Raw genomic sequence first — 65,002 nt, 5'->3', positions numbered from 1 at the left:
AGCTGTGGTGGCATCTCTGTAGCAAAAGGTGCGGATAAAATAGGCATTGGAGAGACAAGCGGCACATCCTGAGACGGAGGCATGGTAATTGGTTCACTAAACTTTGGTGGCATAGAAGACACATTTCCCTGCTCAATTCCATGTTGACGTATACGTTCACTCAACTCATCCACCATAGGATTTCCGAGGTTTACCTCATGTTGTTGGTTCAGTTGGGTTGGAACTTTCGACTCTTCATTCGAACTGCATTCAGAGCTAGTAGAAGATGAAGATCTTTTCCTTTGCATATCCTTCATCATTTGTCCCATATCCAACAACATTCCCTTCATCTGCTTAATCTCCTCAGATAAAGACTTCACCTCATTTTGAGTTGCAGTAATGGAAACTCCTTGAGATGTAACCTGCTGACTCAAATCCTCTGGCTCTTGTGCCAGTTGCCCTCTTGAAAGATTTGACTGAGCCATCACATAATCTTGCTGCCATCTTGGAGGCTTTACAATCCTTGACGAACGTTTAGGTCTTACACAGTCATCCTCAGTATCCATTCTAGCAGCCTATTCCGGCTCGAAGGACCATGTACAAAATTGAAAGGATTTTTAGGCTGGTTTGGCTATTGCTACCGGAATGGTGAATCCATTAAAACTCATTCAGTCATCAATCTCATGTTTCCAGTTTATTTCTCAACATGTAGGAGTAGACATTTCTCTGATACCAAGTGCTGGTAATTGTTGGTTTCTGATAACCCATAAACAAATAGAAACAATATAACATTAACACAAATCATACATAAATCAGTTTGAACAAATCAAGTAAATCAAAAGAAACTTACATTGTCATCAACACAACAATTCCACACAGGCCATGTGAGTAGAGAGACAGCTTCTCACACAAACAGAGGCTTGATTAGTAAAAGACCACAGGTGATCTTATCAGGACTCAGTCAACCAATCAGATCACAGTATAATTTTCTACAATGGTTTTGCACAGACTCATTGGCTCATTTTGAACCCATGCATTTTGAATTTTGATATTTAAATGACACTTGGGCTGATTTTTGACAGTACACATTTTAAAACTGTTCTAGATTTTTTTTTAGCAAAAATGTGGCAAATTTTGCCTGAATTAACCTTAGACTATCAAGATATTCATCAGCCGACCCTGAGAAAAGGCATGGTGACAAGAAAATGTTCCGATACCCTTGGAAGTGTATTTCAGAGAGCAGTTTGTAAGGGTGTAATTTCTCTTGACAAATTACAATGAGAAGGAATTTTACTCAGGTAAAGTACAGTCATATGTACATTTTGTTTTGTTATGTCAAATATCAACAATCACAAAAGCCTCAGTCCAGCTATGATAGTATTTACAACAATGAAATAAAGTTGAAAATAGGTTGAGTGTCCTATGATCTTATGATATGTTCTGACCCAATTAATATGAAAAATCAGTACTTCCTAAAGTATCGTTTGTCCCAAAGGACACTCGCCGTGAGGTCAATATGCAAGATATTTTAAAAGAAAACAGACTTTTCAAACTTATAGGGAGGGTAAGCTTTTGATGAAATGTAAGAATGTCTTGTGGTTGGTTTGTCCTCTTTTTGCAACAGTTTCGCAATATTGTTGGCTCCCCCACGCCTGCGTCTTAACACAAAAATCACATGAATCACTTGTTTTGTCTTTTTGTTCTGGTCTAAAACATGATCATAATAAGCAGTAACAATGAAATAATATTCAATTTTTCATTTACCAGAGTCATTTGCACATATTGATTTATACCGTCCATATTGATAGTTTTTCCTGTGTCAGCAGCAGTTTAGGAGCACAACCCAGAGCAGGAATGTTCTCATGTTGGAGAACAGCCAGAGCAAGAAGCTGCTCCATGACTGAATGAATACCACATCCTCACAGTCAACCAACAAGAGCTGTCTCCTTCCTGGATCATTTACAAATCATGATAAATACTCGTGAAATGCTTTTAGGAATACTGATCACATATGGAAACACTTGATGATTATTTTTCCACTTCAACTTGTGATTTTACTAACCTTCCGACCGAATACTTAAAGATGTATAATTTTTTTGTCTTCAGAGCAAACTGTTATTGGCACGATACTTGTTTTTATTTGATTAAATACAGCTCTGATCATTGTATATTGTAACAGAACTGCTAGCACGTTCCATGTGATGAAGAGCATCTGTATTCATGTCTGTGAGCATCACTGTCTGCATGTTTGTGTCATTTCCTTTTCTGTCCCTAGAAACCCTATTGGCCCCAGCTGGTGTAGATTTGTGCTGACTGAGCAGAAATACCACATGTGCTTTACACAGAACTGAAAAATCTGAGAGGTAGCGGTCACTCACTGTGTGTGGAAACATATGGATCTGATAACATTTTTCGAAGAAGTTATTGGCAACCCCCGCTGGACCACCGGAATATAGAATAACAAACTGTGTGAGTCTGAGGAATGTGAAAGTTAAACATCAGGCATGGGCCTCTTCTGTTACAAGGCAGCTCCTCACCTGATAAAAGAGCTCTTTAGATTGAGCCAGTGAGGAGGGAAAGTCTCTGAGATGGAGGCAATTTGCCAGAAATCTCTTGTTCCCACCATAGAGACATGAAACAAACTAAAATAACTACAGTATAGTGCAAGGATAGTCTAGAAGAAGGGGGTATATATTTAGATTGTGACCATTTGTGATAGAATATGAGTGATTGAAAGTTTGTGGCAAAGCCCAGGGTCATCATGTATGTTTTTCTTTCTTTTTTTTTTTTTAGGGTGCACCAGTCGCTGTCCCAGATTTGTGCTCCAGGCAAGATTAAACATAGCCAAAGAAAAAATAAAAACACTTGCAGTACAAAACAATAGCAGTTAAGTGTGGTACATATGTTTTTATTTAGTGTGCAACAGGACCCGGGTTTAAAATATATGTTGCATATTATATCAATGTAATACAATTTTGTAACATGTTATATTGCAATATATTAGTACATACTGTATATATATATATATTGCAGTAGTTGTGCAATCTAGGATGTTATATTATGTGACAACCTTTTGTTTTTCTTAAAAATGAAGCCAAAACACTTTTAACTTTAGCATTCAATGTACTGTATGTGAAAGAAGCATTAAAATACAAATAGAGAACAATCAGCCCTGTTTTCATCTCAGTATCTTCTCCATCATGTAACAGAATCAATGTAACATTGATTAGAAAATGATTTACTCATATTAAAATATGGGTGACTCCTAAACCTTGCAAAATACATTTCAAAGCAGCATGTCAAGCACCAAATATTTCATTTAATACATGTATAATGCATTTCTAAAATAAATAAAGTTGTTCTCATATGGCATTGGCACCATTAGTTACTATTAGCTGCAGGACCAGCATGGCTCTCACAATGTGAGCCAGTGCCAGGGGGTTTAAGGAAGCAGTGAAAAGATGAAAGCTTTCATTTTGAAAGATAGCACACCTATCACACAGCAGAAAACAAGTCTTATCAACTAAAATCACACCATCACTGGTACCTTTTTCATGCTATGTATAATCATTTTCTATTATTAACTGTTTTAAATCCATTTGAAATCAATTTCTATATAATTTTAAAATTCCAATTTCTATATCATTTTAAAATTTATATAATTGTTTTTAGTATTATTTTTAATTCCCTGTATTTATTGCTGTGATTATTATTTTTAATGACTATTTCTTTTATGCAAAGCACTTTGAATTACCACTGTGTATGAAATGTGCTATATAAATAAACTTGCCTTGCCTCTAATAAATAGTTTTTGCCTCTGGCTAGTATGTTGCAATGCACAGAAAGCAGGTATCTCTGAGCCGACCGGTTCATCTAGTGATATGGGAAAGGACAGCATGTGGTGGCTTGTTGTAACTCAGGATGTTTTGTCTTTGAAACCCCAGAGATGAACAATTTCTCATAGTTTATGTATATAACCCATGCATGTGTCTTCTCCATTGCTTGTAACGATGGCAAATATCATCTGCTGTATGTGTTTGGTAATCCAGTTGAATCACTGTGCAATCTGTCAGCCATTCCAGTCCTTCAGTCACACATTCTTGGGGAACAACAACTCGGATCATTACTTGGTGTTCTGAAACACCACTACAGCTTCCAGTAATAAGTAAATATATTCTCCATGATTCCAAACAACAATCAACTGGAATCAAAGGATAATTATTGATTGCTAATTGCACTGAAAATAAAATTGAGGAGTAAAAAGAAAAAAAACTGACTTCGATTGTATTTTTTTACCATTTGTGTTCAACAGAAGAAAGAAAATCATACAGGTTTGGAACCACTGATGACAAAGTTTTCATTTTTTGAGTGAACTATCTCTTTAATAACAATATAATATTGTTGTAGTATAGTGTTCGTCCTGTTGACATTTGTCGCTGATTGTTTTGTACATTACTTTCTTACCAGAATGCCATAAGATAATATACAGGGTAAAATGTACAAATTCACACTGCTCATCTGGGTAACTTCCATGTCTATATCACACAGCAGACACAATCTCTCTGTACTGAGATTTCCAGCTCTATTTGCACTGTTTCACAGTTGTGTTTCAGTCATCATTTGTAGAGAAAAAGCAAAAATATTAATAAATTACTTAATGATAATAAACTCATTGTCACCTTAACTTTTATGAATGTAGTTTTTTACATATTCATTTATTTATATAATTCCCAATGATATTTCCTCCTCCAATATGAAAATGAGGAGATGGTTGGTTTACCCCTGTTGGCTGATCCATTACAAAATGTACAGTTCAGCTAAACACCATCTTATAAGACAGAAGTTTTCCTGTGCGTTTAAGTATGATTAATCCACGCAATTATCAGTGAATGAGAGCCATTGTAATGCTGGAAACGAAAAGGGCCCTCCAACTCCTCCTCAAATTGTTGAAAAACAGTCGGAAACACACAGTTCTATAGAGAGTCACTGTGGCATAGATGAAGATAAGAGTGATCTTCACTGGAATTAAGAGGCCTAGCCAAACACATTTATAAAAAAAAAAAAAAAAAAAAAAGGATGGCCGCATACAAATTTAGATTTCTGAGGAAATCCTGTAATATTGAAGAATGGCTCTGTCTTTTTCTCATTTCATATCTAACAGAAACACATTTCTCTTCAATCCAGTTTTGATGTAGCCTACCTGAAAAGCTGTCAGGTACAGAATCATATTCTGTCACATGTGGAGAATGATTCATGATTGTAGTTTTACAGAAGAGGAAATAATGTACTGTTCCCAAAGAAAAAGATCAAATCAGAGCTTGAAGATAGACATTTGAATTTTATCATGGTGGTTTACGATTTTAAGAAATAGATATACGGAGGTAGTGAACAATTTTACATATTTGAAAACTTGTTTGACTACATACATATGCTTCACAAGTTAGATTCTGTAATATTAATGCTTTTGTTATCATGAACTAACAATGAACAGCAAATTGTACAGAATGTTTAAGGTTAATGTTCATTTATAACAGTTTCCTCAGCACATGCATTTGGCACTGAAAGAACAAGACATCTTAGGACATATTTTGTGCTTTTATCATGAGAAATAAGGCAGCCAAGTGGCCAAGTGCCACTAAAAGACCATTGGGGGAAAATCTGAAGCTACTCTAATTCCATTACACATCATTGGAGTAAGTGCAGTGCTGCAGTTTTTAACTGTGCCTTTGTTGAGGTGAAACCCTTTAGCTTTAGTACAGCTTTTAGATGTTCAGTTACCACATGCTCAATGATAGGACTGACAAACGGTGCCTGGTAATGCAATTCAGTGCTTCAGGGTGACCTGAAATGTCCTCAGAGTTTCAGAAGAGCATGCAAGGCAGCGAAAGCCTTAATAGGCCTCAACAAAAGCCTTCTGTCCTTTACAGAAATGGGACTGGTGCTGTTTTTAGTTTAGGTACATATCACAACTGACCCATGATGTATGAAAATGTGACAGATTTAAAAGGACCCAAAGGGAAGACCATAAAAATGTCCACACAGTGGGACACTATTATGTTTGCTTATCTTTGCCTTATAGTTGTGTAAAAGTAATCCAAAAATTATGTACAGTTGCAATGCAGCAAATGTAATGTTCTTCAGTTTATCGTGCAGCTTACATTTGCTATAACTGTGAAAGATGCAATACTAAATCACTGTTTTTTATTGTCATTGTATGTGAACTTTGAAAGCATGCTGTACTTCAGAAAAGCCATATTTTCCTTTCATATTCTCAAGCTGGCTTTAGTCGAATAAAGGAAGAAATGCTAAGACAGTTTTAATAGACTATATAAATCACATTCTCTGGCTAGTCTTACACACTTGGAAGAAATGGAAAAGTCTATATAAATTTGTTTGGTTTTCAAATGTCAAGTTTTCTTCATGTCTGAAAATAATGAGGTCTATACCCAGTATGGTGCACGGCAGAAAATAGAGTAAGATAAATTGTTTTAAACATTGATGCTTTTATATAACACTATATTCACATGGTTGTTTCTGTTACACCTCCAGTGCCCCCACTAAGAAGAAAAAAAAAAAAAACACTAATGCTTTATATAAGTTCTATAATTTGGACTGTTACACAAAGTCAAATATTTATTGTGCTGTCATTGCTTGCTTGAAAAGTATGAAAATAATTAAATTATTGTAATGTCAAAATAAATAATAAGAATAAAAATCAACCAAACAAAAAATAGTATAGGCTAACTGTCACCAGCAGATAAAAATAGTCATTTAATTTTATTAAATTATTATTATTATTATTATTTTTATGGGTAAAGAGAGTGAATAGCTGTCTGTTATGTTCTTGAACGGAACAGTCTCGAGTTCCAAGAAATGTTTTCTATGTTCTGCTGACATCTAGTGTATCTGTAAGGAATTTCATGGACGTTCTTGAGTTTGTCCTTTACACGCTGCCGTTGTTACGTAATCAAAGGTTAAACAAGACTAGCTTTTAGCAAGCTAACAGCTAACGTCAATCTCACAAAATTCAGGTAATCACAAATAAATTTGTTACATTTGAATATCGTTACTGACTATCCACAAATAGAGTACCAGAAAATGCGAAAGGCAGCATACTTTCAGCATTTCTCGACTGATTATTAAATGTAACCTCAACTTGGTTTAGCCACTGGGCTAGTGAGACATGCATAAATATTAAGAAATGTGTCGTTAACTGTTTACTTATATTAAATTTTTTTAGACGAATGGATTAGTTTTGTGTTGTAGTTATATTTATTTTTGTGTAGCTTTATTGCCCCTATCTATTTATGTTTCTTTTGGTTAAAAACACGACAGAAGCTGCTTTATTACACCTTGCATGTTTTTAACACTCATGTTGTTATTGTTTAGTCCTCAGCAATAAGAGGAAATGTTTCAACTCAGGATAATCTAACAAAACTTGCATTTTCTTTAAAGCTCCTTTAGAGGCTGTATTTTCCTAAAGAGGCTGTTTAGCTCTTCCGTTAACAAAGTTTTGGACATATGCTATCATCCATGTTTTCTTGTGAGGTCCCTAATTAATCTCTGCATTTGTTGTGTGTAAATATCAGTTTGTTTTTCTTTATTTGAATAAGCAAAGCCGTGTGTCTGTATTAATGCTTTTTTTCTACCCACAGGTGAACTGTAAACAAGAGAAGCCCAACAGGATGACCAGTGTGAGTGTATTGTAATTGCTTTGTATTATTATGCAAGGTAGATCTATGTAAACTCAACAATCTAACATCATATATGAAAAGCTATTTTCATTTACATCTTTTTTTGTTTACATTGTTGATGTTTATTAGCTTGTATGTTTGTGCTTGCTGTGTTTTGTCAGGTGCTCTGCAACAGAGCTCGGCTGGTGACATACCTGCCAGGGCTTCACGTTCTAGTTCATCGTGTTGTTGGAGCCAGGACTTTCTCTGGGGCGTCCGGCTCAGATGAGACACACCTTCACAGCAGTACCCCTGACACTGGTAAATGAGCGTATTCCTCTGTAGAACACTAAATCAACTGTTAGCGTCCAGCATAATAGTTAATGGCAATACCTTTACAAATAAACTTGATTACAACATATTTTACATACGGGCTAATAACAAGGTGTTTTCTAATGATGTGTGTTGGATATTTCTGTGAATAGCACAAAGGACAGTGTGGCCGGATGAGACCATGGGCCCGTTCGGACCTCAGGATAAGCGTTTCCAGTTGCCGGGTAACATGGGTTTTGACTGTCAATTGGAGGGTCCAGTTGAGCAAAGGACCTCACCGATCCACAGCGTGATGCCAGACGTGCTCACTGCTCAGTCCAGCAGCGAGAGGCACAACTTCATCCTGGCCCAGTTCATCAACGAGCTTCATGTATGATGCTTTCAGCGTAATTTGAATGGACAGAATAAACAAATAAGCAGTAAAATAATAACTTTATTAATGGTTGTGAAGTCATTAATGATCATAATCACTTAATGTAAATTTGATAAACAAAAGACTGTACAATCATTAATTAATTTATTTATTTTTGCTATTGCTGGCTCATAAGTGTTATCTCATAATAAATGTAAGCTCATACTATTTGTATTAAAATGTCAAATATGTGATGCAATGGTGCTTTTGTTCCTACGCCACTGTTTAAAAGTTTGGGGTCAGTTAGTTTTTTTCTTTGTTTTTGAGAGTAGTTTCTTTTACTAACCAAGGCTGCATCAAAACTACAGGAAAACGTTAATAATGGTGAAATATTATAAAAAATTAAAATAACTTTTTTTTTGTTTACTATTTGAAAGTATTTTAAAATGTAATTTATTCCTGTGATGCAAAGCTAAATTTTAAGCAGCAATTTCTCCAGTCTTCAGTCTCACAAGATCCTTCAGAAATCATTCTAATATGCTGATTTGCGCCTCGAAACATTTCTTATTATCAATGTTAGATAATGTTGTTCTGTTTAATATACAGTATGTGACCCTGGAGCACAAAACCAGTCATAAGCAGCACAGGTATATTTGTAGCAATAGCCAAAAATACATTGTATGGATCAAAATGATCAATTTTTCTTTTATGCCCAAAATCATTATGATATTAAGTAAAGATCGTGCTCCATGAAGATATTTTGTAAAATTCCTACAGTAAATATATCAAAACTTAATTTTTGATTAGTAATATGCATTGCTAAGAACTTCTTTTGGATAGCTTTAAAGGCGATTTTCTCAATATTTAGATTTTTTTTTACACCCTCAGATTCCAGATTTTCAAATAGTTTATTTCAGCCAAATATTATCTTAACAAACCATACATCAATGGAAAGCTTGCATGTTTTTTTCCCGAAAAAATCATTCTAACCCAAACCTTTCTCTGTTTTTTTAGGAAAGTGATAAAACCTCCACAGAACAGAACGTGGATAAAGCAGAGCACTTTTTCGATCATTCCAGTGTGGAGTGTGCCATTCAGTCTTGCCCTGAATTGTTAAAGAAAGGTCTGTATGTTGTTGTTTTAGAGCATTTGAGTTGATCAGATTTAACATGGACTGCTATAAAGCACTCTGACTTTCTGCTAAGGTTTTTGGCAGTAAAGGTGAGCTCATTTGTAATGGTTCAATGTAAAATGTGACCACAAGAGGGTGGCATTTCCATCTGTATTTTAGGCACTGAATGGTGGTGGTGTTCTATATTCCAAAATGTAACAGTGTTATAGTATGTAATAATTACCGTACAGATATTTTTATTTTCGTTTTCTGTAGAGTAGCTATCATGTGGTTATTGTTCATTAATATGTGCGTTCCCTGTTGTTCATCTAATTCAGATTTTGAGTCCATGTTCCCTGAGGCCCCGTCGACCGGCATGATGGTGGTCACAGTGACTCAGAAAACACAGAACGACATGACGGCCTGGACTGAGCAAGTGGACCAGGAGAGAGAAGAGCTGCTCGCTAAAGTGAGTTGATCTAGGTATATAATAAAATGATTATAAACATCATGTATCATATAAAATATGATTTCTGTACACACCATGCCTAACTGAAGCTGCTGTCACTTAGTAACATAGCTCCTGATTAATTCATCATTTAGCCCTTCTCTATGGCTTTGTATTGTCCTTGGGCAAAGTTATGTGGCTTTAGATCAATAAAACTCCTTCAGAACGTGTGTGTACGTGAGGCAGAGCTTTGTGACTCAGCAGTTCATGCCTTCGGCTCTCTGTGTTATTTACTGTCTGTTTCACATCACAGTGGAGTTCCTGTCTAATTGGCGTGAAGCCATGCTGTAGGAATGCTGCAGGCACTGTATTATTCTCATGCTGTTGTTTGTTTGTGAGCTGCTGCATTCAAAAAGGAAAGATTTATAACTAAGCATGTGCCAAAACAGTGTAAGCAGAACTGAATGGACGCTCCATGGTTAAAGCCAGTCATTATTGTTGATAATTGTGTTGTATGCAGTTTGTTGCAGGTGCAAAGGAGATATGCCATGCTCTCCGAACAGAAGGATTCTGGGCTGATTTCATTGACCCATCGTCTGGACTCGCAGTAAATGATATAAACTTTTTCAATCTAAAAACATTTAAACATTTAATCTAATTTATTTGTTTATTTATTTGTATTGTACATTAATTTGTATTGCATTTCTCTCTCCTCAGTTCTTCGGTTCATACACAAACAACACGCTCTTTGAAACGGATGAAAGGTATCGCCATTTAGGTTTTCAAATCGAGGACCTGGGCTGTTGTAAAGTGATTCGGCACGTCATGTGGGGGACGCACATTTTTGTGGGCACACTTTTCACCACAGCGCCACCCAACAGCCAGATCATGAAGAAGCTACAAGGGAACTAAAGTTAATTAGTTACAGATGCTGAGTCGGCTTGTGAACACTATTCATATCAAAACCAAACCTCACCTTTGAGATAATTAGCACAATCAAAACACACTTATATCCCGTAATGTACTTAGTGAAGTTGCCCAATGGCTGCTGCTGGAAATGTGTATTTATTTTTATAGATCAAAAAGCACTTTTGGTGTGACTTTTATTTTGGGTGCATGTGCTACAGAGGGAAGTTCTGTGTCACATGTCCTGCATCTTTCAGTCTCTCTCTTCCTCTATGTTGCCTTTCTTCTACTACAGACCTCAAAGGAACTAAAATGTGACCATTGCTCCATTCAAACGTGTATTTAATAATTTTTTGTCCATACATTATATTTAAAAAAATTTATTAGTGATTAAAAGCTTTCAGTTTAATTCTGTATTGTCAGATTTCTTCATGATAGGCACAATAAATAATTAAGGAGTATCACTGGCTGTAATGTTGGTTTATTGTTTGTGTGAACAGTTTGGACCTGATGACCTTTACGTAAAACGATCCATCAATCTAAATGGTTGAGCTACCAAGATATAAGGCCTTCATCACTCAGTAGTGACATGCATTTCAAATGAGTAGACTTGGTAAATGTAACTAGAGTTAGACTGATAATTGTTTTGACTGAGATCTTTTATACTCTATTGAAGTAAAAAATTAATAAAAATAATACTGACCCCAAACTTTTGAACTGTATTATATAGTGCCGTGAAAGGTTTTTGCCCTCTTCCTGTTTTTTATTTTTAATTTTTTGCATATGTCACATTTAAAAGATTCAGATCATCAAACAAATTTTAATAATACACAAAGATAATGCAAGTAAATACAAAATGCAGTTTTTAAATGGTTTAATTTATTAAGGGAAAAAAGCTGTCCAAACCTGCCTGGCCCTACGTGAAAAATGAATTGCCCCCTCCTGTTAAATCATGAAAGAACTGTGATTTATCACATTGTTTTAGAAGGCTGAGTTAAATTTCATTAGCCAAAGCCAAGCCTGATTACTGCCAGACCTGTTGAAAATCACTTAAATAGAACCTGTCTGACGAAGCATGCTTAAAGAGCAATGCATTGTGCTGCGATCTAAAGAAATGTAAGAAAAGATTAGAAACAAAATAGTTGACATGTATCAGTCTGGAAAGGGTTATAAAGCCATTTCTAAGGCTTTGGGACTCCACCGAACCACAGTCAGAGCCATTATCCACAAATGGAGAAAACTTGGAACAGTGGTGAACTTTCCCAGGAGTGGCCGGCCTACCAAAATTACTCCAAGAGCACAATGACGACTCATCCAGGAGGTCATAAAAGAACCCAGAACAACATCTAAAGAACTGCAGGCCTCACTTGCCTCAATTAAGGTCAGTGTTCATGATTCAACAATAAGAAAGAGACTGGGCAAAAACAGCATCCATGGGAGAGTTCCAAGGCAAAAGCCACTACTGACCAAAAAGAACACAAAGGCTCGTCTCACATTTGCCAAAAAATATCTTGATTATCCCCAAGACTTTTGGGCAAATATTGTGTGTACTGATGAGACAAAAGTTGAACTTTTTGGAAGGTGTGTGTCCCGTTACAGATCTGGTGTAAAACCAACACAGCATTTCATAAAAAAGAACATCATACCATCAGTTAAACATGGTGGTGGTAGTGTGATGGTCTGGGGCTGCTTTGCAGCTTCAGGACCTGGATGACATGCCATAATTGATGGAACCAGGAATCCGATTGAGATGCTGTGGTATGACGTTAAACAGTCCATTCATGCTCGAAAACCCTCCAATGTGGCTGAATTAAAACAATTCTGCAAAGAAGACTGGGCCAAAATTCCTCCACAGCGATGTGAAAGACTCATTGCCAGTTATCGCAAATGCTTGATTGCAGTTGTTGCTGCCAAGGGTGGCACAACCAGTTATTAGATTTAGGGGGCAATTACTTTTTCACATAGAGCCAGGCAGGTTTGGACAGCTTTTATCCTTTAATAAATGAAATCATTTCAAAACTGCATTTTTTATTTACTCAGGATATATTTTCACGGCACTGCTATGTGTAAATATAAGTAGATGCATCTTATGTTTTTATAGGTGTAGGCTGCTGATAATTTGTTTGTATCACAAATTATTTCTGTGCATACTGTAACTTACTCTATACTATAAAATGTAGTAGTGTCAATCAAAAAAATCTTTCTGGGATTTAGTCTATGGTGGATGTTTTGACATTATCCTGAAGCGATCAAAGCTGGCAGCTGCTGTTGTCAGTGTCTTACGGGTGTCATTAGAATTTATTCAGACGCACAACAGATGGACTATAATCATTCTTCTTTAAATTCTGACTCTACCATTATTGTAGACAGTTCTTCACTATCCATTAGCACATTCCAGTCAGTGAATTGTGCTTTTGAATCATGCGGCCCTTACAGCTGATCTCTCCTTGACGCAAAGTCACACACAAATTCTATAAAGGCTATAAAGTGTTTATTTATTTAAATATTTTGCATTATATTAATTATGATCATTTGCTTGCATTGTTTTTCAGTCCTTCATTGAAAATCTTCTTGCAAACAAATTTTATTGTGAGTGCATTAAATCCATGTATACTGTACTATGGTTTTCTTCCTGTGGTAACTGGCATCTGATCTTGTTTAAGATATTTAACAAAATCCTGTCATCATGTGTGTGGTAATCAAAGAGTGCGGTTGATCAAAGCCGGGCTGTGTGTGGATGGTGACGCATGTTTTAGAGACAGCAGTCATCACCCCATGCCTGTCTGATTGACATGGCTATCAATTAAATGTAATTGTCCTGCTAAAACTTAGTTCCTCCTCTTTGTTCGTTGGATAAGTTCACTCTTTAACTGTTTCACTGAATTCAAACTGTCAAATTGAACAACTCATTAACAGTATGATTATAATGTCGGCTGGCCCTTTTATCACTCTAAAAGAACATAGTGTTTAAATCTATAAATGACCTTTGTGTTGTGAGGAGGTGTCTGTTTCCATGTCTCAACTTCACACATTGTGAAATTGCAGTGCATTGTGTTTCATGTATATAATGCAAAACAAACAAAGCTTTATTTTTTTTGTTTGACGTGTGTCAGGGTATGAGTGATAGAGGACTCAGATGCAGAGTAGAGAACGGAGAAACTTTATTTCTTGCCACAAAACACAAAATAACATAAACAATATTTAACAGCTGCTTAGGGAAGTGGAGATTCCAGAGCTGGCCAGCAGCGCCTGCAGACCATACAAGCTGCTGGATCTCCGTGCTACGAGTCCTGCAGCACAAGGGAACAGAGGGTCAGATAAAGAAGTGTGAATCTTACGCAGAACACTAGCAAGGACAAAACAATCTACTCACAACGAGGAACAGGAAAGTAGGGATATATAAGGGAGTGGGGGAATGAGCGACAGGTGGGGGAGAGTCAGCTCGTGATCCGTGCACTCCCGCTGCACCATCAGCACTGATTGCCCAGACCACGAGCTGCCGAACCTGACAGGACAACACAGACAGCAAGAGGAGCTGGGAAGGCACCCTGAACCATGACAGTACCCCCCACCTGGCGTCCCCGGAGGACTCCCCATGACGCTGATGAAACTGATCAATGAGAGCGCGGTCCAGAATGTCGTGAACCGGAATCCAGCATCTCTCCTCCGGACCATAACCCTCCCATTCTACCAGGTATTGGTGACCTCTACCCCTACGCCTCACATCAATGAGCCGCCACACCGTATAGGCTGGTGACCCCTCAATGAGTCTAGGAGGCGGAGGTCAGGGGTTGGAGGGGGGAGCGAAAGACGAGTTTGATCTTAGAAACATGGAAAACCGGGTGGATCTTCTTAAATTGTGGGGTTAATTTGAGCCGCACCGTCACCGGACTGAGCACCTTGGCAATAATAAACGGTCCAACAAATTTGGGTCCCAGTTTACATGAGGGAAGTATGAAGTTGATGTCCTTAGAAGACAACCAGACCTTCTGACCACACACGTAAAGTGGGGGCTTGGTACGGTGACGGTCCACCGACACCTTGTTCCTCTCACCAGTCCGAGTGAGGGCTTCTCTGGCAATCCTCCAAGTACAGAGGCATCTCTGAATAAACGCATGCGTGGAAGGAACAACGCATTGGATTCTTGAGTGGGGAATAATGGTGGCTGGTATCCTAAACAGCACTGGAAGGGAGATAAACCGGTAGACGAGACAGGGAGAGAGTTATGCGCATACTCGACCATGGTTAACCTGCAACTCCAAGATGACGGTTCGGCAGACGCCACACAGCGCAGAACATTCTCCAAATACTGGTTGGCACGCTCAGCCTGACCGTTAGTCTTTTAGACCGTTAGACCGGATTTCTCAAGGTGGGAGGAAGGCTTTGTGATGCTTCCGCCCCTAACTCTGTTAAACATCCAGTGATAATTCCAAAGGAACACCATCTTACAAAACTTCTGATCGCTGATTGTCATGAGAAAACAGCACATCAAGGAAAAGGCTTGACTGTAAATGAGATCAGATCAAGAGGATTTTGGATAACAGGATTAAACAGGACTGTAGTATCCTTTGTACGACAGTGTGTGAAATGTCGCAAGTTTCGCAGACCCACAGAAGTGCAAAAAATGGCTAACCTGCCCTCAGAGCGTATAGATCCATCCCCTCCATTCACGTACAGTGGAATGGATGTTTTTGGTCCATTCATCACCAGACAAGGTCGTAAATCCTACAAGAGGTATGGACTTCTCTTTACTTGTTTCTGTTGCAGAGCCATCCATATTGAGATGCTGGATGACATGTCCACGGACGCCTTTATCAATGGCTTGTGTTGTTTCATCGCTATTAGAGGAGCAGTTCATCAAATAAGGTGTGACCAAGGCAGTAATTTCATTGGAGCCAAGAACGAGCTCGCCAAGGCCATGAAAGAGATTGACATCAACCGTCTGGTAACATTCCTAGCAGAAAAACAATGTGTCTTTGTCTTCAACACACCCCATGCAAGTCACACCGGTGGAGTTTGGGAGAGACAGATTAGAACTGTGAGAAGTGTTCCTCGTTACACTCTGTCCCAGTCATCCGGAAGACTCGATGATTCTTCTCTGTGAACCTTCTTCTATGAGGCCATGGCCATCGTAAATAGCCGTCCACTCACTGTAGATAATTTAAGTGATCCCTGCAGTCCTGAGCCTCTAACCCCTAATCACCTCCTCACCCTGAAAACTACCCAAGCCCTACCACCCCCTGGCAAGTTTGTCAGAGAAAACATATATGCTCGTAAGAGATGACGTCATGTCCAATACTTAGCGGAACAGTTTTGGGGACGTTGGCGCAAGGAGTATGTGTCTAACATTGCAACAAGGCAATGCTGGCTTACACCAAGAAGGAACATGCAAGCTGGGGATACAGTCTTGGAGAAGGCAGACGATCTGCCCAGGAATGAGTGGCGCTTGGCAGAAGTTATCGAGGCTGTCGTTAAGAAAGATGGTTTGGTGAGAAGAGTGAAGATACGTTTTGGAGACAGAAATCTGGGGAAGGATGGTAAACGTCTGAACAAACCATCAGTAGTTGAGCGTCCAGTGCAGAAGCTGGTCTTGCTGTTGAAGGCAGCCTGAACTTCATGACATATATTTTGATTTAAGCAATTCATAGTAGAATATGTTTCAGTTTTACTTTTACATCTAGCCTTAAACATTGGTGATGAATTTTAGAAATCATTCGTGACTAAAGTTTGAAATTTATAGTCAATTGTGATTGGTGGGAGTGTAAATAACCCTCAGTTATTAGAATTAGTTTCCAGGATTTATATACTATTCTTATATTATGTAGTTCTGTCCTTTCTTAACATTAGTTATGTGTTTATTATATTTTGGGATGTTACTTTGCACTCTTTAAATTATTTAACCTATAGAGACTTTTATTCTGAAAGGCGGCTTGACGGAAGTGCTCAGAGCCCGCTCACTACACGGAGAAATCGCGAATACAGAGAGAACACACAGAAGATGGAGAAGGATCACGGAGTTACATCAAGGATTAAGACACTTTCAAGTGAATTTAGTCATTTAGTCACTGTTTGTTGTTTTATTTTGCAGTATTTTGTTTTTGACTTTGTTGTTTGGCACCTGTTTGGAAAGGAGAACAAGGTAGTCAAGAACATTTACGCACTTTATATACACGTATATATATTTAGCGTATCGTGTCTCTACACCTGTTTCATGTGTTTGTTTTATTTCAAGTAATTTTATGTTGTTTAGGGTGTATGTTAGTATTAATTTCATAATTTTGATGCTATAAGGTCGATTGTTTGTTTTATTTTTATGAATGTGAATTCATTACAATTTCCAATATTGTTTATTCATCTGTCCTAGCTCTTACGGTGTTGTGAAGTCTATAAGGACAATGAACACAGTAAGGAAGACAGTACAACATCAGTGCACGAGTTAAATCCTTTATTCTTCAACTGGGCTGTTACAGTCATTCAGTAGCCTAGTTAAAAGTAATTTCTCACAATTGCATCTCTAATTGCATGTCCAGTGTGTCCTTCATTAGGTAAGAACATTGGCGGCTGTTCTGGTTCTACATCAGGCTCAGGCCCATCAAAATTGCCATCAAGAGGGACATGACACCTGGTGGTGATGTTATGCAAAACAATACAGGCAAGGGTTATGTTGCATGCCACCTTGGGTTGTTCTCGCAAGTAGTTAAGACACGCAAACTGTCTCTTCAGGACTCAGTTTAAGCGTTCAATGGCACATCTTGTTTTGCAATGTGAGGAGTTGAAGCGTGCCTGCTCAGGTGTGTTTGCAACTGGAAAAGGGGTCATTAGCCATGGTAGGAGTGGATACGCGCTGTCTCCCAATACTATACCATTTGGTCTGTGGGATTGAAGCTCTCTTTATAGTGCACTTTCTCTTAGAATACGTGCATCATGAACAGACCCTGGCCATATAACACAGTTGGTAATTATGAGGTCAGTATTGCCCACAAGTTGGATGTTGATGCTGTGCCTCCCCTTTCGATTGACATACTCCCACTCCCTTTCACAAGGTGCTTGGATATGCACATCAAGAGTTTGCGTTTCCGTTTAATGTGCGTTACTGTTGAATCCTAGTAATATGCCCTAAATATAGCTAATCTTCTGCAATTGTTGAGGGAACAAAATAATCAACATCCACACTTTTAAAAAAAAAAATTTAAAAGGTTAAATTAATAACGTTTATTAGTTAAATACAATTATCAAATCAAATAACTTTTCTTGTGACATAATTATGAATAAACTTTATGCTTGACTAAAGCATTTGCATTGGTGGAATTATTCAAATCACAGGAGAAAGTCAGGATCATACATTTTTAATTGGGGTTAGATATCTAGGTCAGACAGCCATTTTGTTACTTTTCATGAGAAATAAATTATTCAAACAAACCCCCACCCTCCCAACCACACGTCTTCTAAGAACTTTTTTTAAGAAATTATATTAGGTTTATAGATCTATATATTTGATAAAGGTCCTGTTAGATCTGGAAGATAAATCCTTGATTTTTAAGAAACGTGAACAGGAATTTTTGGTAAATTCATACATATGTGCATTAGTAATAACAACAATAACAACAATTGTCAGATGATTGATGGAATTAGGAATTCCCACCAAATAGCTTGAATGAGAAGGCATATTTTTTTGACTAATGATGAAAAATTTATTGAAGTATAAGTGACAAGGAAGGACTAAACAATTTAATTTGAGTCAAGACAAAGACGTCAGACACAAGAACTGAAAACGCAAGAAATGAAAGTATATCCGCATAAATGAAAATCAGTGTGAGTTGGGTGGGGGGTGTGGAGCAGTTCTGTCTCCTGTTAGTAAAGCGACAGCCACCGCCAGGTCTGCAAAGTAAAGGAAAACCTGGTGTCAGAGGTCTGTTCAGACAATGGAACGTTCCAACTCGTTATCTGCCAACACTTTCCTGTTTTTAGAAAGCAGCTAAGATTTACATTGGCTTGGCCATGTAGAGATCTGAACCGTCATGCACACCGTTAAAGATTTTTCTCTGCACTGGGCAAACAAAGGAAGGTATTTCAGCACCGTGTCTCTTGTGGTCATAACTTTTCAAGTTGACCTGTTAACAAAGATTTGAGTTTTTAACATGTGTCGGGGTGCCATGCTTCTTTTTGTATTGCAAAGATCAAGTTTTGTTGACTCAGAAGCTCAGAGTCTGTGTATTTGGACTCATGGCGAGCACCGAACAACAGCTGGTGTAATGCCAGACATAATGTGTGCTTGTTCATTCAGTGCTGTGTTTTCTGACTCATAATCCTTTCAGGTTTTTCTCTGCTGGAATTTCATTGAATTAGACTCAGATTAGAATTTAATGAATTAGAATACTCATAACGTGTGAGAGCTGCAGCTACACACACACAAAACAGCTGGATTGTCAGAAACAACTTTATTAGACTTTAGCAAACAGTTGATGGCGATCACTGATAATTAGGCTCAAATGCTAATACTTTTTAGAGCAAGTAATTAAATAATTATAATTTCAGTATTCTGAAGTAAAAATGCAAAAAGTAATCTGTCCTTTTGTTCTGCCTTGCTCACTCTTTTTGTCTGTGTTTCTTGCAGTGCTAGTCAAGCTCAGGTTTTTGTTGGAATTTCAGAACACCAGAAGCTAATTTTAGGATTGATCATTCATTTTTTGGTGTATCCTGAGTCCTTATTCCCCTGGATCTGTCATCTTCGTGTAATTCAGTCATCGTGAAGCTGAAACTGTGATTGTGCACTTCTCTCAGTCCAGTCCTTCCTCAAGTCTTCCCATCACACCGCATCAGATTTCCAGTCTGTCCTGTGAGATTTTCCCACTGTCTCCGTCTTCCTCTGAAGACAGTTTTCACACTTACATCATTTTCTGTTGTTGTCTCCACCCTGTCCTGGAAACTGATAGTGTATCCACACACTAAAACAGCAGATACATTTTGTCCAGAATGCATGATTTATTCAGTCACAGATTATTAAATAAATATGAATTACTTTGAATCTACATGAAAACCTGATGAGATCAAATCTTTGTGTTTTTATCCCTTACGCTCACCAAAGCTGCTTTTATTTCATCCAAAATACATAGAAGACAATAATAATGTGAAATTCTTAAAAATCTAATATTTTGTATTAGCCTATTATCAATGCTGAAAACCTGATACTGCTGAAAATTTTGGGGTATGTATAGGGATACAAATACTTTTATTCTGCAAGGATGCCTTCAATTGTTTAAAAGTGACAGTAAAGACATTTATAATGTTACAAAATATTTCTGATTCAAATAAATGCTATTCTTTGAACTTCCGAAAAAATGTATCCTATTAGAATGATTTCTGAAGGATCATGTGACACTAATGACTGCTGAAAAGGCATAATTTACTTTTAAATATATATTAAAAAAGAAAACTGATATTTTAAATCGTAATATTCCACAATATTAATGCAGCCTTGGTAAGCATGAGACAAAAATAATATACATTGAACTGTACCAGTAATCATTGTTATGAGCAGTCTATTCTAAAATCACTATAAACAACTGCCTTATTATCTTGTGCAATATTAAACATATATTTTTACGTGTGGCTCAGTCATGCTGAACGCAGACAGTTGGCATTTTCCCACAGTAAAGAAGGGCTGCGTTTGTTTCCATTGCTGCTCAATCTATCCCAAAGCTCAGCAGCAGAGTAATTAAAATCTCAGCATGGCCGTACTGAACAGGATATGCCGCCATGCCCTCCAACAATGAGGGTCATTCTTTGGACACCAGGCCAGGTACCTGAAATCTAGCCTGCAACAGCTCTTGATCATTAAAAACATGTTACTGCTCATCTGGAAAGTCAGCACTAGAGCGGAAATTTGACTTTGTATCGGCAGGGAATGAGCCGAGAAACTGGATTACTAAAGCAAGAAGATGAAGGGAGCTTTTGTGTTGACTTGGAAACTTATCTGAACATCTGTCGAAATTTCTTTTTGTTACTTTGTTTTTATTCATTTCATTTTAAATGCATTTGCAGCTATGCTGCAGCTACTCTGTTGTATTGTATTATCACTTTTCTCTGATAAAGCCAACTTTATGTTACAGAAATCTATCTTTCTGCCATCACAACAACAGATTGTTACTAAATACCTCCATAAGGTTGACTTCATTTTCAACCTGTAGTCCATTTGTGAAACAAGAAGGGACCTAAAGGTCACTGGGTGTTCACATTTGACCTCTGGCACTGGGTTTAATGAGAGCTGTGTTTCCTCTTCTCTGCTGCATTTCAAACACCCACAACTACAACGTAAATCTGAAGACTCATAAAATAAGACCTAAACCTGTCTAAATAAATTAGGGTTTCAATAGTTGAGTGACATGAACCACTGGAGCTAGATACTGGTCTAATCGAGAGGTATGTTTAGGGTATTACTTTATATTTTTAAATATAAATAAAATATTAAAAATAAATATAACAAATAAATTACATAAATAAAATGATGTTATCTAAATTTATATATATATTATAACAATTTTCAAAAATCATGTTTTTTCATTGTGCATTCCAATTAATCTCTATCAAACTGCAGTTGGGTTATTTTGATCAGGTTAAAAAATAACTAAAGAATACAGCTAACACAATAAAACACAATAAATACATGACAACATAATAACAAAAAATAAAATAAAATCAGTTTAGCTTTGCCTTTCCTTTTTGAGTAGAAAATCGACGGTAGATGAAAGGGTTGAGTGGAAAATGGAATAAAACGGAAATATCTTTTGTGTGAATAGCTAATGTCAGCATTATTTGAAGAGAACACTGACAAACTCGTTTGATTTTTCTTGTTGAATCATGACGTGTGTATTTTATCCAAAACAAACTTAATTTCTTCAGAATTTTTTATTATCAGTAAACAAAACATCAGTAAACATTTAAATTGAATACATACAACACAGGTAAGAGACCACACAAGTATTACCTATGTACTCCAAAGGTGTGATTTAAAAACATATCCAAAATTATGTACACAAGAATATACAGGGATATTACAAACAAGCGTAGAAAAAATATCTACATTTATAAGAAGCCTTGGCACATGATGGCATGCAGCATTCACAATCTTAAAGTATAAAAAGTTCATGCAACCCTATTACAAATCTGTATTATTTTTTTATATTAAAGATGAGAGTAAAAACTGATTTTAAAAACCTTTTTATGTACATGTAATGTTATAAATCTGAGCTGATGAGAGCTGATTTTACATAAGCATATGCATATGACCTCAGATTGTTCGGCCAGGTCTACTCGTGATAAATGTTTTGTGTGTTTCTAAACTGGCACTAACTGGTCCATAATTACCTGAGTAAAGGTTTTGAGCCCTTCTGTGATCACCATGCCCTTTATATTGTACTGAAGTGAACAAAATGATTTCAGTGAATGTTACAATGCTTTTCATAACTTAACAAATGACGGAGAAGAAACAGGAAATAGCTTCATTTACAGCAGGGCACATCGCCTAAACAAATCATAATAACGCCTGAAAAAAATAACACTGTCGCTGCAGACTCAACACTTTTTGCTGATTGCACAGTCAGCCAGGAATTATGATTAGGAAATATTATAGTACACAACAATGGACTGACAAATGTGTAGGAACATATGTATATATAATTATATTAAAGCCCTTCACTGTAGGCTATATGGACGTTCACTACACTTTCACATGACAATCTGTACACAAGTGCTTTAGGAATACATGTTGCATTATGACACAAATACACAGTGCAAAACTAACAGAGGATGTTCTTTTCATAGGAGTGAGGAATGCTGGTTCCTATAGGTGCCAAGCCCTTTTCCATGATGACAAAAATACTCTCACAATGAGGGGTGGGTGGAAAACTCATGTAGCTTGACCCCTAAAACTATGTTCATACCTACAGCCAACAGTTCAGCTTCCAACAAAAATGGATGATAAAAAAATAAATATCTATACAAATGTATAAAACACAACTCACATAATTTCAAAGCAAAAAATGTGCAGGTTTGTGCCAGTTTTGCCATAAATATCCCAATCCCACATCCATTACAAAAAACTGACTATTAGACAAATCCACACAGCTTGAGCGAAACCAAACATTAGTATACGATTCATAAGAATGCATTCATAGGAAACAAAAAGTCCAAGAACTAACACTTCATTTTGAGAAAGGTAAAGCCCCCAGCTGACTGGCAGGAGTCAATGGTTTCCTAAATGATTGATATTAAGGTGTATTCCACTCTGGATGATTGTCTCAGATAATACTGTGGAGCATCAGGCTGATGATACAGACAGAGAGCAGCAGCGTGGGACTCTGTGCTGGTTGAATGCTGTCGTTAATAGGAGACGTTGTGGCAAAGATGGCATCAGTCTCGTTTCGTGGGAGGGGCATGTTACAGATGTTCCCCTCACAACAGGATGTGCACACCTGCATAGAGAAAAACAAACAATAAGCAGAGATTAAGAAAGTGATCATTTGCAAAAGTGTTAAATGAAAAACAATCACTGCGGTTATAAGCTACTAAGACTTGCACATGACAAGCGCGGAAAAACAATATAATGTGGTCTCAAATTAAAAATATTTTCTGACGACTTATTAATTTGTTGCCACAATTGAACTAAATTAAAACTAGAGGATGAATTAGTACATATACTGGCCATGATTTAACTAAAAGGATGGAACAAAATAATAAAACATGGTTACAAATGAATACTTTTTATGAAAAAATTATATATTTGTGTATATATTTCTTCACTTTATTGTGGGGAAAGCATTTCCTCTGAAGTTTTGTTGACAAATGATTCACCTAATGCGTGAAGTCATGGACACACATCCCAGAGCTAATGCAAGATGAGCATTTGTGGTTTAAAAGTATATACATTATTTATTTATTTTTTTTAGAAAATGACCAATTGTTTTGCTCGATAAGACCCTTATTCCTCGGTTGGCATCACGTAGAGCCCTTTGAAGCTGCACTGAAACTGCAATTTGGACCTTCAATCAGTTGGTCCCCATTTAAGTCCACTATATTAAGAAAAATTCTTGAAATGTTTTCCTCAAAAACCTTAATTTCTCTTCGACTGAAGAAAGAAAGACATGCACATCTTGGATGGGGGTGAGTAAATCATAAGGAAATTTGAATTCTGGAGCGAACTAATCAACTCAGTTGTGCACAGAGGCCTTTGGAGATGGGACAAATTTTAATCTCAAATTTCTTACGTTTTATACAAATTTACAGCACTCCTCCGAAAAAATATTTATACAAAACAAAGTTGGTGTTAAGTGCTTTGGGCTGAATCCGTTGCTGAAGTTTAATACCATACTTCAGATTAGGCCTGAATGTCCTGCACTGTAATAAAAGGCTCAACTTCACCTGTCTGAACATAAACAGTAAACAGTCATTATTTAAAGTTTACCTACAGAGAAAAAATCACTTCAGACCAACACAAATAAATGAAACCTTTTTAACCTAAGAATGAACCTTCGGCTTCTAAATTTTCCCTTAGTGTAGCTGTGGCATCTTTACACCGCATTTATCTCTCAATCTGGCCTTCTCACATCTGCCCCCTGCCCTCTGCATAACTCCTGTCTGGTGCTAGAGGTAAAAGGTAAGACACAAAGAGTTCAGGGAGTGACCGGGCGCACCTTTCAGCAAGGATTACTCAAAGAAGGATTACTGAGAGACAGCAGCATAACTCACAACTTTATGTCATCTGCAGCGAAATCACTTGAGAGGATAAATGGATTAACTAAAGAGAGTTTAGTGTCGCTGACTGAGCCATATCCTACAGGCAGCAGAGCCGATCACAAATGTGCTTATCAACCACTTGACGTTTTTTTTAAGATCACTTCAAGTGGACTGTGTAAAGTGAGATGAGAAGATAAACGTGGATGGATTTCAGCAGGGTGAGCAAAACACAAACAAAAATTACTTGATGTGACGTGAGTTGTATCTCACCTTGTTTCCTTCATAGTCCATCTCAGAGCACCCTGTTTCAAGACAGTCTTCCAGCGCCACACAACGCTTTGTCACCGACACCGTGTTTCCATCCCAGCTCATCTTATGTTGTGTGTAGCAATATCTGCTCTCTAAAAGTTACAAAGGGGCTTTAGTTTTCTCAAAGACATACATTACAAAATACAGCTATAAATTCTGACTAATAAAGGAGCCAGATTTCAGTGAAAAAGCAATATTCCTCTAGAGATTTTTTTTGCACCGGAATATTGCAGCCCTCAGCCACTTTAAAAAGTCTTACAATAACACAATATTGCACCATATTTAAGAACTATGTGGAAACGCTGAACACAACCATATTTGAGCATTCCTGGAAATATATACATTCCCTGCAAATGTGCAGATGATCTGCAGCAGCATGCGCTTTACTGAAGGAATGAGTGTCTGTAAGGGGTTACAGCTCCTGAGTCATTAACACACTGCTGTAAATCAGACCTGACACAGCACAGGACTCCTTATATGGGAGGCTATTCATGGCAAAAACATGAACTGAATACATATATGGAGTAACTCGTGGGCAAAGCAGGACCTGAAACATACTGACCCAGCTGCACCTTATCAAAGTCCCTTTAAGGCAAGTCATGTCACTCGGCAGCCGTCTTTGAAACACCTCTCGGGCATGAATGGGGAATCATCAAATTCTCCAAAACTGTTTGCAAAGCTTACGATTACATTTCATATTTGAAATCACCAATACAATCTGACAACAACTATATCAAAAGTGTTGTTTATTTTGCTCAAATAGCATTTAAAAAAGCTTATTTTTAAGGCTAGATCAGCCAGTGCGCATGCACAGTCCTAGGTGCTTTAAATGCACCTTCACTGACTCATGATAGATTGTTCCTTGTTTTTGGTTGTTGTTTCACAGAATGACAAAAATACTGTACTTTTGTTTCAAGATACACACAGCAAGATAAAGTGAAATGATGGGTCTGTCAAAGGAATTCAGACTGCTCTGTAATAAGAGAGAGGTAATGGAGATGTTGGTACCTCGTGGACAGTAGAGATCTGGAGCCCAGCGGTTGCATTCATAGTTGTCAGGTGCATCTTCACAAGTAAAACATTTAAATCCTCCTGGATATGGAGTTGCTGGGGAAAAACGTATAATAATCAATGTTAACAGAATGGAAATTATTGGTAATGGCAAAACTCTTGGTGAAATTGATAAACTTGCATAATTATTATGTGGAACAAAATAATTTTGTTGTTTGTTTTTGAAAGTCTCTTATGCTCACCAAGGTGGCAGTTTTTTATTTTTTTTAATTGTATTAATTCATTTGAAAAATATATTTTAAATAATATATTTTATTTTAGTACATTATAAACAGTAATATAAAAAATAAATATTATTACAAATTAAAATTGAATTTATTTTTTATTATTATATTTTAAAATGTAATTTATTCCTGTGATAGCAAAGATGAATTTCAGAAGCTATTACTCTAGTCTTCAGAAATTATAATTAGGTGCGTAAAAAAAAATCCTATTATTTTCATTGTTGAAAACAGTTGTGCTGCTTTATATTTTTGTGGAAATCGTAATTTTTTTTAGATTCTTTGATGGATAGGATGTTTAAAAGAAGAGCACAGAATATTTTTTCCTTTCAATTAATTGTGCTGGCATAATGTTAGAGTACATTAAGCTTCTTTTCCCCCCAGAAAACATTCATTTGAAAAAGTCAGTAAAAAATATTGATTCTTGCAGTAGAGTGATGCAAAATATCTCAATATTTAAAAAAATTATTTACACTGTTTACAGATTAAATTAAATGAAATATATTGCATTTTTAAATAAATCACACTCAGAGAAATGTTTTATGTATCTATATCAATTTCATCATCATGAACATCTGCCATACAGACAGAGACACAATCTAATCAAGTGCTCTTCCACCAGCATTTTGCTGTTATTTCTTGGGTGAAAAAAGCTCTTGGGAATACAGTGTGCTTTTTTCTTTCTGGAGCTCCTCAATCAAATTATACAGCTCACATGAAACAGAACCATCAGTCTCTTTTTTTAAGAAGAAAAACCTGTTGTTGACCTCACCCAGCAAACATTTAGTAATCTGATAAGGTGACCATTTTAAACAGACCATTCATTCACCCAGACAGCCCTGATCTGTTATTACTTCTGAAGTCTCTAAATAGCTCTATATATGCAAACAGAGCCTACTAGTTAGTATTTTTGACCAACACTTTTACTGTTAACTCCCCCAAATTCTTGTGACTCTTATAAAAGTGGTCACTCAATAATTAATACAATGATACAACTGACTATAACCTCTCTTAGATACAGCACAGACCTAAAGAGAGAAACAATTGAAGTTAAAGGGGTCATATGATGCGATTTCAAGTTTTCCTTTCTCTTTGGAGTGTTACAAGCTGTTTGTGCATAGATAAGATCCCTGAAGTTGCAAATACTAAACGTCTCTTGACGTCAAGATGTGGAAATATTTGCATAATGCAGCCCAAATGTTCACGCAAAGAAAGAAGTTGTGGTTTCAGTAACCGCAGTAGTGTTGATGCAGCCATGACAGGGAGACGCTGTGTGTTTCTAGGTGAAAGCAAACACACTTTATTTGAATTTCTGAAAGTAGATGCATTTAGAAATCATTAAGATTCTGACTCTGTTCCCCTCTCGGGCTTTAACTGATGGTAAAACTAAGGACATGATTTACTGTCTTATAATTTTGAAAGCTGAAGCTCGTGATTATGAAAAGGGGTGTTACATTTCCGACGCGGCTTGTGGTGTTCGGCCAATCACAATGCAGCGTGGTTGTCAGCTGGCCAATCAGAGCAGACTGCACTTGTCGGAAGGAGGGGCTTTGTAGAAAACTAAGCGTTTGAGAGAGGCGGGGCATAGAGGACTTACAATAATGTACAGTATTTGAAAAATAATGTGTTTTTTGAACATTAAAACATGTCAACATATTCTGTTACACCAAATACACCAAATAATGATCTTTAAAAAAGCATCATATGAGCCTTTAAAACAACATAAAACATTAACAGCAAAACATTAACATTTACAACCATTGGGTGTCTATGTCATTATAAAATTATAAATTTTTCCTCCAGCTAATTCAATATGCATGCCTTGTGTGGGTATTTGTTTAATTTTTGATGTCAAAAAAGAAGAAAACAAAACAATTTTAACATAATCCATGCAAACATGCTTTTGAGCTTTTATAATGAGCTGATTTTTGATAGTCACCAGTGTTTTGTTGTGCATGTAAACACTCATTGTAAAGTAGTCCTAACTACGCTAAGTAGCTGGGGTGTGTTTTCTGAATGATCTCATGGGGTTGTAAATCCACACTTGCCATCTGCAGTGATGAAACAAAATAAACTCCATCAACATAATAAATCCTCTACATCAATATGCAACAGCTGGATATCAGCAGGTCACAAAATTCCTGCTGGTACACAACTATTTTGGGATCTCATAAGAACTGATTTGTTTGAACCTCTCTCTCTCTCTCGCTCTCTCTCTCACACACACACACACTCTCAATACCCGCTGGGACATTGAGCAGATACGGATATCTCCAGCTGCACACCGGAGAGCCGGCACACAGCTAAAAGGATTTTGGGAGGTCCTGCTCACTGTGATGAAAGAGTTTGGGATTTCAGAGATTAATTCTCTCAACAGAAATGAAACCAACCTCTACTCTCTTCCATTATAGCTAAATTGTACTTGAACATTACAACATGTAACCAATTGATTCTGAGATATCACATATTTAAATAGGAACTGGTAACAAATTATTGTAACTATCAATATAAATCACTTACGAACATGTAATGCATGGAACAGTGGTTCTCAAACTTTTTACACCAAGTACCACCTCAGAAAATATTTGGCTTTCCAAGTACCACCATTATGACCAACATTAAAATGCAGTACCACTATGCACAGTTAAAAACAACAACAACAAAACCAATCTGTTTTATTCCTAATAAGAATATTTATTATTGTCAGCCTCTTAAAACATTGTAAATACACAGTTTGAACATTAACACTGCACTGTGCTTACTTCCAAGTAAATAAACTTAATTAAATTAAAATATATTGTACCTAAAGTGTAATAAAAACTGTACTGTAGGGTAAACGCACCTATTAAGCTCACCGAAATCTACATTGAGACATTTTTAGTGCACAAGATCTTGGTTTCGGTACAAAAAGTTATGTTAAAATAAAATATTAAACTCTCACATAAAAATATTTAATTTTATTTTAAATGACAAAAGAATTTCAATTAAGATATACATCATTAAATGAAAAAGTCTGGCTGTGCTTAATGGGTACATTTGTGTACCCTTTAAGCACACCCCTGTTCCCATTAAGCTCACATCATGTTTTATTAAATATTCTTGTTTATTTAAAAAAAAAAACTTTTTTAAAGAATAATTGAAAAATGTTTTATTTGAAGGTACAAAGTCAATAAAAAAAACAAAAAAAAACACTAAACACTAAAATCAAGCAACAGGGCAATCAATTTGATGAGTTATATTCATAGTGAAATGTCATCTAAGCACACTGCAACATCAAGACTAGTCCACGTTCAGCTAAATAACACATATTCAAAAATGAAATAAAACACACCAATAAAACATTTCATTCATGGGGATGAACACAGAAACCATGCGCACATTTCTGTGTGAGTTTGTTGTGAATTTAAAGTCTGCTAGTGTGTGATCCTCAGTCCTTTAGTGTATGATGGCCAGTTTTCCTTTGTGACTTTACAAAGTCTTTAAGTGTATTATGCCTGGTGTTTTAAAAATGTGTTCACATTTTAAAAGTCATGTAGTGTATTCCAGCCTTTAGTTGTTTTTTTCCTGGACAGATATGACAAGTTTCTGATGGACGACATGCCTCTTTCATCTTTGGGCATAACTATAGTTATGTCTCAATTTTGTCATCTTAAAGCTGTTAAAATAAGTTATTATACATTTTATAAAGATTAAATTAAAGTGATAACCATCAGTTAATATTTAAAGTCTGTTTATGAAGTATTTACATAGATGGTTAATGTGGAAGAGCTTAAAGAGAGCACACTGAGCTTAATGGGAGCAGCAACAATTTTTAATACATTTCATGTAATATTTATTAAAATGACAAGATTTTGCTAAATAAATAATCATGTATTCATGTATTAAGTTCATGTATTAAGTTAATAAATATTTTAATATGAACAACTATTATTAACAATATCTATTAAATTATAATTTTTCTTATTGATGTCACACTGAAGCTGTGTGATTTTCATAGTAGCTCACCTTAAAATAATATGAAATCTTTAAAAATTACAGCAGTGCAAAACCACAGACCAGAAATAAACTGTCAATTTATAATATTATGGATGTAAAAGTACAAGCCAGTAATGCCTGTGAAGTAATATATTAGCGTAGCACACAATCTTATACAGCTAGTCAGCTAACTGTGTTCTGTAGCATCTGCACTATGTCCCTAAAACATCTTTTGGATCTAATGTAATTATTTCCCACATTCATGTTCCAGGTTATAATATGCAAAAGTTTGAACATTAATCTCTTATTTTTACAATAAGTAGTGAAACCTACCCAAAATAAAGGCTTAAACATCTCAAAAATGCACATTTAAAGGGCTCCTGTTTTGGTGAAAGTTTTTAGACAGCTTTCAAAATAGCCGCCAGACAGAGTGAACACATGGGGACGCATGTCTCAGCGTGCAATGATCTGATTGACTTGAAATTACAGGAGGTATGTAGTAACAAACACATCAATTGGTTAAGATATTAAGTAGGATAATAAATTATTTTTTCTTTTTATAATCTGAACTCAAAAATGAAAGTGTGCTTAATGGGTACATGAGCTTAATAGGTACGTTTACCCTACTTAAATGTTACAAAATGTACTTAAAGATTAAATGAAAATGTGCCCTACTTAACATTTAAGTACAGTAACTTACAGTTTTTATTAAAATTTTAAGTAACTATCATACATTTTCATTTAATCTTTAAGCACAGTACAGTTTTTATTTAACTTTTAAATAAAAAAGTACTTGATTAAAAATAAAAAGTTAACACAGGCTGTATGTGTAGCTACAAGTAATGACAATCAGGCCGCAAAAGCCAGCTGAAAACGGCCAGCTCTGAGCGCTTGAACGGCGAACGCGACAAGTATAAAAGCCTTGTCCGTTTGGGAAGGTGCACACGCAGTCAGCGGAGGCTCGCAAAGCGGAGCCATGCGAAAGTATAAATCCAGCTTGAGAGGGCAGCGTATTTTTTATTTATTTATTTTTTTTAATTGAGACGCTGTGCTTGCTATGATATGGACTATCCACTGAAGTAATATGGCAGACGCATCGTGAATGAAATGTTTCTCCAAGCATTATTTTTCATAACAATATTATGGTACTCTGGAGGGTGTGACCGTATTAGTCCCGCCCCTCCTCCACTGTGATTCGTTAGCTGACTAAAAAGTGACCGTGATGAGCGCTAAGTTTTTACCCAAACATTCTTCAAGTCTCGGCGCCGAGAAAAGAACGTCTGAGTGCTCAGCATGAAAAGACGCTCTAATTTAAAATTATTAAAATGGTTAGCCTCAGGCAAAAAAAAAAAAAAAAAACGCTTTGGTGGACACGCGGCCTAATTTATATTTAATTCAGAGATTCCTCTGCGTACCACTAGAGGAAGCTCACGTACCACTAGTGCTTCAACAAGGTGCTGAAAGCATTCTTTAGAAATGTTGGCCCATATTGATAGGATAGCATCTTGCAGTTGATGGAGATTTGTGGGATGCACATCCAGGACACGAAGCTCCCGTTCCACCACATCCCAAAGATGCTCTATTGGGTTGAGATCTGGTGACTGTGGGGGCCATTTTAGTACAGTGAACTCATTGTCATGTTCAAGAAACCAATTTGAAATGATTCGAGGTTTGTGACATGGTGCATTATCCTGCTGGAAGTAGCCATCAGAGGATGGGTACATGGTGGTCATAAATGTTCTCATTCTGTTTACGCCAAATTCTGACTGTACCCAGGGGCGTAGATTACGCGGGGGACGCGGGGGACGTCCCCCCCCCACTTTTTATAAAAAGTAAATTCGTCCCCCGCAATTTTTCATTGGACAGTTGTGTTCTCGATATGTTGAGGTTTTAATGGAGCAATGTATATAAATGCAGAATGATTTAAAATTCAAAGAGACAAGATATACATGACGTTTACGTTTCCATGGCAATCAGTCACTCAGTTTGTGACGTCACGACATGCCCAGGCTCGCGCTGTATGCATCATTCATTAGAGGTCGCGATGAGTTCAAAGCGGCAAGAAACTCTTCACTCCTTTTTTACGAAAAAGTCAAGCAGCGTAAGTTGTCATGTGGTATCCGAATAGTGTTGCACAATGTTGAGTGACTCTGCCTATTGATCTTGTTAAATAATTAGCAAGTTTTGATGTTCATTATATGAAAAAAAAGCTGCCTGGACAAACATGCACTTATTTATTTTCAGTGTATTTTTCCGTAACTCTTTTGTAACGTCTTTTATTTTAACACGTATGTATATTATTAGAACCCTTCAAATAAGAATAAAGATAATGTTGAACTGAGATTTTACAGCGTTTGCAGCATTGTGACACTCTGCCAAATCTACATGATGTATTTCAATCAAGTATGCAAGCACTGATCTGATACAGGACCGATTTTAATTTAGGGGTGCTCTGTCATTATTGCACTAATTTTACTTTTTTATGTGTTGTCAAGAATGAACAAGAAACAGTCAGCCTAGGTTTGTTAGGGCAGAATCAGGACGACACGCAAGAAAAACACACTTCACAGGTGAGAAGAACTGATAGAGTGGCTTTTAACACCTGGCTGGTTTTACATGGTATAAAATATATTAATACGCAAGCGTTTGTAGGATTATATATGGACCAATCATAGAAAACACATAATTAGTCAAATATAGAAAAATAAAAAATAACATTAGTATGATGAACAACTTCTCAGCTATAATTTTTAACTACAGTAGGTAATTATTAGCTTGCATATTGGTTGTTTATTAGCACTTAAGAACATATTAATTCTGTATTCTTCATGACCATATTCTGCATCCCATAATCCTAAACTTAACTACAACAACTACCTTACAAGCTATTAATAAGCAGTAAATGAAGAGTTTATTGAGGCAAAAGTCATAGTTAATAGTGAATATGTGTTTATCATTCTAAAGTGTTAAAATAATTTAGGATACAAATTATTGGTTATTGTCCAGCAGTGTACTTAATGTGTTATTTTCTTCTGTGTGTCACTATTCCCTGTATGTAGATGTTTCAAACACTACTTTATTTGCTATAGACAGAGGCAGAAGTGAATTCAGAGTTGAGAGGGAATGAGGCAGAAAGTTTCAGTGACGCTTCAGAGGTAAAGATTATTTACAGCATTGTCTATGATAAGATATTTCTTTTAACATTGGTGGTGATGGCGCAGTGGATAAGACACATGCCTTTGGTGTGAGAGATCTGTGAGACACCAATGTGTCCCTGAGCAAGACACTTAACCCCTAGTTGCTCCAGAGGCGTGCGACCTCTGACATATATAGCAATTGTAAGTCGCTTTGGATAAAAGCGTCAGAGAAAGAAAAAAAAAAAAAAAAACATAGACTAATCAGACTAATGTATAATAGAACAGAACAGAATAAAGAAGAATGTGAATGTGCAAGTATCCATTACTGTGTGCCATGTACTCTACATACAACACACATAAAATACAATCTGAAATATGTAAACAATAGTACCCTTATAAGGACATCTTTGTAACTTATACTCAAAAAGGTACCAATATGTACCGTAATGTACAACTATGAAAATTTTTGGGGTAAATAAGGTACAAAGATGTGCTTTTAAGCGTACTGTCCCAGTGACAAGCTGTTGTATTTCTTTCTTTCTTTCTTTCTTTCTTTTTTCTCTCTTTCTTTCCTTCTGTTTTATAATCATATATAATAATATAATCATAAAGCATATTAAGCAAAAAGGTATGATTAAAAATAAAACCTGTCAATTAGACAAGGGTTAATAAAAAAAACAAAAAAACAACAACAACAAAAAAAACAGGTATAACACTAGACATTCCGCCCCCCCCACTTTTGAAATGATGGCTACGCCCCTGACTGTACCATCTGAATGTCTCAACAGAAATCGAGACTCATCAGACCAGGCAACATTTTTCCGGTCTTCAACCGTCCAATTTTGGTGAGCTCGTGCAAATTGTAGCCTCTTTTTCCTATTTGTAGTGGAGATGAGTGGTACCCGGTGGGGTCTTCTGCTGTTGTAGCCCATCCGCCTCAAGGTTGTGCGTGTTGTGGCTTCACAAATGCTTTGCTGCATACCTCGGTTGTAACGAGTGGTTATTTCAGTCAAAGTTGCTCTTCTATCAGCTTGAATCAGTCAGCCCATTCTCCTCTGACCTCTAGCATCAACAAGGCATTTTCGCCCCCACAGGACTGCCGCATACTGGATGTTTTTCCCTTTTCACACCATTCTTTGTAAACCCTAGAAATGGTTGTGCGTGAAAATCCCAGTAACTGAGCAGATTGTGAAATACTCAGACCGGCCCGTCTGGCACCAACAACCATGCCACGCTCAAAATTGCTTAAATCACCTTTCTTTCCCATTCTGACATTCAGTTTGGAGTTCAGGAGATTGTCTTGAGGACCACACCCCTAAATGCATTGAAGCAACTGCCATGTGATTGGTTGATTAGATAATTGCATTAATGAGAAATTGAACAGGTGTTCCTAATAATCCTTTAGGTGAGTGTATATATATATATATATATATATATATATATATATATATATATATATATTAGTGCTGTCAAATGATTAATCGCGATTAATCGCATCCAAAAAAAATATATTTGCATGTATTTATTTCAGAAAAATATTTTGTTTATATATTAAATATATTTATTTATAATATAAATGATAAGAATATAAATATAGACATGTAAATACATGTAAATATTTTCAAAATATATACTGTATGTGTGTATTTATATATACATAATAAAGATACACAGAACACACACATATTATACAACTTAAACTTGTATATATCCAAATGTATCTATATATGTTTCAAGTCAAAGACTTGATCAATTGAGCAAAAGTGACAGTAAATGCGTTAATTATATTCTATTCATCAAAGAATCATGAAAACATTTTGGTCTTGGTTTCCACAAAAACATAACAGCCCAACTATTTTCAACACTAATATATTCAAAAAGAAACCAATTATTTTAAATTGTAATAATATTTACTGTTTTTATTGTATTTTACCCTCGGTGAGAATAAGAGACTTTTTTCAAAAAACATTACAATATATTTACCAACACCAAACTTTTGAACAATAGTTTAAGTATTTGTTTGGATACTGTTAAAATGACATGATCCATTCATGTTTGTTAATTACTTGATGAATGTTATTAGAAAAATTTACCCATATATTTGATGAGCATAACAACCATTTTAAGCATTTCAAGACACAAATCAATTGGGGCCAAAAGAAACAAAAAATCTCGGGCAGAAGAGCTACACTGACCCATGGCGCCATGGCCAATGCCACATGCTCTGAACAATTGATTTAGCATCAGCAGGGATGGTGGGGCAATCCATGAGTTTCAGGGTGGGGGATCTTAACACAGCTGGTATGACAGCTGAGACACTGAGTTTAGCTACGGATCACTGGCTTGATGCTCAACCACTGATGCATCCTGGAAAGCCAATTATTAGGACACAATATAAAATCTAGAACACCATATTTGGAATAAATCTGCATTCAGAGCCTGAAGGTCTAGCAGCTCCACACCATGACTGACAAATGAAGTCTGAATCCTTTTGATCTTCCAGATGACCCAGGAAAAACATGGATTATATCCATTTCATTTTCAAGGCTTTGGCGGAATCTAAGAAGAAATACTTACTTGAGGGATGGAGAAAAATAATATCTTTTTCTGTGAAGTCCCTAGACTGAACCGCTTTGATGATGGCGGTCAGCATTAGGCCCCAGGCCATGAGAGGCCAGGGTTCCATAGCTGGAGGAAAACTCACATGAGCAGGTACCCAGATCCAACACGGCACCTGATGAACAAAACAACCATTTATTAAAAAACAAACAACCAGGGTCATACGAAACAACTTAAATATAGGCGCCAAATAAATAAAGTTTAACAAGGGAAAGACATCTGCTGAAGATAGAAAGGAAACTCTATAGGATTAAAGCAGTTCAAAAGCGGTGTTATCCCTCTCCAGAACACCGGACACAAAGAGGCATGCTTGTTATTTCAGCAAGTGCTTCATTATATCATGACAATGTCAGCAGTCTGCCAATGTCCTGACCCTCGGCAACAGTGACCCTCTTAGCCGTTTGCTTTGGTTGTTGGCAGCAGAACAAACACTCGTCTATTGTTTTCAATTACTGAATGCCATGCTCACAATGACATCTTTGACGAACACCACAAAATAGAGAGTTATATATTTATAGTCTATTAAATGTGATCAAATTTAATGGAACAGAACATTCATGTGCTTCATGTGGCATATTTGTGATAGATTCTATTAACATTTGCCTAAAAAAATTATGTTTAACATTTTTACTTAAAAGTAAAAATAATCAAATTTCATTTTGACTATGCACATTTATTTAGCCTAAAATAAAATAGAATTAAATTAACAAAGGTTGAAAAAATAGGAGGATCTATGCTGTTTTTTGGTGCGTTACTTCAACAAAAATGTAATCAAAAATCCATCTGATAGACTAAAATAAGCCTGGAGAAAAGCACATGGCTTAGAGCTCTGTGGTATACATTACTGAAACGAAAGCTAGGGCAGATTACACATTTTTCAGAAGTACTTGACTAAACGGCTTTGTGTGTTTTCTTCAGCGAGTCAGATGGCGAGCCAGCCAGTAATCAATCCATTCATTTTGGTGAATCAGTTTCTCTAACTTTGTTTACAACTCACAAATTTAATTCCCTATGGAAAAAAGCTGACTCATAAATCCTAGCATGAGAAAGCTATTCAATTTACTCTCAACAAAAACGGTTTGAAATGGATCCCACTCTTGTTGTAGGTCCCCTGTAAAGTTTATGAGTTTATATTTTAGTCATCAGGCATATCAGTGAATCAGAGCACCCTTTTCATGAGATATTTGCTTAATTTACAGCATACCAGACCAAACAGCTCCTTGACTTGTAATATTAAATGAAGACAAACAGCAGCAAAGTTTAAAAGTTGACATTGCAAGTATTGTTGTTACTAAGATTTGATATTTAAGCCTGAAATTGCCTTTTTTTTTTCATCTCCATCAGTTTATTCACTTACAAATCTGAACATGGAAGGCAAGAAAGCACATCTTCAAAGCATAGCCAATTTTTGGTACTTTCTGTGGTTCATTAATAAGGATTAGACCCTTCGTTTGATTTGGAAAGTAATTCCCATTTAATCAAGAGCAACAATAACAGCATATCTCTGTGAACACAGATGTGTAAAAACCAAAACCCTTAGGACTGTTTATTATATAAAAACTAAAACAATAATAGTGATCAATTTTCTTTTTTTTCTTACTCTGCATCCAGTCAACGTCAATACAAATCAGTGCAATCAATGTATTAGTAGGCTACCACTAAAGACAGTCACTGATAAGAGTCCCTAAAGTAGTTGTCCAGTTGGATTATAATGGCTTTCCTGTCTAAAGCGGGAAAAACAGATTTCCTCATGTTTATTGTGTTTGCCATGCCGGTTTCAGAAAAATGATTAAACATACCGACACCGGGCAGCCTTGAGCTCCTGTTGCTGTGTAGCTCCTGACCTCTCAGACAATGTAGAGTGGCACAGCACAACCATGTTAGAGAGCATCAGGTTTCCTCAAAGTGATCCTTTTCACCGCTGAAGGTCTAAGGCGGTATTGAAAAGGAGCACAGAAGTACATATCGGTTTTCTTTTTTAGCTGCAGATTGGGCCCACAAGCTGTTCGTCGACTGGGAATGTCAACAAACAATTTAAGTATGTTTTGACACACCTTTGATAAATGTGGTGACCTCTATAATAAGTTAAGTCTGAAGATAATGAATTATATTTTCCCCTGGGCTTTCAGTATTATGTAAGTAAGAACTTAACACATGGAAATGTGATTCATGTGGATGCTGACCAGAGACATCAGATGCAGATGTATGGTGATAAATCTTCGAATGAAACAGCCAGGTGTTATGATGAATTAAATGTAATTAACTTAATGACACATTTGTGCAATTGTAGTTTTAATTACAGGGATAGTCCATGCAAAAAATGGAAGTTCTGTCATCATTTATTCACCCTCATGTTGTTCCAAACATGTAAAACTCATTTTCTTCAGGAGAACACAAAAGGAGATAAGTGTTCATGCTGCTCTTTTCCAAACATTGAAAGCAAATGTAAAATCAGGGTCAGTCAAGCTCCAAAAAAAAAAAAAAAGGCATCATAAATCTAGTCCACAGAAGACTTGGAAAATCGCACACATGTCATATGGACCACATAATGATCATTTTATTGTGATATTTTGTCATTTTGGGAATTTGACAGCCTTTGCTTTTCTATTCACATTAATTTTATGGAACAGAGCAGCACCAAAAAATAAAAAAATTAATAAAAATCTCTCTGTTCCACAGAAGAATAAGGCTTGAAGTAAATGACAACCATTTTTTTAACTATATGTAATGCATCTAACTATATGTAACTATAAAGATATATATATACGTTAAATATATTATCTGGCCAACTAAAAAATCTCACACTTAAATAGCCAATACAAGAATGTTTATTGCATGAAAAACTTGCTTAACCTCATTTTTAGCCTAGACAGAGAATGCCTGCAGGTGAAATAATCTGAAGCTCTGACAAAATCACCCTAGATGAGACTGTGACATGAAGAGGGAACGAGTTAAGTAAGGAAGCCCAGGGTAACAAAAAGGCATCCTACTGATAAGAAAACAGATTTAGTTTCAACACACAGGTGTCCTCAGACCAGTCATCTTATTCAGCTTTATCTGTTATTGGGGAGTCTAATGTCCAAGACTATCAAGCAACAGCTGTGCAAGCCACAATTCTGAGAACACGGGTGATAAGAGATAATTGTTAATAATAATAATGATAAATGTTTTTGAGTACCAAATCAGCATATTAGAATGATTTCTGAAGGATCATGTGGCACTAAAGACTGGAGTAATGGCTGCTAAAAAAAAAATTCAGATTCGCCTTCACAGGAATAAATTACATTTGAAAATATATTAACATACATTTGTGTGGCACTTGCTGTTTCTTCATAATTATTTTAATAATTTCATTTCAAGCGTTGACATTCTAATCACATTAATTACAACTGCAACTCAAGCCAGTCAAACAAGTGAAATATTTCATTTAATTACTTCAGTTTACAAACAAGGCACATAATAATCACTCTGACATTCAAAGGCAACCTTCCAGACCAATCAGGAAGTACCTGAGGTTGAACTTCAGTGCCCCAGCTCCTCTAAAGCTTTGCCAGGTGCCTGCCATGAGCAGTACCTGTCATCAAAGCCTACACGCCTGCGAGTCGCTCTGGAAAATGGAAACTGCGGTTGTCGGTTTATTTAAGCAGACTATTCTGTTGTTTGGAGAGTGTTGAAGAGGATCACGCTGCATTAAATCTTAACTGAAGAGCAAACACTTTAGCACAACATGAACATTGTTCAGAAGCAAAATGGCCTTTTGCACTTGCTTGATTTTGTCTGTACTGCTTCCAAGGTATTTCTGACCCTCTTAAAGGGGTCATCGGATGCCCATTTTCCACAAGTTGATATGATTCTTTAGGGTCTTAATGAAAAGTCTATGACATACTTTGGTTAAAAATTCTCAATGGTAGTGTAAAAACACCTTTTTTACCCTGTCAAAATCAGCTCTGTTTTCAGCAAGCAGTTTTTAGTCTATGTCGCGCTCTGCTGACCCCGCCCCTCTCTTCTGTGGAGTGACGAGCAGACTGTAAACTTCAGCCATGAAACTGGCTAACTAGCACATTATTAGGAAAGGCGATTTGCAAAGATTCATAAAAAACCCTTATACTCACTTCTTCTGTAGATGAAGCTGGATCACGAATGATTTGAGTGAACATAGACACATTTAAGCAGATCGGGGATCGGCGCATTCACTTAAAAAAAGTCGTGACGTATTGTCAAGTATGGTGACCCATACTCGAAATTGGTGCTCTGCGTTTAACCCATCCAAGTGCACACACACAGCAGTGAGTAGTGAACAAATGCACACACACACACACACACACACACACACCGTGAACACACACCCGGAGCAGTGGGCAGCCATGCTGCGGCGCCCGGGGAGCAGTTGGGGGTTCGGTGCCTTGCTCAAGGGCACCTCAGTCGTGGTATTGAGGGTGGAGAGAGCGCTGTACATTCCCTCCCCCCACCTACAATCCCTGCCGGCCGAGGACTCGAACCCGCAACCTTTCGATTACAAGTCCGACTCTCTAACCATTAGGCCATTCACTTCAAAGCGAAAGTAGCGTTAATCCTCTGTGTCTTCAGCGGCTCGGTAGTAATTGACGACTGCTATATTCATTATTACATCCAACAACAAAACACCTCAATCGCTTACTCCGAGACATTCTTGTCTTCCCTGCACCGGAGTCCATACAATGGTGGATCCTTCAGAAATCATACTAATGTGCAGATTTGCTGCTCAATTAATATTTCTAATTATTATCAATGTTGAAAACAGTTGTGCTGCTTAATATTTACAGAACAGTATTTATTTAAAATAGAAAGCTTCTGTAACATACATGTATTTACTATCATTTTAATTACTATATTGAATAGAGCTGTAGGCTACAAATAATGTGGATAGTAAAATTTAAATTATTTGGTCTATTTTGTAAGAAATGTCTAAATCTATATTGCAATTTCTGAAGTTTTGGCTGAGCTGAGTCATTGTTGAAAAAAAAGAACAATCCACTCCAAAACATGCAACATTAATCATTTGACTGCAATGTATTATGCTACTTTTAAAGCAAAAGTGCTAATTTTAGTGTTTAGCACCTGTGATACACCATGCAAGAATGACTCTCTGAAAGCCTGATTTCCTCTCTGTACAGCATGACATCCAGTCACATTCATGTCATCTCATTACTGCAGGTCACTGGCTGACTCAGACCCAGCAGGGTGGAGGAAAGAGGCTCCCAGCAGTTCAAGGGCCCTGGAGTTCCTGCCTGAGCCACTGCCAGGTGAGTAAGACTAACTCAGGTCAGAAACACGATACTCTGGGTTGTGAATCGGCCTGTGAATGGCAGTCGCTCCCATTAATAGAGGGAAAGAAATGCAAATCCTCTCTTGTGACTTCCAAAACTTGTTGGACCAGATTTCGCACAGGTTTGAGAAGTGAAAGGAGAAGAGCGGCAAAGAAGCCACAAGTTGCAAGTTTTCACTTTTTTCCAGTCTGCCACAAACACCTGAATCTCAGTATTTCATCTAGAAGGAAAACATTATACTAAAAACTGCATTATACAAGAAGCTGATATTACTCAGGACAATAGCACAATCCTTATCTATGCCATGAATAGAAAATAAGCAAAAAATATTGCATAACATATTCAAATCAGTTTATTGTAAAGCTAAATTCCTTGGAAAGCCACAATATAAGAAGAATGGACAATAACACAGATGAAGCTGCACCTCTCCATTCATCCATTCATTTGAGAGAGCACAATGCAATCTCAACAGAACCAAATGGTATCGAGCAATGTCTCTACCCTATAGTGCACCCGGCCAAAACCAAAGGAGTCACGTTGGATCAGAATCACACACCAGCTAATTTAAATCCTACAAGCACACACACACTTATCCGGCACTATTCGTTTGAAGTGGTCCAGTTCAGCTATATAATTGTTAATCCCCTCTTCAGTCTCTTGACACATTCAAAGATCCAAGGAATCGGTCATATAGTGCAGAATAACACAATGGAAAATCAGCTTCACAATGCTTAGTCTCTGTTTAAAATGATCACTGTTGGAACAATGTTAATGTGACACAATGTGCCATATGCTGCATGCATAAATTTAGGGGAATAAATTTTCACTCATACAACATTTTAATATTTTTGGGTGGACATGAAGTCAAAATGTCAGTCATACAGCATTCCTAATGTAATAATCCAGAAGAAAGCACTAATAAAGAATAAAAAAATTAAAAAAATGTTTTTAACAAAAAAACATATTTAACAAAGGGTCTCACTGCATGCTTATATATAATGTCTATATATATATATATATAAATATATAATATCTATATATACGTTTGTGCTAATTTTATTTCTATTTTAGTTTTAGTTATTTGAATATATCTAGTTAAACTAAATTAAAATACGAAATGCTGCTTTTTATATTTTACTGTACTTCAGTTAATGTTTATTTTATTTAAAGTAATGGTTTTAATTTGAGTTTTAGTCTTAGATTTAGGTTAACTATGATAACCCTGGTGAGTAAATAATTAATTTTTGTTTTTGGGTGAACTAGCCCTTTAAAAACCTTTTTCTATTATAATATGTTTTCTCAACAAGTTATTGATTTATCTGTTTTGCTCCTGTAGATTTGGGTTTAACTGATTCAGCTAGATCTGACTTCTGCAACAGCATCTCTTCTCTTCCCTTCATCTTTGGGTTCGGTGACTCCGCTTCTTAAAACTAGGAATAAGACTTGAGCTCTTTAGGGTAGGGCAGATACAATAATGTCTTGGCGTGTGGAGGGGTCAGACTGAAGAAGGGATAAAATATCCTTGTGGCAGCTGTAGAAAACCAAGTGGGTAGGGTAAGTTTGATTCCCTTGAACTTTGGGCCAGCAAAAATCATAACAGGATAAGAGGGCAAACGGGGGCTAATTAGGAATGTTCATGAAAGGATTTGCTCCCTCTTTTGTCTTTAGGGCTCAGATGGCAAAACCTCACATTCTCCCAACAAGACATTTACACTCCGTGATCACGGACAGAGTGTGACTGAGTTTAATCAGATGGGGGGAAAACACTCTATGCTCTCAACTATGAAGCTTTTGTGCATGTTTACATGTAAACATCTACGGTTCAGACATCATTGAAATATTTCAGATCACCTAGCACTGGAGGAGCTTGTGATTCAGTCAACATACCATGTCAAAGAACATATTTAGTAACATAAATTGCCCAAACATAACACCGCTATGTCTGTTCAAGGTCTTAAATGACAGGAATAAGGGCGTGCTCACACTTGGTGTCTTTTTTGACTAGAAAAAGTTGACAAGAGCGCTTTTTTAGTGTGCTGTGTGCTGCAGAAATGTCATCTTTTGAAGTTAACGGGGAGGTTAACGTCGGTTCACAACGACGTTTGTGGGAGACAATATACAGGGAAGGAAACTGTATGGTGCTTCCAACAATTTAGTCCAGGAGCTCCGGTTGGATGATGCACCTTGTGCTCCGAAACTAGTACGATCTGTCTACCGGCTATCTTCTCCTTTTTTCTTGTTGTTTTTGTTGTTGTTAAGGAAACGATTCGCCACTCGCTTGTCATTGGTCAGCTGTCAAAAAGGCGCTTGACGTAGGGTGTTTTTTTCAGAAAAGTTGAACTTTTTTCAACTTGAAAAGACGCTCTGAGCTGCAGAAGAAGACGCCGGCGGTGGCGTTTTAAAAAGCACTCAGGACTTTTTTGAAAACACGGTTTACTCCATAGGATTATAATGTAAATAGACACTGGCAGTTTCAAAAAAGATGCCAAGTGTGAACATAGCCTAACTCGTGAAGTCCGAACTACCGGGGATGCAAGCCCGAAATTTGCGTACTTGGTATTGAGAAACGCGTGCAGACCTAACGTTACGTAACAAGACTATTTGCCTAATCTACCACGATGGAAACGCAGACAGCTACAGGTCTGGGTGAAAAATGTCCACATATTGTTCCAGGTAATTTCGGTGGAAAAGCGCCTTATGTTTCACAGAACTAATCGTTGCCTGGGTTGCGTAGGCTACGTATATGTGGGGCGGATGTATCAAAATAGGGGCGAGACCCTTTTGGGGTAGGGGCGTGTTTGTTTTGGTGATTTCAAATATCAACATTGGCTTCCAGAAATCGCTTACCCTGCCTTTAATTCTTTTGTATGTAAACCTAAATTTATTTTATTTCTAGGTTGATGTTTAAAAGTTACCATTTACAGCAGTTGTATTAAATGCAATATCATGATCAAGCCGAACAGAAAATCCTACAAAACCTGAAAATGAATATTAAAAATGTTATAATAATAATACAGTTTTACAGATTCTTTTAAATGTTTTATGGTATTGAAATATATATCTGTATTACTATATATTATTACTGGTCAATGGTTTGGGGTTATTCAGACTTTTTTTTTTTTTAAACTAACAAGCCTCATCATAGGCTGCAATTATTTGATAAAAAATACAGTAAAACCAGTAATATTGTGAAATATTACAATGCCATTTTTCTATTTGAATATATTAAATTGTAATTTATTCCTGTGATGACAAAGCTGAATTTTATTACTCCAGTCTCCAGTGTCACATGATCCTTCAGAAATCATTCTAAGCTGATTTGCTGCTTAAGAAAATAATAATGTATTATTTTTTCAGGAGCCTTCGATGAACAGAAAGTTCAAAAGCACAGCATTTATTTAAAACAAAACTTTTTTGTAATAATTTAAAAGTCTGTACTGTCACTTTTGTTCAAGTTAATCGGTCTCTGTTGAATAATAAATGAATGAATGAAGTGCTGAAAGAAATTCTTGATTTCATAAATACATTTCAAAATATATCTCATTACACTGATATTGGACTACACACTAACTGAGGTGAATGAGCCTTGTTGTTCAAATCCTGGTACAAGTGTATTAACAGACTACATATAAATCTTCATACACAGACAAAAGATGGCAGCAGCTTCACTACAGGGTGCAAAAAGGCCTCCGTAAGACAAATCGGATACATCTGTTCAGTAAAGCATTCAAATGGGGTTCAAGAGCAGCTAATTAGCATCAAAATCTGCCAAAAGCTCTTTAACACCACACAGTTTTACATAATCCTCTCTGACCAAATTATTCTCCATAGTGACTTACCTTAAAAAATACATATATCATGCCGTAAAGGTAAAAAGAGTTGAAAATGAAATTAATGGAATAATGGGGCGTAACATGCAAAAATAACAGATGCATTAAGAGCGCCGGGCGCCTCAGGCAGACTAGCACAGGCTCAGTGATAGCGATCTTTGCCTGGTCACTCATGCAGTTAACGCTAAACAAACTTTGCTAAATAATTCAAAAAGAGCATAAGTAATGCACAGCGTTGAGGGATTCTCCCTTACGCCCCGATGAACAGCGTTTGTTACATACTCAGCCCAAAGAGAAGTGTCATTATCCAAAGACCATCACCCTTTGTCAAGTTGCTCGACATGGTGAGGGGAAACAAAGGGGTCAGATGAAGCCATCGCTCTGTCTTCTGCCTCACCGTCCCCATTGAGATGGCACTCTGGGTAATGGAGAGTCCGATCAGCACATGGAGCACTGAACCCCCTCCCCCACTTCAACACGGGACGCTTTATCAGACCTCTGATGGTCATGCAATGGTAAAAAGGTCATATATTGTGGGTATTACAAGATTATTAAAAAAAAGAGATGCTCCTGACATCCAGAGTGACTGCAAGCAATAATACTAGCATGTGTTTAACTATTCAAAAAGAGTAAATGAAAAGATAAATCCAGACACAGCACAAAGTAACATCATTACATGTAGTGCAAACCATTAACATGATCCAAGAGATTCAAAACACACTACAACGACCAGATCGAACATTCCCGTGACATTCCTCCAGCCTGCATCATGCCGTCAGAAAACCACCCTCATACATCAGTAATAAAGACCCATATAACTCTAAATGCTTCCATACTCTTGTCATTAGAAGGTCTCAAATAACACCTTTCAGTTTCTTGGCTGGCCATCTGGAGAAACACCTGCCCCGGCTCTAACATGTTATCAGGTGTTCAACTGTTTCTTGGGGTCAGAGGACATGCAAATATGTGGGCCTTCCTGTCACAAGCGTCTATAAGGGAAAGTATCCACTCAAACAGAGTGAAATACACAAACAGGTTGAAAGGTAAAGCTAATCCATCAAACCCTAACTAACAGGATGTCAAATTTCTCCATCACTCTTCAAAGCAGAGTTATTAACAGGGCTCAATAATACGGATGGTCTGATTACACAGAGCCAGTGTGAGAGTTTCAGGCCAGTTGCGGATATGTAATAATGTGACCCTGTTTGTGAAAACCCAGATAAAAATTTTTTTTGTGTGATTTACTGTTTTATAAAATCATCCTTCATAAGGTAAAGAAAATTCTGTGAAAATGTAACCTTAATATGTTTAATACTGACTAAGACCATGTCAAAGATTGAAATCATAGTGGAATAAATGGTTGAATCCAAACTTTGATATATATATATATATATATATATAAAGCATTTTAATATGACTACAAATTATATACGTATATATATATATATATATATATATATATTACTTTTGTTGTGAGGTTACAGTGGACATATAGTCAGGGCAAGTAAAATACTACTACTACTATTACTATTAATAATGATAATAATAATGTACATTGCAAAACAGCTCTGCACTTTTGTGTCTCTTTCTGTCACTCTTTCAGTCACTATAGTGCTGTAAATGTTTCAGTAATGTCTTGCACTTAGAGCTTGCTAATTAGCTGCACATTTAATTAATCATAAAAGAAGTCTGACCCTTTTCTGAAAATTAAAACATGTCTGAGCATCTATTTTATAACACAAAAAATTATGCTCTGTCTCTCATATTTCCTATGCTTTAATGCTTTGTATTATGCAAACAGCTCATGAAGCAAATCTCTTCAGTTTATATTTACAGAAAATAGCATATAATATGTAGCATATGTGCGTGAGATGGTCTTGAGTTACACCACCCCCACCAAGATAAAGTGAACCCAGGAGAACTAATGGACGATAAATCTTATGCGTGGGCACTGGGATTTTAAAAACGAAGACAAATGCATTTTTCACGCTGGTGAGGACCCTTTCATTTCTTAAACATTTTCGTCTTGAATTCATTGTTCTGACCGTGTCCCTTCAACCAAGACTGCAGCCCCACCAGAAAATCAGAGCATCTACAGATGGGCTTTAGACACACATCACTCTATAATTCCATTCTTCCTATGCATGTTTGCAGGAGACAATGCATTTCCTTTGCCCCTGACTGGAAGAGACTGTAGGCTTTGGTGTATTCAACACTGAATATTGCTTTACAGATGTACTGTATGATTTTAAACCAGTACTGGTAACACTTGTATAGATCAACATTATGCAATAGTTAACACAAACTAATACATTCACATCATATATTAATCTCAGTTATGGTTATTATCGACATACAGTATACACTATACATATTTAACATTTAAATGATAAATTCTAACATTATAATCTAATACTAAGTATAAATTATCAAAAATACGCAATACAATTAATTAAACATAACATATGTATGAGTAGTAGTGGTAGTGTGAACAACAAAAATAATAATATGATTAACATTTACACCTATATTAATGCTACAAAAAATGATTGTTCATTTTTAGTTCATGTTACCTAAAGCATCAACTAATGTTAATGCATATAATACTGCAAAACATTCCCATGATATTCTTGAATTCAAAGGTAAAGAGAATGACAGTATGCTTTACTACAGTACATTCACTTTGCATTGATTGAAATGGTCTTGTTCGCTGTGATTTCATCAGGGCTTTACCAGTAAGAAACGGGCTTTCCACCTCAGTTGAAATGTTTTCTCCTGTCTCATATCAAAGGAAGCTTGGCTCATAAGGAACTCAGTGGATTTCCTCTCGCTGCCTGCTAAGTGAGAATATTTCGCAGTGTTCCTTCCCGTTGAGTCCTTGGCTGTCTGTGTTGAGTCTGTACTCACACAACCCCTGCACAGACTACAGATAAAAAGCGCTTCAGACTATTTTCTGCACTGAAAAATCTCACTGTGGAAATGAGCACGGAGTTGTTTATCTTCTCCAGCTCCACGCAGGTGCATTACAACTAAATGAGATTAAGCATCGGCTCTAGAAAGAGAAAAACAACAGTCCGGGCACGTTCATCAAAAGGTCATTGAAATGAGAAGATGAGATTTTCATGGTCGGTCAACATTGGGCAATGACTGTGAGCCAAAAAACATTGATCAAAATATTTTTGTATTACTGCATAATAAGCAGCCTATGTATTTGTGTTTGGATGTGCAGATAACAAATGGAAAGAAGCAATGTATATGTACACACTGAATTAACCACTCCAGCATGGCAAACACAAAGCTGCACACAACGCTCCATCAAGCCAAGGGATCGACCCATATCAAATAAAATCTGCCTCGTTCCTAAAAAAAACATGCACTGCTGCATCCATGCACCTGCTGCATATTTTAATATGAAATATTATAGATCCATTGTTGTGCATGTATTCACACTTTTAGATGTAAGAGCGCTTCATTGCTGATTAGTTCCATATAGTACAAATGCATGACACTGAACATTCCTGGCATAAAATCAGGGTGGGAGGGTCATTCCTGACCTTTTATAAATGCAGTGAATGGCAGGTCACCACTTGCTTTTGACAGAACGTCAAATTACACACATTTAATGAGAATGGAATATAACTTGCTTTTTTTGACCAGCACTGTGTTAAAGACATGAACAGATTTAAGAGTGCAATTTACAGTGAGCTGAATTTCAACCCCTTTGTATTGAATTTATATAATGTAAAATATCAATGATGACTTTTGACAGGATGACCATTGTGTTTGACCTTTGAAAATGGCATTGTGTCTTACTTTTGCACTATATATATACTTATATATATATAAAACTTTTTTCTTTTCTTTTTTTGTGACAGGATTTTTTACAGTTGTATTATATCTTTATGTCACTAAACTATATAATGGCGATATTTAAACCTATTAAAGCAATTTTAATCTGTTTGTCCCTGTAAAATTTACTGGAATGAAACAGGAAGACAATAAATGGCCACATGATAAATTGTAGTTCATCAAAATGTCTCTTCAGCAACAGTAGTCAATAATAATGTAAATACAGAGCACAGTGTTACCCACACAAAGATAAAAAACATCAGGCTATCATACAACATGAACACAATGCAAGAAACATTAACTAAATAACCTATAAGGCAACACAAAACACTCACAACACTCACATATTTACATAGCAGATTACATAAATAAGAAGAAACTAAGTTAAATTATAAACAAATATGAAGGGAAATCTGGGACTGCTCCATTCCCCATAAATAAATTATTGGTCAAATATGATTTTTACCAATAAAATATACATATTGCTTTATACATTATAATCCACAACATTTTTTTAAACAATATTTAGCAGTAAATTTAAATATTACACATTTTAAAACGTAGCATATTTTGTGTAGTAGGATATCGTAAGGTAATAGCTCTGTCATCTCAATCAGTATGTTTTTTTTATCAACTTTAAAATTATTTTTCGTTAAAATCCCTAACATAGAGGACGTCATAGATTAGAACGTCAATCATCATTATAATCAGAAGCGTTTGAGTCGAATTGATTATAACGCAAGCGTTCTAGTTCTGACGCAACGCTGTCAAACAAGCTGCCGCTCTTATTTACTGTTTACTATCTTTCTGCTTTGGCTTGGATCAGGAGGTGGAGTGAATGAAATGCATTTTATTCTAGCAATCTTCTAGAAATGAAAACATGACATTTGTTCTGATTTTAAAGGGTGTGCTCTGTCATGCATTAATCCAATCGCAGCAGGTCAAATAAAAAGATTTACGGCTACTTACCGAAAATGATTCAAACGACTGTAGTCAAACTTTTAGCACGGCAGATTTATCCCTGTATGGCAAGAACCGAAGAGAGTCACGTATATCAATAGTGTCCTTTCAGTTGTCTGTACCCACGACACGTCCGAGCTGAATCCCTGTGAACTCAAAGGTTCCTAAAAGACGGATGAGACGCTCGGCTGCGCCTATCAGAGGTCGAGAGGAGGCGCGTCCCGATGGATCCACACACACACACACACACACACACACTTACTGTACTGGATTTTATTCACACTACCTGGAGCCTTGGCTAAAATATCTGGTAATGTAGATGAGTTATAAGCTTTACATTATAATAATTATATCCACTGCATCCATTTTTATCCTACTTTAAGATAAATCCACATTTCATATGTAAGGAAAACTGTTCTATTTTAAAGCCTTTTTGCGCATAATATGTGCGCGAATTGACTTCTGGAGCTGGTGCATAAAAACGCTGATAGCCAAAAATGTCTTTTCAGTTGGCCCTCTGCTGGTGATAAAACACAGTAAATGACTGTGAAATGTCAAATCAAACACTTCCTCTCAGTGAACCGAAACCAAATAGCTTAATTGTTGACAAAAAGAGACGGTTATGTAGGCCCCTCACACATAGGGCGTACCACCTTGAACAAAACAAACTTTTGTCTAAAAATATATATGTGACACTTCCAGAGATTTTCATTGGCTACATAAATCTGCAACATTTTAAAAATGATTAAATATTATATTAAATTGACCTCAGAATCAATCTTCAGTGACTGTACATGATGACCTCTGGATCAGGAAAATAGATCGTATAATGGCAAACAAGCAATCAGGAAAATGCTTTGATTTAGTTTTGGTTTGTTGTTATTTACTGTTTTGGGAGAAACACTAAATAGGCCCTGGAAGAAAGTACCCTAAATCTAGGAATGATTCTGTAAGTAAAAAGAGCAACAGATCTACCTACAGTAAGTGTATTAATATCGAGCTCAAGATATTGTCTTTGATGGCGTCCAAGTTGGTATCTCCTGGGTCACGTAAACCTGCAAGCAAACATTATTTGTGAGGACGAGTAAAAAGCTGTGTGGGGGGTGACCCGTAAAGCAGGGACAGGGAGCATCACAGACCCCCCAGTCACCGCTGTGCCTTTGAGCAAAACCCAAAACCCCAGGTAGCTTCAAGAGGACTGTCTCTGTAATTAGTGCACAGTGAATCACTTTGATTAAAAGCGTCGACCTCACACATTACTATATCATGTGTGCATGCAGTAAATATGCCTTGCTTAACTTGCTCTAAACTAATTGTGTGCTAAACCTCCAAATATTATATGCACTGATGCCATGAATAAGTTGTAAAATGCTCCATGCCTCAAAAATCCCAAATGTTTCCCCAAGGCAACAATTACCAACTTAAAGACAGAGAGCCTGATGAAATGTAACATGCGCATGAGGAATGAAGATAATGTGGCATGCAGAAATCAGTAAAACAGTAAAACAAGCTGTTTACACTTATAGGCAATTTTTTCAAAACATAATTTTGAATAATTGATAATAAATTAAAAGTTTTAAATATTTTTATTTTAAATACAAATATAATTTGAATAAACATATAAATAATACAAAATTGGCTTTTTTTCCCTGCATAGCCTGCATAATATTGAAAATTAAATGCATAATTAAATATTTGGTGTTTTGAAGACAACTGACTTCCTCTGGAAAAACTCTGGGGCCCTAAAAACATTAAGTTAAAATGTAAATAAATCCATCTTAGCTACTTAAAAGCCCGTGTCTAAAGATCAACTTCAAAGCGGAGAATCTTTGCACAGGATGAGAGTTTGATTTGTAGCGAGTGGATTTCGACAGCAGTCTGCCGTTTTAGGGAAGTGCAGAGAGATTGATGGCAGGAGTAGATCATGAGGTGAGATCAGCCATGTAAATACAATGTTTTCATGTGGGTTACTCACTGTACAACTCCTATGTATCTGAAGGACACAATACAAAAATATAGCTTGATAAACAGACCCAAATTCAAACAGATGTGAAATAGATGTTAAGAGTTTACTCTGTGATAAAAAAGGACAAATTTCTCCATCTGCACACATGAGTTTCCCATCTAACAGGTTGAAATAGTGTCCACACAGCATGTCAGATATCACTGGAAAAGCCTGACGGGATAAAGAAAAGAGCATCAGCACCAGCACCATGTACAAATTTTGTGCATGACTGGATTCTGCTTGAAGTTTAAATCTAAAATCAGCCGTTCAGCCATAATTACAACCTCCTCCTGTGGGGTCAGATTTCATGTAATGGAGGTGCACGGTCTCGCTGGTATGCAGCGCCACGAGATAAGGATAATTTTACTACAGGTTGAAATGAACAATGGATAGCAGAGCAAGAGGAGTTTACAAAGACACTGGAGAAATAGAAATAGAGGCAAATAGTTCGTCTCGATTCATGGCATGCTTTTTGCATCATAATGTATATTGACAAAAACATATAATTTGCATGCATGAGGGACATTATATCAAAGTGAATCAAATATATGCTGTTTGTGTTCTGTAATGCACATGCAAAGTCTGACCTTTCTTCAAACATATTTTACAACATGAAATAAGCAATTTTCTGTAAATAGGCAAAGTTATTTGTGCTGCAAACCAGTGTTTATGATTACAATTATAATGTCAAATACAAGTTTGCATAATCAAGCAGCATAACAGACTGTCTTTGTACAGCTAAAATAACTGAAGCGGATGACACCGGAAGCATCGCACATTAAAGTTACAAATGGCCTCATACTTTAAAAATAAGGTGGATAATCTCTTTATGGCAGCTGTGACAATTCTAAACGGTAACAGAATTAAACGAATGTGTGGTATTATATGAGGCCCTGCTCTAGGGAAAAGGCCAGAGACTGTATTATGTTAATGCTCTCTTTAGTATGACTCCATGAATAATTCTAGGATTTGCTCTGTAACTTTTACATTCCACAATCTCGTCTGAAAATAGAGCTAATAAACACAAAGGAGAAGATAAGAAACAGATTAAACTGCCATTGTCATTTCTGCCTCAGGCTGTACAGCTGCAAACCAACACCAGCAGTCATTCCAGGCCTGCATGCTCTCTGAGGAACATCTCAGTTGTAGCTGTGTTGAGAATTTTTCATACCTGAAAATCTACTTATCAAAGACAAAAAAAAAAAAACACCCATGACACGACATTTGCCCATGTGCCAAAATCAGAAATCCAATGATGAGTTGACTATTACTCATCACACTCATGGTTTATTTTGTACCTCCAGAAGGGAATAACACACCTGGTCTGTCCTCTTACCTGTCACCAGGCGTCTAGTTGATTTGGTTGGCATGCGAGAGGCACATAATCATCTCAAACTGAATGAACGGGTTGGCTTTGATGATGTGCACTACAGGGACAGTGGTGAAGGCATGACTGCCTCCGGCATACTTCCATCATCCATTCTGGTCTCTTCAAGGAGCACCGATCCGTCCTCACAACATGTCAATCATTTCTACAGAATGAGATAAATGCCCATCTGCAAAAGAGGATTTAGAGATGAAATGCTGGTAGCAATTCTGCATTCCTACTTTTAATCACTTCTTTTTATTCTGCTTTCATCTACAGTCATATCTCGAGACATTTGTTTTAGACGATTTTTGTTGTGCTCAGGTCACATACTCTTACATTACATTGTAATAATTATTTGTTTTAGGCGATTTTTGTTGTGCTCAGGTCACATACTCTTACATTACATTGTAGTAAAGCATTAGTTTATCCAGAAATTTAAATTCTGTCATCATTTAGTCATTCATGTCACTATGAAACCCATAAGCATTTCATTCATCTTTAGAACAAAAATGAAGACATTTTTAATATTCTTCTAACTTTCTGTCCATGTAATCAACAGTTTTAAGCTTCAAAAAGTATATAAAAGACAGAGTAAAAGTATCCATATTAATCAAGTTGTTAAATCTAAGTTTTCTGAAGAGACATAATTGGGCTGGTTGTATAAAGCACTTAAACTAGTCTTAAAAAGTAATTAAAAAGTAATACTGATTACCTCTTGGCTAACAATTTTATTTTTTGGCTGAACTAACCCTTTAATACCTTTTAATGTGGGAGGGATAATGAAAAGTTTAGCTTCTATTTCTGGTCCTTAACTGTTTGGCGAGAGAGGGTCAACAGGGGCCAAGCATGTACTTTCCATCAGCCCCAAGTTATTTTTTCTTCATGTTGAAATGTTTGTTGGCTACACAGGGGGTGTAAGATCTCAGTAAGTCTTCAGACTTCACAGAAACTGCTCTTCACATGTGCTTAAAGATCACAGAGTGAGATACACCTGTCCTCTCCCGTCAGCTGCACATCAACATTGTAGCAGAGTCTCTACTTTTAGACCAGGCTCTGGTTTTTGTACAAACTTTGATTTGTTCTCTGAGGTTATGTATTTATAATGTAGGTTAATCTCACGTTGTCTAAAATTTGTCAATTGTTTGTTACTTAATTTTTATTCAGACTTTTCCTTGTCTCTTGTTATACCTCTGTTTGCATGTTTAAGAATTTCACTGTATTCTGCAGTGTTCATTTAAAGGGTCACAGGCCCATAATCAATGTCTCAGACTCATAAACAATGAGGTCCACTGCTCTGCAACCCATCAGAAGAACCTCTCGCTCATTGGTATTTTTATTGTCCAATGACTAAGTGGCACTGAGGGTACAGAGCTGTCTTTGAGGTCTGGTTCGACCAGGTTTCAGAGAGGTCAGATCCTCATGGAGAACAAAATCCCTCTGGAAACACTGCCGGCTGCCAATTAGTGCGGTGATCTCTGGTCCTGCAGCGGAATGTTAAGCCCTGGCTGGCTGTCACGGAGCATATACACAATGCAGCCGGGTGACTCATTAAGATTACAGGACAGGCCCGATCCAATGATCAAATGCGGCCAGTGCTGTGTTGGGATTACCACAGAAGGCTGGTCCAAAGAGGGTATTTGTGTTCAAAGAACATTTCTTGTTTGTCAAGAGCCCTTGTAGTAGGGAAAGGCTTTTCCCATTGCATTTTCATGTGTTTTTTTCCACAATTTCATTCTAAACATCTAAAGACGTAGAGTAGCTGCCAAGCGTTATTGGCCGGATTCCTGCAGTATGAATGAATGAATGAATGCATTCATGCCAAACTGATAAAAAAAAGCCAGAACTAAAAAATCAGTACAACGATTAGAAAATCTCCATATTCTTCAGATAAGGTGCTATTGATTGCTTTTATTTCATTTGTTAAAGATGTATGTGCCCAGTGCAGCCAATCACAAGTCACTTACACAATTATTGAGGATGTCTGTGTGAGGAGACATCATCAATCATCAGACTTCAATGAAACACAAATTTACATGGCGCCACCATAAAAACAAGCGTAGGAATGAAGGTTGTTCATTGTTTGAGACTATCAAATGCCTCTCAGTAAATGAGTACTGTACTACTTTTATGACGTAAAAGTTTGCAGTCACTCTTATTACCGAATGCATCACTGGATAATCCAATAAATCATTAATTAAATCATGTAAATTTTCCTTTAAATTATTAAGAATGTATGAGGGTACTTTCCAATGAGTCCTGTATTCCTTTAAAATGTACCCTGGCATTTTATTGCAGGGAAACTGTTGAAAAAAACTATATATATTAAAGATCATTACCAAATACCAGTCCACCTTTTATCAAAATGTGTTATACAATGGTAATTTTTTTTAAATTGTATAAAATATTTCCTTAAATGTAAATGACATGATCAGAAACATATTGAGTGAACATTCATATAAATTAGAAAATGAATCTTTAAAAATAGCTTAGGAAATAGCTAATAATAATAATTAAAAACCTCAGAATAGTAGAAGAATTACATGAATTTGACAGTTTATTAGTCTTTGTAAAATCTGATGATCATGTTCTCCAGCATGAGAATTTTCAAAAATCTTGTGCTACAATGGATGCAAGAAAATCTGTACATGTGGAGTTCACATGATCAATATTACAATTTCCTTATTGGATTAATGACCTAAAAATACATTAAAAACTAAACTATTTCTTAATTATTTTAAGAATGTATTATTCTTTTTAACTATAACATTTTCTTTCATTTTTTAAAAACGTCCAATGCTAACCTTTGGACTCCACTGTACAATAAAGCATACTGTTAAAGTTTTAATTAATTACAATGTCTTTTGGTTGGCTAACATTCTCACAGTAAGGCATCTGGATGGATAAGAGCCATGAGCTTTCTGTCTCCTCATCTGAACAGACTGGGTTCTGAATACTAAAGACACAGGCGTTGCAGATGAGAGCAGCAGCACTGATACTGTTTTTCTCAATGGGAGATAAATGACTCTCCAAAGCCTGAAAGTGACAGACTCCAAATCCACGCCTAATAAAACCAGAACAAAGACAGCCAGCAGCCGGAGCAAACAGCACACACGGCGAGACAGTCAGCAGAGCTGGAACACACACACACACACACACACTTCAACTAAGTCAGTGAAGCAGCTACACAGAACCCAAATCTCATTTCCTCTGAAACAATTTTAGAGGAAGAACCATATGTCATGTTTGGTTTAGAGAGAAAAAACCCTCATTATTCCAGACAGCAATGATATTAATGGTCCACAGCTTTGTGTCCCACACTGAGATCCTCTTGGGAATGTTTTTATTGTTCTCAGAGCTCTGGGGGGGAAGTTGCTCTTTTGTGCTGTTTGAGGTTCAGCTCCCTCCTCCAAATTTAAACCTGGGCATTCTCATGTGAAAAGACAGAAACTGTTCTCAGATCAGCGTGGAAGGAATTTTAAAAACGTAGCCCTGCTGCTCATGTACAAAAAGCACAGCGGTGTGTTATAGATTAAAGAGATGAGAAACCGTTAACACACTCAATCAACCCAATGAACGTAAACAAGACTATTTATCATAACTCACTTCAACCTTCATGGGAAGGAACACAGCCGCGCTGTAAGGTTTGTACATTAACATCTATGAAATCTAGAACTAGGTTTTATTAGGTTTTTTATACATATCAAATTTCCTGTTTATTACATTTGTTTTTTTTTTACATGCAATGAGTTTTAATTACGTTTTTAAAGTTGTGATGACAAATGTAGTGATCAGTATTTTGATTTCGAGTGAAATTATCGAATAAGAAAAGAAAAATGTAGAAAAGAAAAATGACGACTCAATTCTGTCCATCAGTTCTTGATTGGATGGAGGCAAATTAGCTAAATGCAAACTTGCAGTAGGTTATAAGTCCGTGGTGTGGTTTTGATAAAAAATGATGAGGTTAAAAAAATGTAAACATGAACAGATGAATTGCTCACAATAAGATAAATAAAATATATTTAGAAAACAGAGTGAATTTTCATCTAATGCCAGCTGTAAGGGAAATATTAGTAGCATAATAACTTAACATTAATTTGTGCATGGACACCTTAAATTAAATATGGTCACATTTTTATTTCAATTGGTTTTTGGGACAGCAAAACATGACATCATTTGCAATAGTCAAGCCAGAATAGTTTGAAATATACTTAATTTTAATGAATTAATCAGTGCTTTTCCGTGATGCAGATCCATGTTCTTAAAGCACTGATATTTATGCAGCAAACCAGATCTCTTTTAGAGACATTCACACCATTTAGAAAACTAGAACAACACATCCCGCGTCCTCTCATTGCTGTGCTCGGCCTGTGTGACAGAATCTGGGACCAGAGCCACAGGACCATCCCACATAGAGACTTCTAATGCTCAGTGTGTGAGGCTCAATTTGCTCAATACAAATCCAGTGAGGCAGCATAAGTTAATTCCACTCCTTTAGTAGCTAAATGCTGTTTTGCAACCCGTCTGGTTCTCTGTCCTATTTAGCACGTCATTAGTAAGCAGTCATCACAAGCGGTACTAGTACTCCATTGACAGACCTTCCTGACACAGCAACTTCCTGTGTACACTGTTCCTCCACCACTGGCCGACTGGCCGTCTCCTCACTGAATCCACCAAAGAGCTATGGTTTGGCTGATTTGCATAGTCGTGTTGCCACTACACCATCTGGCTGCAAAATGCATCCTTCTCCACTCCAAGTCATTGTGTTTTCTAAAAGAATAAATTGCAAGTAATGTCTAAGTCACATATTTCAATATATTATTGTAGATTATTCAGTGTCCAACTGTTTCTGAAGGGAGCCTCCAAGTGTGAAATTGACTTATATTACAGCTCCAGACAGTCACTAGTGAGTGATCTTCTTCTACTTGTGGTGCATTAACCAATCAGCCAAGCCATGATGTAATTTTTCCTGCGGCTCCAGGCTGATTAGTCACTGATCAGTCATGAGAACATCTGTGAGCCCATCAGCAAAGATGGCAAATCACATTCTTCCAGAGAATCCTGCAACATCCTGCCATTGAGATGAATGGGAATGCTAGCTCCTGCATGATTTTACTGTGGACTTAATGAAAACATCCATCTGACTGTATTAATATTCCAGTGTGGATGACATCTCCTTTGTCTCAATGATTTGCAGCGCTGTTCATAACCGAACAGGTTTTTATGATTGAGGATCACAATGGTAGCAGTCCCATGAGAATTGGGACCAGCAGGAGCACAGAATCCCAGATCCTGAAAGTAGGTGCTGCTGAGCTGTGGGTTTGTCTCTGGGCAAACACTGCATTACTGTGATTGGTCGGCAGCTCTACGTTACAAACCATCCCTTCACAGCAAGATATGCACTCCTGCAAGACATAACAGATTTTGATATAAGAGATATTTTTGTATGAGTGGAATAATGTGTATGTGAATACTCACATGGTGTGTATTTTTGAGATGTCTGCAGCCAGCTAACTGGCATTCTTCACGCACAGCACATCTTTTGGTAACAAATTTTGTCTTTCCATGATGGTTGAAGTGATGTATTGTCATACAAAACTGAGTATCTATAAATGAAGAAACAGGTTGTTAGGAATTTAGAAGTATATTGCTTTACAAAGTAAATCTAGAGACAACTAGAGGAGAAGATCTGAGAATGGTGGGTTTGTGTTTAGTAAACTCACTCTGAGGACACCACACATCTTCTGCCCAGCGGTTACAGCTGTAGTTGTCTAAGGCCTGCTCACATGTGAAGCACTTGAAACTCTTAGGGTACGGGGTGGCTGCACAGACATGCACACTGTGTTATAGTATCGCTATAAAGTAACTGGAAATTAAAATGAATGAGCACAGTTTCAAAATGTTCTGGAATCAATAAACTCACCTTCTACAGCAGGCATGATATTGTAGAAGTCAATGCTGTCACTTGTCACCAAATCAACAAAAAGATGGACGAGAACAGAGACTAAGGCCAGATCTGCTGCCATCTTTAAAACACTGATAGTGACTCCTAAAATAAACAGTCGAAGATAAAGTTTTAGTCGTTGAACACCTGACTTCTTCTTGTCCTAATATATATTTTGTTATACATTTACATTTATTCATTTAGCTGACGCTTTTATCCAAAGCGACTTACAATTGCTATATATGTCAGAGGTCGCACGCCTCTGGAGCAACTAGGGGTTAAGTGTCTTGCTCAGGGACACACTGGTGTCTCACAGTGGATTCGAACCCGGGTCTCTCACACCAACGGCATGTGTCTTATCCACTGCGCCATCACCACCCAATATGTTATGCACCTCAATATTATAATTACTGGCATAGACTGGGCAAATACACACAACTTCTAATGCTTAAGTACGATGAACAGGAACCCATTTCTTAACAGCAAGAAATAGTACTTCACGTAAAAAGCAGATAAATATTTATAACTGGGATATGATGAGCTTTTAATAAGAACAATAAAACATTTTATGTAGATAATATATGAAAAATATACTTTTTTGTTACAAAAGTATTTTATATAAAAGACAATTCTACAGGTGTAAGATAACATACCTATTAATTCATATCCATCATAATTCCTTTTAAAGGGATAGTTCACCCAAAAATGAAATCTGAGAGCTTTCTGACCCTCCATAGACAGCAACACAACTACCACGTTCAAGGCCAAGAAAGGTAGTAAGAACATCATTAAAACAGTCCATGTGACATCAGTGGTTCAACCGTCTCAGGTCAGGCAGGGATCGTAGGAGTGAATAACCAACACTCTCTCCACCCTCAATACCACGACTGAGGTGAGACCCTTGAGAAAGGCACCGAACCCCAACTGCTCCCCGGGCGCAGCAGCAATGGCTGCCCACTGCTCCAGGTGTATGTTCACTACTGTATGTATACTTGGATGGGTTAAATGCAGAGCACAAATTCTGAGTATGGGTCACCATACTTGGCCACACACCACTTGCCTTTCCCTTTAATTTGGGGTCCGAAGATGAACGAAGGTCTTACGGGTTTGGAACGAAATGAGGGTGAGTAATTAATGACAGAATTTTCATTTTTAGGCGAACTATTCCTTTAACAGAATAATGACAATTCACAAATACCTAAATAACAGAAAATATTAGAGGTGATGGATGGATTCACATATTACTTCTTTTAATTACAGCAAAGGCTCATACTCTGAAGAAGTACAACCTATGAATTCTAATCATCCAAACAGCATTCATTTCATGCATTATTCAATTTACTGAATGCGCTGGATTCAGTAATATGTCCATTTGCATAAAGCCCTCTGGTACTTCAGTTGCAAGTACCTACATTTTTAAGCAAGAACCCAAAATCCAGCCTTATAACTGATGACGAGGGACTAAAGTCCCCATCCATGTCTTCCGCCCCCATATTTGAAATGTCTTGCACCTGCCCCTGCATTTTAAGAAGCAGTAAGGAACGGTGACCTCAGAGGTTAATGATTAAGGCTGAACACATTCTCTGAGGACATTAACATGCTCTAGTGCTTGTTTCCATCAGTGTTCAGTTACATAGCATTGACAATGTCACTGTGTGTGATGGACGTTAGCTTACTGCGTAACTTATTTCCTGTCTGAATAAACATGAGAGTGCATCAGCGAAACATGCTGTGAGCAAGTTCTTTAAATACATTCACAATCTGAAAAATAAAGAAGTTTAAATTTCCCTTTTCAAATGACTTAAATCAAGCACTCAGCATCAGTTTAGTACACAGAAATCCACAGGCTCTGCTTCATCTGTAGACAGCATATGGTTTAAAAGCAAACAGATGAGAGTCATTAATCTTGTGGCAGTGACAATCTACTCCAAAGGGTCTCTAGCAGAGTAAAGACAGATCACACATATATAATGACTGACAGCACAACAGCAATCAGCTCCTCTGACCCAGAGGTTAAAACTCACACAGGGGGCTGCAGTCTGAAGCCTTTCAGCTCCAAACGTAAGTGTTCTTAGGTCACAAACCAGACAGAGCACATGTAGGGACTTAAAAGCAGTTCATTAAGAGTGAAGAGCATAAAATGGCCATTTGCATGCATCTTTATTTTGGCATATTTATGCTGAATACAAAAGCACACAAACATGCGCTCATTCTTACATAAACAAATGTTGCATTCTGAAACATGGTGGGATTTTAGATCAAAACCGTAGTCTAGTTTGATATTTAAATGCATTCTTTGAAAGTAAATGTCTTTGAGTGAAATGAAATGTGATGTAAATGAGTTCTAGAGGCCAGTGCTGTCTGACTGGTTTGAGAACTTCAGAGGCCTGTTGATTGCTTCAGTGATCCGTGAAGCCACCTGAATAACCAAGACTTTTAACATAGTAACTAAACATCTGTGAGAGTCTATCTTATAATAAATATTTAGAATTTACAGAAACTGATGCCTTACTAAAAACACATACTATAAAATAGCCTACTTATCCAATACAAATGTGAAATAATATACTGCCAAACATACCTTATTCACTCAAAATAATGTTTACACAAAACATGCATAAATTTGAAAATCAAAATATACAAAAAACAAAAACAAACAAAGACTTACCTTTTGTCTCTAAGGACAGCTTATAGGTTTAACAGGCCAAGTAGACAGATTCCCTGATAACTGTCCAGAGGATCCTGTCTTCACTCAGAATTCCAAAGGATAAGGAAAAGGAAAGAGAAAGCTTAGAATAATTTTCCATTTCAGCTCTCTCTCACAACAACAGAAAACACTGACCCCAACCTCCTGACACCCCCCGCTTCTGATTGGACAGCAGGTGCACTGTGGGGGCGGAGCCTCTAACCATTGTGTGAAGTCGACAGTGTGGTGTCAAGCCAGTCTAGCCCATGTAATTAGCATTCACACAAACACACTTAGCACACACCCAATCCCCATAACCTCTGGAACACCCACAACACAACACAACACAACACACTGCTAGATTAACTGTACTTTCCTCAATACACTACATGAGTGAATCGTGTATTGATTTTTGCTAAAGCTGATCAATACTAAAACCCACTAATGATACGAGGTACTTGATGATCTTTGGGGGTTTGCGCAGTCAATTGCTTTGAAATCTCTAGCAGTGGGATTCAATTTATTCACTCTATTGTAAAAACTATTCTTGAGGATCTTACTTGGTAAGTACAGTACATACAATTTTAAAATAACTTTTTTAAATTTTATTTCATTTTCAGCAGCCATTATTTTTACTTTTCAGCAGCCATTACTGTAGTTTTCAGTGTCGCATAATGTAAAGTATTAAAAAATGAATAAGTACTAATAATAAAATAAAAAAAAACCTGACCCCAAACTTCAATGGTAGTGTATTATACACCACCTACTTATAAATAAAGCTTTTTATTTCAGAACCAAGCATCGCCATGTTTAAACCTTCTGTCATGCACTTGCATGGTGAAGAAAATAAACTGTTGAATTTTAGCCAGGACTGCTAACATGGAAATGAGCAGTGATCGCCAATTATTTCTGTCTTTTTTTCACCATTGTGGCATTATGTAGGTTATTTAGGCTTTAGTTCCTCAAGGGGAATTTACCTACTGTGATATACTTCGAACAAATTAAATTATGTCTTTGATTTAATTTAATTACATTGATTGAATTATATACAGTTTTATGTTTGCAACAAAAGTTAATCTACAGTTTGACCTACAGTATAACTTTGAGCAGCACCAATAGTTCTTTCGGATGAGATGTTAAACCGAGGTCCTGACTCTCTGTGGTCATTAAAAATCCCAGGATGTCTTTCGAAAAGAGTAGAGGTGTAACCTCGGCATCCTGGCCAAATTTCCCCATTGGTCTCTGACCATCATGGCCTCCTAATCATCCCCTTACACTGATTGGCTTCATCACTCTGTCTCCTCTCCACCAGTAAGCTGGTGTGTGGTGGGCGTTCTGGCGCACTATGGCTGCCGTCGCATCATCCAGGTGGATGCTGCACACTGGTGGTGGTGGACGAGGAGACACCACCCCTCACAATGTAGAGCGCTTTGAGTGCTTAGAAAAGCGCTATATAAATGTAATTAATTATTATTATTATTATTATATTTAGCAGTACAGTATGTGTTATTCCTCTATGGAGAGCTGCCATTGAAAGGTGAGATCAGCAGCGAGTGAAGTGAGAAAAAGACTGCTGAGTGTACAAATCACATCAACACCACAATAACAGGAAATACAGGAGGCTTCATACTGTATGTTACAACTGACTCTCTGATACAATATGATTTTCATGTACTTTGTAAAATATAATATGGCCTTCTGGCAGTCCCCATAAAAAACTGCATGTGGAATAGCTATGAAATATGATACAGCATTGCTCATATGATATCTTGAGTTCTAGCTGTCCCTCACGGCTGTCACAGTAAATATACAGCTGTGAAATCTTCAAGTCTTGTGTAAATATCACACCACAGTGAGTTTTAGTGCATCCTTTGAGCTTTATATAAGCCTGATGTGCTGACAGGGTTAGAATTACAGGAATGTTCCCAGACTAACCAGAGCTTTTAAAAATCCCTCAAATTAATGGTGGATTATCCTTTGAATATCCAAATAAAACACTGGTGATATTCTCAAATACATCCCTGAATGTTTCACGACTGCCTTTTGGCCATAGACAGTGTGGTTTTTCCCATTTATGTCTTTCAGTGAAGGTTTAACGCTTTACGCTTTATGTCATGGCGCTATTTCTATAAAAATAAGAAACGGTTCTTTAAACACATTTTAGTGGAGAATACAAACCACCCACTGTCTCGCCTCCAGGGAAACCGTCTTCCACAGTGACGATTTCAAAACAAAGAGGCTCAACAGGATGTGAAAGAAACGAATCAAGGACAAATTTTTGTGACTTTGTTCAGTTAGTCTTAGAATTAATCAATTCACTATTTTTCATGAGCCAGAAAATGAATAAAAATGTAATTAATATGACTTTAATATTAAACTGACATGGCATAAATGAAGAATAAATTATTTTCAGAGGCCTGTCAGAAATAGACTCCATAGCTATTAAGAGTCACTTACAGTCACATGATTCATTTATGTTTTATCCTGTGTTCTTTAGGTCAGGTAAAAGTCAGACTGGGTTCATATTCAAAAGGAGCTTAAATCTTTTCAAAATATAATTTGCAGTACTTGAAAACATTAATGCCAAAACAAGTTGTATAGTATATGTCCAGGAATACTATTTTGCTCTATCAGCTCTTTTACTGGAAGACATTGCTGACATATTTACTACTTTGTTTTGAAATCAGCAGATTTCTGTCTTTTGACAGAGAAAAACAGGACATGTGACATGCTTAAGGGCCGGAGGGCCTTTCTGATGGCCTGAGGGCCAGTGGATCCATTTCATTATATTATACAGTGCTCTATTTTTGCTTCTTTGAGGTTACAGTTGAAAAAAGAGGAATGTGAAGAAACTGGGGCAGAAAAAAATGAAGCCTAAAGTACACATGATGACACATGAAATCTAATCTTAAAGGCTGATCTCAAGGTGCACTGTACCAATCCAGAAATCATTTAGTAGCTTTTTGTCCTATGAATGGGATGATTTAATGCTCCTCAACAACCTTCTTGTAAATGTGATCCTAAGTCTTGCAATTTAAAAACAATTTGTCTGAACATGAAGATAAAAAGAAGAAAACATTCCCACAGTTCACTTGGAGGCACCTGCATAGCTATGACCCAGATCCTGACCATTCAAGTGAAAAACACTTAAACCCACATGTCATGTCTCTTGAAATATGTCAGAACTGAGA

General features: G+C 36.8%; 3 protein-coding genes and 1 pseudogene across 5 annotated transcripts; 1 reads left to right on the top strand and 3 right to left on the bottom strand.

The window, feature by feature from the left end:
* The first annotated feature begins 6,902 nt into the window (after positions 1 to 6,902).
* Positions 6,903 to 11,508, top strand: LOC306876220 (methylmalonic aciduria and homocystinuria type D homolog, mitochondrial-like). Of its 2 annotated transcripts, XM_079427225.1 has the most exons (8): positions 6,903 to 7,010; positions 7,635 to 7,673; positions 7,835 to 7,973; positions 8,138 to 8,355; positions 9,352 to 9,460; positions 9,787 to 9,917; positions 10,417 to 10,503; positions 10,614 to 11,508. In XM_079427225.1, the coding sequence occupies exons 2-8, from the start codon at positions 7,665 to 7,667 to the stop codon at positions 10,806 to 10,808; spliced, it is 888 nt and encodes a 295-aa protein (XP_079283351.1). In that variant the 5' UTR covers positions 6,903 to 7,010; positions 7,635 to 7,664; the 3' UTR covers positions 10,809 to 11,508. The 2 variants fall into 2 exon arrangements, with proteins under 2 accessions (XP_079283351.1, XP_079283352.1); XM_079427226.1 differs by lacking the exon at positions 6,903 to 7,010 and having other exon boundaries at positions 7,645 to 7,673; positions 7,835 to 7,983; positions 8,150 to 8,355.
* A 5,780-nt stretch (positions 11,509 to 17,288) lies between these two features.
* Positions 17,289 to 17,870, bottom strand: LOC306875625 (putative nuclease HARBI1; annotated as a pseudogene). The gene has a single exon. The product of its transcript is annotated as a putative nuclease HARBI1 (transcript).
* Positions 17,871 to 21,691: 3,821 nt separating this feature from the next.
* LOC306876426 (ly6/PLAUR domain-containing protein 6) lies at positions 21,692 to 50,075 on the bottom strand. Its single transcript, XM_079427568.1, has 5 exons — positions 49,820 to 50,075; positions 35,824 to 35,980; positions 25,851 to 25,949; positions 24,804 to 24,934; positions 21,692 to 23,272 (listed from the first exon to the last, which is right to left on the bottom strand). The coding sequence occupies exons 2-5, from the start codon at positions 35,930 to 35,932 to the stop codon at positions 23,099 to 23,101; spliced, it is 513 nt and encodes a 170-aa protein (XP_079283694.1). The 5' UTR covers positions 35,933 to 35,980; positions 49,820 to 50,075; the 3' UTR covers positions 21,692 to 23,098.
* Positions 50,076 to 57,300: 7,225 nt separating this feature from the next.
* Positions 57,301 to 61,944, bottom strand: LOC306876093 (ly6/PLAUR domain-containing protein 6B-like). The gene is made up of 5 exons (XM_079427011.1): positions 61,794 to 61,944; positions 59,105 to 59,230; positions 58,905 to 59,003; positions 58,660 to 58,787; positions 57,301 to 58,586 (listed from the first exon to the last, which is right to left on the bottom strand). The coding sequence occupies exons 2-5, from the start codon at positions 59,205 to 59,207 to the stop codon at positions 58,416 to 58,418; spliced, it is 501 nt and encodes a 166-aa protein (XP_079283137.1). The 5' UTR covers positions 59,208 to 59,230; positions 61,794 to 61,944; the 3' UTR covers positions 57,301 to 58,415.
* Positions 61,945 to 65,002: the final 3,058 nt, after the last annotated feature.

The sequence above is a fragment of the Barbus barbus genome (assembly GCF_936440315.1).
Source record: "Barbus barbus genome assembly, chromosome: 10".
NCBI lineage: Eukaryota > Metazoa > Chordata > Actinopteri > Cypriniformes > Cyprinidae > Barbus > Barbus barbus.
The sequence above is the reverse complement of the archived record's forward strand: the minus strand, read 5'-3'. Positions and strand labels throughout refer to the sequence as shown.

Excerpts from the sequence above, each read along its gene's own strand:
- LOC306876220 (XM_079427225.1), top strand. Across the intron at positions 8,356-9,351 it reads AGTTCATCAACGAGCTTCAT|GAAAGTGATAAAACCTCCAC; the intron begins GTATGATGCTTT and ends CTGTTTTTTTAG. Across the intron at positions 9,461-9,786 it reads CCCTGAATTGTTAAAGAAAG|ATTTTGAGTCCATGTTCCCT; the intron begins GTCTGTATGTTG and ends CATCTAATTCAG.
- LOC306876426 (XM_079427568.1), bottom strand. The coding sequence starts at position 35,932 with ATGGAACCCTGGCCTCTCATGGCCTGGGGCCTAATGCTGACCGCCATC. Across the intron at positions 25,950-35,823 it reads TATTTTTCTCCATCCCTCAA|CAACTCCATATCCAGGAGGA; the intron begins GTAAGTATTTCT and ends GTTTTTCCCCAG. Across the intron at positions 24,935-25,850 it reads AGATCTCTACTGTCCACGAG|AGAGCAGATATTGCTACACA; the intron begins GTACCAACATCT and ends TGTAACTTTTAG.
- LOC306876093 (XM_079427011.1), bottom strand. The coding sequence starts at position 59,207 with ATGGCAGCAGATCTGGCCTTAGTCTCTGTTCTCGTCCATCTTTTTGTT. Across the intron at positions 59,004-59,104 it reads TATCATGCCTGCTGTAGAAG|CCACCCCGTACCCTAAGAGT; the intron begins GTGAGTTTATTG and ends ATGTCTGTGCAG. Across the intron at positions 58,788-58,904 it reads AGATGTGTGGTGTCCTCAGA|ATACTCAGTTTTGTATGACA; the intron begins GTGAGTTTACTA and ends CTTCATTTATAG.